At 42.0% G+C, this 71,873-nt stretch overlaps 2 protein-coding genes across 3 annotated transcripts; one reads left to right on the forward strand and one right to left on the reverse strand.

Annotated features, from left to right (window-relative positions):
* The first annotated feature begins 27,296 nt into the window (after window positions 1–27,296).
* Window positions 27,297–53,133, forward strand: YBX3 (Y-box binding protein 3). 2 transcript variants are annotated; one of them, XM_062007611.1, is made up of 9 exons: window positions 27,299–27,671; window positions 31,310–31,373; window positions 33,050–33,083; window positions 37,911–38,000; window positions 38,651–38,773; window positions 45,903–45,997; window positions 50,952–51,123; window positions 51,728–51,828; window positions 52,626–53,133. In XM_062007611.1, the coding sequence occupies exons 1-8, from the start codon at window positions 27,416–27,418 to the stop codon at window positions 51,791–51,793; spliced, it is 900 nt and encodes a 299-aa protein (XP_061863595.1). In that variant the 5' UTR covers window positions 27,299–27,415; the 3' UTR covers window positions 51,794–51,828; window positions 52,626–53,133. The 2 variants fall into 2 exon arrangements, with proteins under 2 accessions (XP_061863604.1, XP_061863595.1); XM_062007620.1 differs by lacking the exons at window positions 51,728–51,828; window positions 52,626–53,133 and adding an exon at window positions 51,400–51,441 and having other exon boundaries at window positions 27,297–27,671.
* A 7,892-nt stretch (window positions 53,134–61,025) lies between these two features.
* Window positions 61,026–61,782, reverse strand: SYCE3 (synaptonemal complex central element protein 3). The gene is made up of 2 exons (XM_010207425.1): window positions 61,674–61,782; window positions 61,026–61,183 (listed from the first exon to the last, which is right to left on the reverse strand). The coding sequence occupies exons 1-2, from the start codon at window positions 61,780–61,782 to the stop codon at window positions 61,026–61,028; spliced, it is 267 nt and encodes an 88-aa protein (XP_010205727.1).
* Window positions 61,783–71,873: the final 10,091 nt, after the last annotated feature.

Raw genomic sequence — 71,873 nt, forward strand, 5'->3', positions numbered from 1 at the left:
TTTATATAGTTGCTAGATGAACATTCATACAATTTCCAAGAATTACCCACCTGTTTCTAAGAAGCCTGCTACATACACAAGCTATTTATGCAATACATTTTACACATGCTCAGTTAAATGAGAAAGGGGTCTATGGGAGTCTCTGGTCACTGTTTGTACCCTCACTCTGTTTACCCTTATTTGATCATGAGTCATTACAGGACAAAACTTGTGCCCTGGCAACTTACAGTTTTGTTACTCTTCCCACAAGACCAGAATGTGTATCTCAGTATGTATATCAGATCATTATGACTTGGGTCTCTGTTTTACTCAGATCTTCGTTGTACTGAGGTAGTTACTTTCTCGATATGCTTTGCTAAAGTATGCTAAAGTAGGTACTTTGTTATGCTTGCTGGAGCAGCTGCTCTGTTAATTCTCCTGTATGCTTTGCTGGTATTGCTAAGGCATATATGAGTCTAAATGGATATTACTGACAAAGAAAAATGTGATGTAGCTCTCTCTCTGAGCCCTCCTCAGAATCACAGAATGGTAGGGATTGGAAGAGACCTCTAAATATCACATAGTTCAACTCCCCTAATCAAGCAGGTCCATCTAGATAAGGTTACTCAGGAGCACAACCAGGTTCCTAAACCTAAAAAAACCCTAAACTTGCTCTTGTTGAATCTCATAGTCCTCATCCAGGCTACTCACATGCCCTCCATCACTGTCATACAATTTTTGATGTGTTTTTCAGCAGGCATTTTGCAGATTGGTACTGACACTCACAAAGGCTGTCTGTCCTTCTTAACATCAGGCAGGAATTCAGTGACAAAACAGGTACTGAAACTTAAGTTGTCCCATATTCTGCTCTAGGGCTCTAATCAATGACTATCTGCTTTGTAAAGCCTCTAGGAGTTAAAACAGATAAATATGAATTACTTATGTCCTTATGTACAGACAAAACTCTGCAGAGGAGGAACTGGCTTGCTGAGGATAGTGAAAATAATGGTGTGTAGTCACACAAAAAATCATAAAATATAATTCTCCATTTTTAGTGTATAGTTTTTCCCATAGAAATTGTCCAAGTACATTACAGTCTATATGTAATTGTGACAAGTGAAAAGTAGTTTCCTATTTTAATTGTCTCAGTCTAAGCCCCAAAAAGAGTACCTGAAGCCAGCAACCATTTTTTATTTTAGATGTTGTCTTTGAGTACTATACAAGAATCCATGAATAGCAGGGCAAGTTGGGCACTTTTGCACAGAAATCTTGGTTCTGCAGCAACATTTGTTCTTTATGTCTAGACCCATCCAAGGAGTTTCTTGATTTCTTTTCCTTTCTAGGTTTTGCTTGGACTTCCCTAACTTTCACTTCAGTGTTCACTAATTTTCATCAAGAGTGTTGTAGGCAGCTGTCTGGTTTTCTTCTTATGAAGAAGAAAAAAAATAAAGTTTCCATACCAGAGTTGTCCTAATCCTTCTCTTAAAAATGCAGTAGTCTGATTCCTAAGATGTAACATGTTCATTTATAGTAATATGCAGTTCTCTCATAATGTTGCTACTATTTCTTTTCTACTATGAAAACTTTCCATTACTCTCTAGTGCCTTGCTATAGGTAATTATATCACATTTTCCTTGAGTTTAATCTAACTGTAGTCTGCATCTTCCATACTGTCAGGAAATTTATTCTTTTAGAGATAAAACTGTTATGGTTCAGGTGGATATTGATATTTTTTTTTCCAGAATTAGCAATTTTTATTGAAGACTTTCTCCAAATTTAGAGAGGAAAAGAAAAAGAAGCTTCCTGTAATTGTGTCTCTATATATGATGTTCATTGTCAATGATTATACTAGATAAATATACAAAAAAATGCTAGCATTCAAAAATAATCTTTAGCATAGGGAGAAGACTTTTTGTGAAGTCTAGGTCTCTTTCTTTCATACTGTGCTCTTCTACTAACACTGGCAAGTGCTTAATGGAACATATAAAATTAATTTAATTAGCTTTCCTAATTTTGCAATGAAGACTCAACTGGAAAGACAACAGATGAATTAGTGTCATTCTTTTTTTAAAAACCTTTCTTAACTTTGATACCTGTTGTCTCTACCTGATAAACCAACTGATTTTTTGTCAAACAGTACAATCTGTTCTCCTGTTTGCTAAGGTCTAAGGAGTAAATTAAAATTACTTTAAAGTGTATTAGTTCAGCCCTAAAGTGTTATGTTAAAGAATAAATCATTGCATCATTGACACTAAAACAAGGCATAATTTCTGTTCTATTCCAACATAGTTCTGCCAAGGCTTTGCACTCCTGCCCTGAAGTGCTCCTGCTAGCTCAGTCCCATGCCACTCTAACAGCCTTATTTACACATTTCAGGATGTCTCAGGACAGTTTGGGGGGATTTTTTAATACTTTGCATTGCTGTGCCATCACACTTTAGTTCCACCCTGCCTGCAGCAATTGTTCCCTTCTGGCTTTTGATGTGATTGCAGGTGAGTCTTGAGAGGGTGTGTTGTGCTGAAATGCCTCCTCAGCAGATAGTTTTTAAATATTTTAAAGGAAAACTTATGCTACGTAAAAGAATAGCAGCAATCAACAGTTATTCCTGACAATACATATTTGTAATGTTTTCATTTTGTCCAGCTGAACTCAGCTTTGATCCAAATAGAGTGCATTACTCTTTGCCTGAGGTTTCCCAGAATCACAGGATCTTAAGATCATCAGAATCTCAAAAGATCATCTAGGTACCTCCTAAAGCCTTTAGAAAATGTCAGCTTTGAAAATATATCAATTTTTAATTTATATTTTTTTTAGTAGTTGACTATAACTGTATCACAGGCAAAGACTACATGACTGGTATGTCCAGGGAGCTCCGTTTCTTTTACCCTTATGACTGCAAATGTCTTCAGCCAACAGCCTTACAGTTACCCTCTCTCACACACACCTTGGATTCCTACAGTGTGTGATGGCCTGTAGAGAGAAGGAAAATTTTGTGTCCATTGTCTGGATATTGGGGGGGTTTTGTTCCTCTGTCAAGTATAATAACAGGAAAAAGGAATAAGGATTTTTATTCTTTCTGGCCTTTCTCATCATCCTAAAAATAATAAAAATGTCGTGTCTGGCTGGACTCCCAGTTTAGTCAGAAAATTTCTTGGAGGTCTCAGAGATGGGATAGTTACTTCTAATATGCTACATTATACTGCAAACAGGAAAAATAGCCAAGTTTTCACCCACTTCCTTTCTCCAGCTGTAAATACTATAGAAATTAAATAAATGCGAGCAGAACTCTAAAACCCTGTTTAATAGTATCCAAATATCTGGCACATTTTTATTTTTTGTTTGTTGTATTGACAACATGTAATAATTTTTATTCTTGCCATCAATTCTCCAAGCCTGCAGCAGATACAAATTATATGTATGAAACATAAGCAAAGAGAAGTCGTATCTGTGGGCACTTAAGAAGGCAAAAATAGCACAATCTGTTTTATGTATGTGATAGACAGCTTTGCAAAAAGACCTGTTACCAGTTACTGATATTGTTGGGAGGGGTTGCAGGAAATTCATCTGGCTTGTTACTTCTGCTTTCTCTGCTTAGCACAGCCAGCCCCATGCCACTCTGTTGTGGCAATCTGCAAAAAGTTTTGCTGAAAAGGATTTGAAATATACATTTCCATAGAGTATTGTTTTGGGGTTTTTTTCTGTAGGTGAGCCCAGCATCATCTCCACTAAGCAATACATCCAGAAGAAAACATGTAAGGAGTTTCCTCCTTATTTTCATTTATCTTAAAAATTTTAAAGTTTATGTCCTTATTACAGGATGTGAAATAGGTGTTCTTTCAGATACATAATAAAGAACTATAATCATGAAAATGCTGGAGAGGAGGCTTGTGACTGTGAGAACTTTTTTAAATCCACAAAAGTGTCTTTACACCAAGGGAGCATCAAGCAGTAAGTTTTGCCTCATAAGCTTTATAAAGATATGCATGAGTCCTGTAACTCATCTGAGGAAAACATACCATGGATAGGACCAAAAGTAGTAATGAACAAAAGAAAGCCTTTACGCCTGTAGGCTGCAAAAGCAGGTGCTTTGAGTTGTGAAAACATTTCATCTTCTTTAGGAACAGCATCAGAAGAGGAATGGGTAGGCAGATAGAGTATGGAGGAAAATAGTTGTTCTGGTTTAGCAAGGAGCAGCTTTTGGCTTAGTAACAGGGGGAGCGGGTTGCAGTGAAGACCCGGTAAAGAGTTTGCGGACTCTCCCCTGGCTCCTGGGTTCACACCCACCTCCAGCCCGGCTGGGCCAATCTGGCGCCTCTGCCAGCACTATTTAGGGGACACGAATTCGGAATGCGAGTCAGGAGGTGTAAGAGTGATACAAGATGGAGGCGACCACGCGGACCTTTCAGCCAGAGAAGGAGGAAGGAAGGAGAAGCAATAGACCAGAGGCCCCTCTGCAAGCCGTGGCGAGAATGCAAGCTGTGCCCCTGCAACTTATGGAGATCCATGGCAGGACTGAGAGTTACCAGCAGCTCCGTGTGAGTGAGCCCAGACGGGTGAGGGACTGTGTGGGGAGACGGCCATGGCCCAGGCTGTGTTGGAGAGCCTGCACGCCACAGAGCAGCCCCACACGAGAGGCAGAGAGGAGCTGCAGCCTTTGCAGTAAGTGCGCGTCGGAGCAGCCCGTACAGGTCTGCCACGCGTGTGAGTTACCCCACGGACTTGCAGGGAGGACTGGTGTGGAGTTCACCCGTCCTGAGGAGGGACAAACGGCACAAGCTATCGGGAACAGACTAACTGAAACCCCCACTGCCTGCCCCCCCCCGAACTGTTTGGGGGGGACAGGGTAAAAACCCCGGGATCAGGGCTCTGAGCCCGGGAAGAGGGGAGGTGTGGCAAAAAGATGTTCTTAAAAAAAGCTGGTTGGACTCTTCATTGATGTATTACTCTATGTTGTTTTATCTTGGTTATGTTTAGGGTTTTGGGGGTATGTTTTAGTTGATGTGGCATTAAATTATTTTTCTGTTTTCTTCCCCAAACCGAGTGGCCTGGTCTGTTTTGTCCTGAACCTTAAGCGGCAATTAAGCTCTCCCTGCCCTTGAGCAATTCTCAGCCACTTCGATGGCTAATCGTGGTCTTTGTTCCCTGATGGGCCTAAACCACGACAATAGTAAAATCTTTTAAGATGCTGTCATGGTTTGATATGACAGCTATTTCTGGTAAGGGGGAAGGGACTGTAAAGATGACTCCTGTAAGAAGCTTGAAACTCTCCCCAGCTCTGAGCCAGACCTACTTCTGGGGCTGAGCCAATTAGACAGCTCCGCAATCACTTTTTCAGAAGCCAGAAGAGGAGGCTGCTTCCTGTTTCTTCCTTCTTCTGTCCCTTCTTCTTTTCCTGGCTGGTGGTGGTACAAGGAGTGAGAAGAGTGAGAAAAACAACTATTAAGATTCCAAGGTCAGTGAGGAAAGAGAGGAGGAGATGTGCTGGAGCAGAGACTCCCCTGCATCCTACAGAGAGGACTGGTGAAGCTGAGATTTGTTTGCATTTTGTTAAAGATCCTACAACAGGGGCAGTGACTCATTTTGCTAAAGACCTCACATTAGGGGTAGTGATTCTCTTCATTAGTAAGAACAGTTTAATAGAACAAAGTTCAAAACAAGTTAAAGACCATGTGCCAAGGGCAGTGACTATGGTCAGAGGAGGCTGTGTATGAGGCACCCCATATTCACAGAAGCTGTAACTGTGGGGAAGAATCCACGACAAAGCAGCTCATTAAACTTATGACCAGAAGAGGCCATGTGCCATGTGAGTGACCCTATATCTGCAGAAGCTGCAACTTTTGGGAAGAATCCACACCAGAGATATTCATTAAGGACTGTGTCCCGTGTGAGGGACCTTGTGTTGGCAGAAGCCATAGCTGCGGGGAACAAACCACACCAGAGAAGTTCATTAAAGACCCCCTATCAGAGCAGGGAAAGAATGCAAGAAGTCATCTGAAAGGAGAGAAGCAGCAGAGACCATCTGTGAGAGACTGACCACATCCCCCATTCCCTACCCCCTTGAGCCGTTGAGGGGGCAGGTGGTAGAGATAGCGGGAGCAGTGAGCTGGGCCTGGGAAGAAAGGAGGGATGGGGGAGGGAGGTCTTGAAATGCTGGTTGTAATTTTTTCATCATCCTACTCCCTTTTTGCTTTTGTTCTGTTCTGTTTCTTGTAGGTAGTAGAATAAACTTTCCTACTTTCCTCTCTAAGTCGAGTACTGGAGTCTGTTTTGCCCAGAACCGTAATTGGCAGAGAGCCCTCCTTGCCCTTGTCTCAATCCACAACATCCTTGGTTATCTTTTTTTCCTCCTGTTTTGCTGGGGCTTGCACCGTTCTAATGAGTGTGGGAGTGAATGGGGGGCACCAAGCAAGAGACTATTGTGGTGCTTCTTTGATGCTGGGCCAAACCATGACAAATGCCAATGTGCTGCTGCTCTGTGCAGTGGTTTGGTGTCTGTGAATAAAGGCTGTCACAGGTTCTGTGAGAGATCCGTTGGCTTTGTTTTCAAATGTCCAAATCACAAAAAAATATCTCATGAATCTATGCCGTAACCATTTATAAAACTCAGGCTTTCACATTCTCCAAGTTTCACTGTCCCTCTGTAAAATGAATGGCAAACTACTTCACAAAATTGTCATCATCACCTCAGGCTTTAATTAAACATTAAGAAAAGTCTCTTTTGCACAAGGCGCTTTTCTGGTCTGAATTGGTGATGACTTTCCTTCTTAAGGGATGAATTGTCGCTCAATTGGTCCATGTCTACTGGGGTAATGTACTTTTTCTACACAGCAGGCTGTCTACAAGGGCAGATAGTAGGTCTACCTACTCTGTTGGTATGCTTTCTCCTTTAGTGGCCAAAAGCAGATATGAAAATCAGAAAATAAGGACAGGGCAATTAGGCACTGACATTACCTCTGGTCTTACATCCCAGCTCTCAGCCATCTATTAATTAATGACTTTTCATATAAATATTTGCATATTAGTGTCTACTAATCATCCAAGGAATTTCAGGAGTGTATGTAGTTCTCTTGTGTAAAAGTTTTGGAGTTGTGAAATATCTTGGAACCATATTTGAAAAGTTAACAAAACTGAAAAAGTTCCTGCACTTGTTTTGGCCTTGACACCTGAAGAATTCATATATGCTAGAACTGCTAACCAGAAATGTCTTATACTATCCCTATAAGACAAGTGTGTTACTACCCGGCCCCTGCTAGTTCAGAGATGATCAGTCTGTATGTCCATGGCTGTTTTTCTCAGTGTCCATTTATGTATTTTTCAATAAAGAATTAATTAATATCCACTGGTTTATTTTCTCATTACTTAGTATTTCTCAAACCATCACAGTCTACTTTCATTTTTACAGTCCTAAGCAATTGAGTATCAGTAAATGTTGCACTCTCCACTGTAACCATTTTTCAAGATTAATCACAAGTATGTAAAACACAATAGGTTATAGCAAAGCTCCTTCTAGGACATAAATAATCACTTTTGTCCTTTGGGAAAGTAAAAAATTTATTTCTTCTTGTTATTTGTTATTCATAACTAGATAATAACAATAGAAAATTGTCTTTGTTAATTTTTCTTTTCTTTAGGGTGCTACAAGAGTTTTCCTTGTAATCATTTTAAAACATCCAGAAATACTTCGTAGATCAGATCATTTATCACCACCTATATACAAAGCTCCAGCACATTTATGAGAGATGATTGCCCTTCTTAAAATACATGTTTGATCTTCTTATGTTGTACTAAATCCATCAACTAATACTTCAGTTTGAGATACATCTTCTGTTGCAACCCTCATCTAGAAAAGTTCTGATGGAGGAATCTCCTTAATCTTCTCCACAATACAGGCCAAGAGTTTCCTTGGGGGTTTTTTTCAACACCTTTTTTTTAATATTTGCTTTAAAAAAAGCATAATCAATTGACTCTACAGACTCTCAGATAGGATTCTTGACTCTTAAGCTTGAAAAAAAAAATCAGATAATTTCTATGCCGTGAAGAAGGTTTTCCTGCATTTTTCTCCCTCCAGATTTTAATTGTGTTTTTGTAACCTATTTGGCAAATTATACACTTTTTTTGCTTTGCTTGCTTGGACAGGCTTTAAACCTTTTTTCAGGATTGTTTATTACTAGAAATATTATTATTGCTTTTTGCTTATTTTACTTGGTTGCTTGGTCTTCCATAGTTTAGGAGGGAAAAAATTAGGAGAGTCTTTCTGAAATATTTTCCTTGAGCCTGATTGTTTGTTAATAATGTCCATGCTGCTTTTGAAGTATTAAATCACTTTAGTCAATGGTACTAATTTTAATGTACCTTCTCTATGCAGTTCTTCCTGAAAGTTAACACTGAGGTAGTGAATTTTGGAGGGACAGTGAGTTTGAGTACACTATAGTCATTATTCCAGAGCAGCTCTTCATTGGTGATAGTTTGTTTGAATCATGTCCTGAGTACTTCTTAAAATTGCAGGGTTTTTTCGATCTTGTGGTTTCCATGATGCATTGCAAGAAGCAGTCATTAGAGTGTCGGAAACATCAGTCTCAACTCTGTGCACCACACGAGACATGGGGATTTTACCCACTTGACATGAGAGGTTTTGAATCATTCTACTGCAGCTACAGCAAATACTACTCAGAATGTGTAGGGTTTTTTTCACCAATGTAATCTGGTAACCTTCTCCCAAGGCTAATGGCATTGACATTTGTTATTGCGATTGTAAATTTCACTTTCTCTAGAATTACACAAATTATTTGGAACTCGGGATCCTGCCTTTATTATTAGTATTTTTGTTGATCTTTCTCTTTGCTTAAAATCTGTTACAATCTTATTTAAGATGACTTAGAAACATAAACATATTTTAAAATACTCATTTGCTGTATTAATCTATTGGTGTCCTGAGGTTGAACTGAAAATTCTAAAGATTTTTGAGACAATAACTACTGCTGTGTTAAGGCACAGCTACTGCTGCCCTGAACTGTCTGAAACCTCCGTATACTTGGGATCCCTACTGTTGTTCAAAGAAAGTGAAGGCATTGGTTTTAGTGCAAGAACAGAAGTGAAAGGGTTTTCCAGAAACTGCACTTAGCGATTCTCCTTGTCTCTTGTCCACATGAATGCTTGAAACCTGAAAAAGAGGGCATTTAGGTACAGCAAACCCATTTCCTCATTGCTAATGTGAGCTGAGAAGTATAGTTAGTGTAAATAAAGATGCTTTTGAGCTGTAAGACCATTAAAGGCTTGTTAGTAGAAGGCAGTAATTTTTTTGTTGTTTTAGAAAAAAAGAAAGTTTTCAGCACTTGTTTTTCAGTTCCTGCCTGGTGTACCTTTGCTGTGAAGCAGTAAGTCTCACTTTACTCTTGATTAAATAGGCGTATAAATTACAGAAGAAAAATGCTGTATGCTATATCTTTGCCTGTTTTAAAAAAAGGTGGTGAAAAAATAAGTTACATTCTCCTCAGCCCCTGGGAGAAGTGGTTGAGTAGAAAATGATCCTGTAATCATATAGGGCAAAAATGTTTCCAGGAACTATAAAGCTGACACCTTGTAAACACACTACTTGGAAAGCCTTCTTTAAATTCAGAGCTTTTAGTAGTTTGGGGTTTTGGTTGTTTTTTTGTTTGTTGGGGGTTTTTTTTGTGTTGGTTTGTTTGGCTGTTTTTTTTGTTGTTGCTGTTCTATCTACAATTTTATTTTAAATGAATATCTTATTAATACACCGTGAAGCTCAAGAGGACAAACTGATCTCCAGAGTTTTGTCATATAGTTTCTTCTGCACTGTGCAGCTATGCACTGAAAGTAAGGTTTCATACACTGTGCAGTGAGCATTTGCACAGCACTTGTGGTCTCTCAGTCTCCATCATCTCCACAGGATATGGTTCAACATTTGAGAGTGATAGGAGGAGGACTGTGGAACCAGTAGGGATGAAAAGCTCCTCAGTGTTGAAGACAGGCTCTTGAAGTGAGAAACCTTTCAGATGCTGTGGGTGGTTTTGTTGCCTGGAAGGATTCATTTGGGTGATTTGTGAGAAAGTCCACATGGGTGACCTCTGTGGAGTCACAAAGAAGGGCAAAACACAGGTTTTGCTGCTGCAGGCAGGAGACCTGTTGTTAAAGGGATCTTATGGTGAAGAACATCACAAAATGCTAGTGACCAGAACTGAACCTATTTAACAAGTACTTTAGGTTTCTGCTTCCCAAAAGATAGTCATTTCAGAGCTTTCAGCATCAGATGAAAAGTAAACAGATGCTTGCTGTTTGGTTTTGGAATCATTCTTTTGTACTGTTGTTAGTACAAAACATGTACTAACAAGAAAGCATGTGATGTGGAAAACAATTCTGATTATTTGGAGTTTTAAGTAGACTATTCTCCTGAACAGTAGAAAGTCTGGATGGCTTCTCAGTAATAAGATATATGGCTACATCTACTGAGTCTCTCCATTCCTGGGGAGAAAAAAAAAATTAAAACTGTAAATAATATGGGGAATCATTTACAAAGAGATGACTTCTCATGTGACCTTCTCATAAGGTCAACTCTTCTCATTTCAGTTATGACTCCCATTTGGCCCATGAGGTGCAATTGATACTTCACATTTTCCTGTCCAAGAAGCATCGTTTTACAAGGTAGGTCTGATCCTGCTTAAGCCAGTGGCAATTTTGTATATATCAGGACCACAGCCTATGAAGTGAAAAAGAGAGTAAGCAGTACATTTGACCAATCCTGACTTTAATTTCTATGTTTCTTGTGGGTTCTAAGAAGCACGAGTCAGTAAAGACAAAATAAAGAAGCTGAGTAATAACAGATTAGGTGGGAAAAATGGAAACAAAAAACCCTTACTTGATTCTTCAACTGGCACAGAGATCGGTGATAACTTCTAACAAATGAGTCATGAGAAAGATTGATGATACACCTGGGAGTAGGGTTTTACTAAGCCCGTAATTAAATGTATTTAGGTTGCTCTCAAGCCCTACAGGAATCAAGTACTAATCTCATTGTATTGTGTCTCAGGTCTTCCCAGGCAAAGAATTTATGAGCTGAGACTGAAGATATTTTTTTTTTCCAAGACTTATAGGACTCTTCCAAGTCCAGATGGACTAGATTGTAGGGCTTGAGCAGTTTAATAATCTAGGATGTGAAAGGTTTGGTAGCTAGGAAAGTAGATCGGCAGGATGACAAGTGATATGAGACATTTCTTTTCTTCTGGGTGCATCACTTAACACATCCCAAACTCCTAACTTCTTAATTTCACCTCTTACTGTCTTCTCCCTGTTGAAGAAGGGTCTAACTGCTTTTGCTTCTAGCATATAAGCACCACCAAACCAGAAAGTCAGTAGAAGAATGTCTCAGCACAAAGAAATAGTAACTGCTAGAGTGTATGAAAAAGGATTCAGTGAAAAGCAAAGATAGGAAGGGAGGAGTGTAGAGGATCTCTCTTGGCTGGGATGTTCAGTGACCACTGAAGAAGACAGTCTATCACACAGAAGATGTCCAGGAAGTGAGCTAGTCAACTACTTCCTGTAGTTGCAGGAAGAGAATATTTCTGGTGACCACATAAAACAAGCTATATAACAGTAAGAGCAGGTACTAGCAGGTAACAGTGATAGGAAGAAGTCAGAGTCAAAAGCATTTATCACTAGGAGTGATTCTCTAGCAATCTCTTTGGTGATAGAAAGGATGCTGTCATCCAAAGAAATCAAACATAACCAGCAAGCAAAATGATACCTCAGGGACTATGACTCCATTGAACCAACTCTGTTCTACTGGATCAGTTCTGACACTCAGGAACATCAGTCTGGGCAGTATAAAATGTGTATATAAGTAGTATAAATTGTGGTAGGAAACCCACCACCATTGGCGGCCTTTTTAAATGTAAGTGAATCAGGCCCTGAAGGGAGCAACTCTGCTCTGTCAGATTTGAGGGAAGACTGATTTTACTAAATGAGATAATTTTGCCAAATCACTTTCAGGCTCTGTGAGGTATTTTCTATTTCTTCTCAGACCAGTTGCTGTTCCTAACACTAAGATGCAGTCAGGGCTGACTTTCAGTCCCAAACCTAAATTTATTGCTGTGACCTGTTGTTGCTTAGCTCTGGTTTGAAGTTGTATTTGTTGTGCTATAGAAGTCCAGCTCTTCCAGATAACAACCATATCATTCACATTGACTGTAATTTTAAGAACTTTTGAGCATGTTCTAATAAGCAATGAGCCAGCAGATGATAACAGAGTACATTCATGACACTGGGTCTTGTTAAAAAGAAAGTTTGTTATGCTCCTTTCATGTTTTAAAGCATTGTTGCATTATAGGCCAGAGAACTATGGATATGAGGATAAAGCATGAGTCTTGAGTGGATATTTTGCCTGGTGGTTCATAGGCGTGTGTCAGAAGCTGAGTACTGGGATGAGTCAGAATGGGTGTCATCAGATAAAAATAGCTTTAGGACATAGCAGGGTGTGGAAGTTACCAAACAAATCAATACATCGCATTCCCGTGGAGGAAAGTTCTTCTGCCATTCCTGCTCTCCCTTTCTTCTCCTCTCTGTCCAGTTCATTTTGCCTCTACCTCCTACCTGCCTGGGTCACTGAGAGCTTATGTGTTTCAGCTGGGGTGCAAGGGTCTGAGTCATAGCTTGCAGCAAAGGGTCACAGAATCACAGAATCTTAAGGGTTGGAAGGGACCTCAAAATATCATCCAGTCCAACCACCTACAATAGGTCACAGAGGAACTTGTCCAGGTGGGTTTTGAATGTCTCTGGAGAAGGAGATTCCAAAAGCCATCTGGGTAGTCTGTTCCAGTGCTCCCTCATCCTCATAGTGAAGAAATTCTTAATGTTTCTTTGGAACTTCCTATGTTCCAGCTTGTACCCATTGCCCCCTGTCCTATTATTAGACATCACTGAGAACAGCCTGGCTCCATCCTCCTGACACCCGACCTTTACATATTTGTAAACATTAAAGAGATTACCCCTCAGTGTCCTCCAAGCTAAAGAGCCCCAGCCTTTCATCATAAGAGAGATCATAGAATCATAGAATGGTAGGGGTTGGAAGGGACTGTTAGAGATCACCTAGTCCTCCTGCAGAAGAAGGTTCACCTAGATCAGGTCACATAGGAACTTGTCCAGGCGGGTCTTGAAGACCTCCAAGGAAGGTGACTCCACAACCCCTCCGGGCAGTTTGTTACACTGCTCCATCACCCTCACAGTGAAATAGTTTTTTCTTATATTTAAATGGAACTTTTTGTGTTCCAGCTTCATCTCATTACCCCTTGTCCTGTTGCTAGATACTATAGAAAAAAGGGATTCCTCAACCTCCTGACACCCAACATTTAGATATTTGTAAATATTAATAAGATCCCCCCTTAGTCTCCACTTTTCTAGACTTTTCTAAACAGCCTCAGTTCCTGCAGCCTTTCCTCGTATGAAAGATGTTCCAGTGCCCTGACCATCTTAGTGGCCCTGCACTGGACTCTCTCCAGCACTTCTCTGTCCCTCTTGAGCTAAGGAGCCCAGAACTGGACACAGTACTCCAGATGAGGCCTCACCAGGACACAGTAGAGGAGGAGAAGAACCTCCCTTGACCTGCTGGCGACACTCTTCTTGATGCATCCCAGGATGCCATTGGCCTTTTAACCATCTTTGTGGCCCTGTGCTGAACTCTCTCCAGCAGCTCTCTGTCCTTCTTGAACTGAGGGGCCCAGAACTGGACACATTATTCCAGATGTGGTCTCACGAGGGCAGAGTAGAGCAGGAGGAGAACCTCTCTCAACCTACTAACCACACTCCTAATACACCCCAGGATGCCATTGGCCTTCTTGGCCATGAGGTCACATTGCTGGGTCATGGGCAGACAGTCCAGAGTGGCTAATGATACCTTAAGTATGCAACAATCAATGTCCAGATGTGCAGTCCAGCTCTTGGTCTTCTGAAGTGAAGAAGTGGCTATCTGAAGTGAAGTGGCTATCTGAACTCAACTGCCCCATGGTGGTCAGAGAGACAGCGCAACAGTGAAGTGGCTGCCTGCAACGTACTGCCTTGTTGAAGCCAGGTAGAGGCTAGAACCTGCAACAGCACCTTGCACAAAGCCTTCTGGTGACTGAATTACTGACAAGTGGTTAATTTCTTGAATGAACATCTTGACTGGAACATCTTTCATATGAAGAAAGGCTGCGGGAACTGGGGCTGTTTAGAGAAGAGGAGAATGAGGGGAGATCTTATTAACGTGTATAAATATCTAAAGGATGGGTGTCAGGAGGTTGGGACATCCCTTTTTTCTATAGTAGCTAGTAACAGGACAAGGGGTAATGGGATGAAACTAGAACACAAAAAGCTCCACTTAAACATAAGAAAAATCTATTTCACTGTGAGGGTGATGGAGCAGTGGAACAGGCTGCCCAGAGGGAGTGTGGAGTCTCCTTCCTTGGAGGTCTTCAAGGCCCACCTGGACATGTTCCTATGCGACCTGATCTAGGTGAAACTTATTCTGCAGGGGAGTTGGACTAGATGATTTCTAAAGGTCCCTTCAAACCCCTACCATTCTATGATTCTATGATTTCTAAAATAAGTTAATTGATTCCTGAAAACCTCCTGATGGAATGGAGAATTCATGTGGTACAGAGTTTACTGATGGGATGCCAAAACATGAACTTCTAGAGCCATTTTATATCATCTAGGTCTGCCGTCTAACCAATAGATGCACCCTAGAAGGGACAAGCTCTCCTATAGATCCATTTTAATGTTTGCCAATCTCTTGGGGTTGTGTCAGAAACAGCAGCTCATACCAGATGAATGTTCAAGCGACTGAACCTATCCATGCTGCTTTTTTTCAGAGATTGGTAATATGGTTCTTTGTGGCATGTCATGGTTTTCTTTTCAAAAATTTAGAAACCACTTTTTCTTGATAACATTTTTTCTAAGTGAAAGCCTAAATCCTATTGGAAATGTCATGTCATAATAAAGTCATATGAAGAGTCACACCCTTAGGGAAGCAACAACCTTTATAGATTGCCAGAAAGACATCCCGATCCTTGGGATTTGTGCTCTCTGAAGGATAGCCAAGGAGCATCTTGCTAAAGCTGGTCACCAAAGACTCCCTGAATCCTGTTTCACTAGCTCTCACCCTACCTGCTGGAGCTCACTGGCGGAACAGCCTTGCTACCCATGAGTCTTGTACTGGAAAGTCTGGATGCTGTGGAGATAGTCCTGTGGACATGGTCCTGTATCCTTGTGTAGAGATTTCCCCCATTCATATTAATGCAATGCCTTGCTGCTCACCAGTTGCTCTGAAGTCATCCTTTACAGCAGCCAAACACTGAAGTTAAAATAAGGAAATGAAGTGTTTAGTATATTCAGATGCTAACAACACATTTACTATGTGCACAGGAGCAGCAATAGCCAAGGCCCTTGCCACTGCTGCAGCACAAGATGTCCAGGCTTGCTCCTGCTCTATTTGAGGAAGGGTTTGGGAGCTGCTTCCCAGAGGATTGTGCCAGTGCAAAGTTGATGCCCTCCTTCTCAGGGAACAGCAGGATGAAGAAGTGCAGCCCTGCCAGGTTCTCTGCTCAATCTTTCCACTCCAGTTCTGCCCCTTGCCCTTCACATTCTACTTCCCAAGTCAGGAACAATCTGGCTCTTGCACTTTAATTTGGGACCACAACACCAACTTTGCTTGCAGACCTTAGAAGACCTGTGTGGGTATAGAAATTAAAGTATGTTTACTCAGCTTACATATTAATGTAATTCAAAACCAGGAGGTTTCCATATCCATTTCCTGCAGCTGTCTAGCCACTTAATCTTAAGGCTAGGATTTATCATTCAATCCAAATCCTTGTCCTAGCATTGTCAAGTTATTCCCTGGCAGATCCAATTCAAATGCAAACCTTGTAGCCCAACGCCAGAAAGGTTTTCTATGATTTGTATCTTAATCCAGTATTCACTTTTAACACTCCACCAGAAAACTGCTGATCCCCAGAGTTAACTTCAGAAAGCACCTGGCAAGGTAAAGCTGCCTCCTCACCAGACAGCCAACAGAACTTGGTAACATCCGTTGGGCCCTTAAAAAGCCAGCAAGCCACTGCTGGCATTAAATATCTGTCTGAATATCTCAGCTGCATCACATGTACAGCTGATACAAGTTCTGTACAGGGGCCACATAACTCTGTGTTAATAACGGTGTGTCAGTGAATGCCTTTGGCTTTGGCTTAAAGAGATGGTATGACAAATGGTTTCCTTGCCATTCAGTGAGCTTTTTGGTTGTCCTAGTTACAAGATTTTATTAATACAAGAAAATCTGAGTGACTCTATCAAACTTTGAAGCTAGCTCTGCTCTAAGCAGAGACCAGGACTACATCACCTTTCCACAGAATTTTTTCTGTGAATCTAGAATGGTGACAGTAGTGACAAGGAGAGGAAAAGGAAAAATAGTACATTTCAAGGGTAAATTCAAACAAATGGGGACTTATCAAAGGGTTTTGTTGAAGTGTCTTCAGAGGACACATATCCCTCTAGGGCATCAGGCAGAAGTTCAGCCTTGCACAATGCATGTGAGATTGGTTTAATTTAAACTCTCCAAGGGCTGTGATGTGAGGGATCTTTCACTCTCAGCAGGGAGAGGCTCAGAATATAAAATCCATGAGTCTTTGTGGTTGCTGATGACTCAGCTAAGAATGCTATTTCCTCTAAGTGTTACATACAGCTTGCGATTAAGCATCTTTCCCCTGAGAAAACCATTCAGTGGAATTAATGCTTCTATTTTCATTGAAAAAGTTTCTTTGAAAAGTTTACCTGCTGAAAAAGTCTCAAAGAACCGTGAATTAATTTTTCATTTGTCAGAAGCTACTTGGTGTATGACATATCTGGAGGAGAGTGCAGCCTATGGGATACCACAGGTGATAATCAGAGGGTGTTTATGGGGAGGAGATGAGGAGAAAAACCTAGTTTTGGGATGGAGCTTAATACATTTCCTAAGGATATTATGTGATGACAATGCATGAAAAGCCAGGGTCCTAGGACTCTCCGCAGACTTGTGGTCCCAAGTTTCATCCCTCTCAGCATGACAGGCAAGCGCCATGTCCGCGCATTCCCAGGTGGGAAGCTCTCTGTTGTTGCAGGGTAGCATCACAACTAATGCAGACCACAATGCTGAGCATTTCATTCAGCTCATACAATGCAAACTACACAGTATTCTGCTATACGAGGTTTTGCTTTGTATTAAAGTGTAAAGTCTGGGCTTTGATCACTACACTCACTCAAGGTGCCAGGATGATTTTTTCTTTGCCATATTCAATTTGCTAATCCAAATGCTGACCAGACATTACTGTTGACAAATGGGTTCTTGGTTACACCAGCTAGCTGTCTGCATATCAGCTGGCTGTAATCTTCCCTTTTCCCATGAGCTGTTGTACAGATGCTGGAGCAGTTACTGGGCTTTCAGTAAGGGAGAGATGACTTTCAGCAGCTTGTGTGTGATCCTACCTATGAATCAGGCACATTGGCACGATTTCCTGTGTGTCCAAAGAACCTAAGGAGAAAGGCACGAGGCATATGAAAAAAAAAACATGAAATCATGGCTTTCCACGTATGGTGCCCAGTTAGCAAGGGCTGGCACTGACACCAGAATCTCCATCTGCTGCTTCCCAATTACGGGTTTAATCTTTGTTATTCCCCATCTTCGACTGCCATCTGCTGGCTCTGACTGGATGGACTCACCCGTGCACCCCGAATAAACAAACAAACACACACACACACATAAACAAATATCTCTGCCTTACCCTATTTAAGAGCTATAAGTTTTGATAAAACCATTCCTTCTGCTAGCCTTGGAAGGTTTGTCTTCCTTTCCACTTTAAATCATGATTCCTTGTTAGCTTTTCAGCAGAGATACATCATACTGGGTTAACCCTGGCAAGGGTCCTTTCAGTCCTTTTGCCTGAAAAAGGAAGAGGTGGTGCAGGCAGTGTAGCAGCCTTTCTGCATGTGATGACACTCCTCACAGGATTCCTGCACGAGTTCAGAAAGTCCTGGGAAGAAGTAAGGAAAAGGGCTTGCTGTGTACAATAGGGGAATAGGATTTGCTTTTGTAGGAATGGATTTGCTTTTTATTACCTCAGACAATGTTGAATACGTAATGTTTTTAGAGGAAGGTGAATTCTATCACCATCTCACATCTTCTTGCAGCAGTAGAGTGAAGGGGAATGCCCCTCATGTTCACAACAGTGACTGGCATTCACCTCCAAAATTTTATAATCACAAGCCATTAGAGGTTAGGGCAGGAGATATGAGTTGCTTCTGTCAGCAGGGTCCCTCATGAGACACATAGCACTTCACATGGTGTGGAACAGCAGGGCAGTGAGTCCCTACTCGCAAACAGGCCTTTTGGGATGGATCAAATGAGAAAAGCAGCACCTGTGTAATTGAAAGCTGGGGTCATATTTGGGAGAAGTTATGGTTAAAGAAAGAAGACAATCTAGAAAAGATGAGTATTGCATTTCAGCATTTTGAAAACATAGATTTGTTTTCTTTCGTTTTAAAGCAAGACTCTTATTTTAAAAACAACTCCATAACCTTCCAAAAGTTTAATTTAAAACGGGGCTTTACAAAAGGGGGCAAAATGCATCTTGAGAGTCTATCTCAGAGCATTACAGTCTTGGCCTAACCTGCTGCCAGGACTAGCAAAATGGCTCCAAGAAGCACCCCAAGACTCTCAGGTGAAGGAAAACAACTGTCTCCTTAGACAACAGCACTCTGCAGTGTGCCTCCTTAACACGTGCTGTCAGAAAATAACATCACTCAAGTATAGGCTGGTTTCATTGCTTCAGGAAGCTGGCTGTAGGAAATGTTCTAACCCTTTAGTTAGCGTCTTGTAAATGATCAGATAGACACTGTCAGGCAGAAATCATTTGGAAAAGGTCAATGCTTTGATTTTTGCTGTTGATTAAAGGGAGGTAAGATTGGAGGGATTTTTAGGATGGTTGGCCCTTGATGGATTTTCTCTTCTCCCCTCTTACATGCAACCATTAGGCAAGCCCACTTGAAAGCACTGGTGCTTCTAATGTCAGAACAGAACAGGAAAGCAGGCTCCCATTCCAGCCTCTTCCACATTGGTGCAACACAGCCTCCTAGAAAAGCAGCCTTGCTCTCCTGGGCTGTGAGGATTTTGAGAGGCTGAGCGCTGTTGTGAGTTTAACATTTAGCTCACGTCACAGCATATACAGAAGGCATTCCTGCAGCATAAGCATTTCACAGGGTCCTATAAATGCCTAGTGAAAAGGCACTGTATTAGATCACATATTAGACACTTCTTACTTGGCATAGCAGGATTCCCTTCTACAATCTAGTATTTGGGACTCTGGTTTGCTTTAATGGAACTTACCTTCAAGTGAAATGGGAATTTTGACACCCCCACAGAGTCTGACACTTGCTTTTATGAACAAAGTATCGAACCACTTAGCTATCAGCATGTTTCCTGCAAGGCACAGCGTTGCCACTTGCCTGCAGATAGCTACCTTGCAGGCCAAGATATTTTTTCTTTATTCCAGTGCTTTCTTTCAGAACTGTAAACTTTTTGTGCTGGCTTAGACAATTCCCTTCTTCACTTGCCACTTTTAACTCTTAAAAAATCCTTAATGGCTCACTGTAAAACCTTGAAAACTATTTTCAATGCCTCTCCCAACCTGTTTTCCCTGTTGGCATACGTAGTCATAGGGTACATTACAGCAGTGAGGGTAGGCTCAGAGAAAATGAGAAAGCTTGTTTAACAATAGCAGGCCCCAGACTTAAGAACTGGATCACTTTGTCCAACTCTGCTTTGACACATACTTGATCCGTGAAACTCCTGAGGACAAGAAAGAACAAAAAAGCTGATGGCATACTTGGCAGAAGAGAAGGAATTTATTAACTGTGCAGTCTTCATTCGCCACAAGAGGCAAAAGGAGAATCCAGTGCCATAGGCAGATGTCACAGCATTCTTCCTCTTGGTATAGGATTTACATATAATGCACTTTCTACAAAGTGCATGGGTCCAGTTCTGCACCTCCCCATTACTTTCTCACCTCAACTCTTCTTGCTGCTGTACTGAGTTGTGCTGCTTATACTGAGCCTCTGCCTGGGCTTTGTTCTGCAGCTTTTCACCTTAGCATGAAAAAGGCTCCCCATAGATCTCTGGTGACTCCTCTCAGTTCACTTGTCTTCCTAGACCAAGTTGGGGGGATGATAAAAGAGATTTTTTGATCTGAGTTTTTGTTTTGTAGTGCCTGCAAATACACGTTTGCCTGTGACCTAAGTCAAGAAAGGACATGCAGGGTATAGTTCCCTCCATGTTATCTGTGCACTTAAATTTGTGAACGTGTGGTTTGTAGTGTGTTTATGTGGCTGAGGAATGGTTTTTTGAGTTGAAATTTAAGTACCGTGTTTTACACTTTTTCTGGGACCATAACACAAATTACAACTTGCAATGTCCTTTGCGAATGTTGACATCTTTTTCCTTCACCTTCTCACAGAGCCAATAGCTGGCTGTCATCCAGTCTTTTTAAAATGGTAAATAAACAAAAGATCCAGAAGCAAGCTGTTGTGACTGTCACTACACAATTCAATGCTCTAGTGAGTTAATTCCTTATCTTGATAAGGTCCTTCCAGCTATACTTTATACTGCCTTAGAATAACACTGCCTATTGTGCATTTGTCTTATGCCACGTTAACCCCCAAGACACCACAAGAAGTCATGGCTGGAGCAACAATACAAAGGAGTATCCAGGAAACAGGAATTGAGAGGGCTGATCCACTTCTACAGGATAACATGCAGCAGGATGCTGAGCCAGTGGGCTGGTGTGGGGTCCTTAGCCTCTGAGCAAGCCCAAGAACTGCTCTAGCAGGCACATACTACACCTTTTCCTCAAAAAAGTTGTATTTGTATGGAAGTACAGCAATATATTTAAACCCAGCCAGCTACTCAGTTTTTAGCACACTCGGAATCTGAGCAAAAGCTTGTAGATGTCAGTCCATCAACAGAAAGTTTTCCTTCATAGACTGATGCTGGTCAGGTCCTTCATCTCTTAGGAAAGAAATTCTCATTCTTCAGAGAAGCAGCAGCAGCTTTTTCTCAAGTCCACATCTTTCAACTCTGTCCTGGAAACAGGTTCTTCATATCTTACAGATAGCCAAATAATAAAAATATTTTTGCTCATAAGTTTTCCTATATTTTAAAACAAACAAATTCTGATGGAAACCATGAACAATCCCTTTAAGTCCTTTGGATCATCTGGAATGATCCAAAATTCCTTATAAACAATAATTCTTGGATGCTTGAACTAAATTTGAAACACATCCTCTGTGTGGTAGAATACAGCAGTCCTAAGACTGAATTCGATCTAACACTTTCCAGATTAATGCCAAGGTTCAAATTATTTTGGGATGTAGTGTTCTTCATCTGCCATGCTGAAGCAAGTGTACTGTATGTAGGCTAGGTACATACTCATTTAAAACATTCAAATGATTATTTGGCAATTTTGAAGTATCTTGTTAATATTATTTTTCCTAAAATGATTTATGAGTGTTCTCATTTCACTGCATTCTCTTATAAACTGTTCGCTGGAATTTTTTTTTTCCCGGGTTCAACATTGTGTTTCGCAGACTAGGCTGAAAGATGCTTACATGAGACAATGGAGTCTCTGTTACTTTCCTACCACAGCAACTTTGTTATATTCTCCAAGATCACCTTCCACAGCTTTAATGGGAAAGAAATTCTTTAAAGTATTCATATGGACATAGGTTGGTAGAGCATTTTACATATGACTGCTGTACTCTGCAGATATTTAATCTAGAAATTGTTTTGATTCCTTCTAGATTAAAGGATTTACAAGACTATCAATACTTTCCGTTAAAGTCAGTGTAAGTTGTTTTTTTCTTAATAAAAGCCTACAAATCAAGACAAAACCAGAAAACCACTCCAACAACAAAAAAGAAACCACAAATTTCTGGGTTTCGTAAAACTGTCTTCAGTCCAGCATTAAAAATGTTACTTGAGAAGTAGTTGTTGACAATACAAAATGCAATGTAAAAGTAATTAAGATCAATCAATGCTCTACATTTTAGATCCATACATACATTTAGGGCTTAATTCCAAGCCCACTTTTCACTGACTTGATGGATCAGGTGCTATATCTTTTGGTTTATGATTTTTTAAATTTTTAAGCTTTCTTTGGTTAATAAATGTTGTAACTTTAATTTTTCAATAGGTAAGGGAAGTGGAGAGTTTAAATGATGTGTCTGTGCTAGATCATTGTAGTATAAATTTTATTACAATAAGACAATGTCAACAAAGGCACGGGCTGCAGTGAAGATAAGGTCACAGTTAGGCCAGGATAACGGCACATTAAAGGGCCATTTATATTTTATTATTATTACTACTACTACTACAACATTGGTTAAAGCCTTTACCTATCTAACTAGAGAGCTGGGAATACCAGTGTTCGCCATTTTAAAGGAAAATCTGCAGCTTTAAATGTATCTCCTTTCCAAAATTGGAAGAAGAAAGAGTATTTGTAGATGTGTTATTTTATAAAATACATACCCAAAAAACTACTGTTTACTATGAAAAAATTGCAACATTGTTTTGGTATTACATGAAATAATTTCAGTACATTAAATTATTTGGAAATGCTGCATTGAAATGTTAGCTTCTGAAGTTGTTCAAACAGAACCTTTCCACTTTATTGAAAAGTGTTATTTTTTTTCCAAGAAATACAATTACAGAAATTGATTTGTATCTCCAAAATGTTTCTGCTTCAGTGAACAACACATTTTGTAATTACAAAACCTGTTAGCTCAATCTGCTCTTTGAACTACCCTATTGGATCAGTACGTCCTGTTATAGACAGGTGAATGCAGTCACTTTGCACATCATCCACCATGCAAAATCTTCAGAAATCTTCTTTTCCCCTCAGATTTCCCAATAGAGCTTGAGGTCCCTAAAGAGCTACTTTACAAGTAGAAAATATTTTTCATATCCATAAATCATCAAATACACTCTACCTACCTAATCTAGAATTCTTACAGCACAATCTTGCCAGTAGCCAGCACTCTAAATTCAGTGGGCTTGATCTAAAATCATGAAATTTTTAGAACAATGATGGATTTTAGCTCTTCTGATCTGCCTTTCAGTATCTAAGCCTTAAATAGTACATTTCAAGACATTTCTCAGAGCCAACATGGCGTAAGCATGTTCTACACAAAGAAATGAAAGCACAGATTTCCCGCTTATCACAGGCCTCCAGAGGCTAGGATTGAAAAAGGGGAACCACAAAATAAATGTGATAGTTGTTATGAAAATCACAAAGTATTTCATTTTTAGAAGTTGCACAACCTCACTTAGGTACCTCGGGGATGCAGAAGGCAGAGCTGAGTGCCTGGGATGCCCACACAGAGCACAGGAGGGATTAGTCATTGAAGGAGAGAAATTCACAGGACACAATGAATGCCAACCTGGGCTCACCAGTGGAAAACAGTGAGGTAAGAGGTGGGGTTGAAACTGCATCCCTCCAAAGAATGCAGGCTGTCAATCTAGTGCACAGTGAGACATCTACTCTCTTGTGGGATCTGCAGCAGCCAGCTGCCTTGAAGCCAGGGACATAAAATAGTCCCTTACAATAGCTCCCATGCCACACATCCCAGTCTCACACATGTCCCATCCTACCTGTAAAAACAGTAAGTTCCCTGGAAAAGATTTGTACATTCAAGGCAGCTACCCAGAATCAGCAGATACTTGAAAACAGCATCTCTTTTTGACTCTGTTCCCCATTCTAAGAATGGAGATGATAAACCCACCTGTTTGCACATGATGCTGGATCAATTACATTCATCAAAGGTTGTGATCCATGGGTATATAATGGCAAAAGCCCCACAGGATTCCAAAGAAGGAATGGAATGAATAATTCTGCATCTAGTCTGAGGGTTATATAATATGCATTAAATAATAGCTTGAGTGAGGAGGATGAAAGGGACTATTGAGAAACAGCTCATTTGCTGAAAAAAAAAATCAGGATCTTGTGGGAAGAAAAATATGTGATCATCTAATTAAGAAATGTATAATTATCCCTACACTTAAGGGGGCTGAACTTCAAGCTTACAAGTAACTTCGCTCCTAATATTTCTTAACTTTTCCTTGCTTAACTTTGCAGCTTTACTGACTTTTGTCAAATGGGTTTCAGGTCCCTTCCAAGAGTAAAAATGTCCAGGATAGGGATATAGTGCTTTTGTCCCACAGAGCAACTGTGACTAACATGAGAGAGAAGCAGGTCTGACTCTCAAGTGCTTAGGGACATGGTTTAGTGGTGAGCTTGGCAGTATTAGGTTAGTGGTTGGAGTTGGTGACCTTAAAGGTCTTTTCCAATCAGAACGGTTGTATGATAAGTATGAAACAGAGGGGTATGAAACACCTTTCGCCAGGCCTAACCATGCACGGATGATGTTAGGAAGGCCAAAGCCCAACTGGAATTGAATCTGGTGAGGGTTGTCAAAGGCAACACGGTCTTCTGCAAATATATGGGTGACAAAAAGAAGATTATGGAAAATGTGGGCTCACTGCTGAATGAAATAGGGGACCTGGTGACACAAGACCTGGAAAAGGCCACCTTTGCATCACTCTTTACTAGCAAGAATGGCCTTCCGGAATCCCACGTCCCAGAGGGAAAGGTTGGAACAAGGAAGATGTACCCTTGGTGGAAGAGGATCTATCAGGGAATACTTAGGCAAGCTGGACATGCATAAGACCATGGGCTCTGATGGGATGCACCCACCAGTACTGAAGGAGTTTGTAGATATAATTGCATGGCTACTCTCAATACCCTTTGATTGATCATAGTGACTGGCAGAAGTGCCCAAGGACTGGAGAAAAAAACAAATATCACTGCTACCTTCAATAAGCGTTGAATGCAGGTATCGGGGAACTACAGGCTGGGCACCTTGATCTGTGTGAAAATGATGGAGCGACTAATCCTGGAAATTATTTCCAAGCATGTGAAGGACAAGAAGGTGATCTAGAGTAGTCATCTGGAGATGCTCATGGGCAACAGGCTCTAGATGGCTCTGCTTGAGTAGGGAGGTGGACCAGATCACCTCCAGAGGTCCCTGCCAATCTCAGCCAATCTGTGATTCTTTACTGTTCTAAATGTTCTCAAATCATTATTTACAAGTAGTTGACAGGAAATATTCAGAAAATGTAGAGATGCAGAAATGAGTCTCCACATGCAACAGTTAGAATTTTTTATTATCCAAGTTGGTGGGTTAATTTCTTCCAAGAGAATTTTTGAAAAGAGATTGAATACTAAAGCAAAGGAAATGTGTTACCAGTTGTCAGCAAGGAAAGAGAAAATGAGACTACTCTATAATTCTTACATTTTCTCATTATTTAAATAATTGGAAAAAGTGGAGTAAAATATTGTTAACTTTCCAGAAAGGAATTGAACAAAGCACAGTACATTTCTACAGCTTGTATACTGTAGTTTTTTTGTTGAATGGGCTTTTTAGTAAAACTCTAAAATTGACCCAAGGAAGAAAAAATTAATTAACAACTTAATTGAAAATAAATTGTCTGTCTCAAGTGCATGTCAGTGTCTGAATTTTGATAACACATTTCACTTAACATCTCTTCCTCTCAAAATTAATTCAAATAAGCATCCTCTTAGAAATTTTCAAGTACCCTGAAAACACAAAAGGACATAAAGTGACATAATCTTCAAATAATGAAAATAACATAGAATGAAAGGTTAAAAACTGTGGGAGAATAAATTACTTTTTGTTTCTTATGTGTACAGTGGGATGCAATGAGGAGAACTGTAATAATTATTTCTATCCAGGAGCTGGAAAATGGTGCAAGTAATTGAATTGGGAGCAGTGATGCCTGTGTGGGTGGAAATACCTCTGAATGCTCCAAAAGCACTTTGAATTTCAAAGCAGTTCACTGTTTCATTATTAGTCCATAGAGTAGCTAAGCCTTAGCTGCGTTGCAGCTGGGGGAGGGTCCATGTCACTGCATTGTAGCCTCTTTTTGTTTTGGCTCTGACATCTGCCAAAGCCAAGTTCAAGTTTCCTGAGGAGTTTCAGCAGGTGAGACTTGGAGCAGTTTAAACTATATCCTAAGGTCTGTGCCTTTCCAGTGAACACTTCACCTGAGATGACTTAGGAGCTAGCATTGGCATTGCTATCAGAGTGATGTTCAGCAAACCATGCCCTTTGAAGACCTTCATTTTTGTTTTTAAAACTACCAAGGAACTGGCAAGAAGCGCAGAACAGGAGGAGTTCAAAGCAAAAAAGAACCGGGATCCAACACTCTGTTGGGGTATAGAGAGAAGCAAAGCAAAGTGTTAAGACAGAGAAGGCCTCATGCATGAGGCTTCAGCTCAGGCATCCCTCTTGTAAGGGAAGGATGGACATGAGGCAGAGGCAATCAAGGGAAGTGATGTGATGGGAGCATGGAATAAGGATGGGGTGACAGGCTGCAAAAAGAAAGTAGAAATGTCACCAAAAGGACAGTCGGAGAGGCTGTACAAAACCTGGGAGAAGAACATGAAAAAAAAGAAGAGCTAGGAAGTGAGGGAGAAGTATGGGCAGTGTCAGGGAAATGAGGCAGCAGCTAGCTGAGATCTACACGTCACGAGGGTTATGAATGGCAGATCCCACAGGCGAAAAGGTGTCAACATGGAAAAGGTGTTGAAGGAGCAATCGGAGTGACGCTGCCAACACCCACACCCATCCACTCACCCACGCACCAGCAGGGCCTTATGTCTCCCACGGAACACAGGGGCACCCGTGCCCCAAACACACACTCTGACACCCACCTGCCGCCGTCGCCATACGCTCACCCACGCGGGTGTGGGCGTGCAACGCGCGGGTACCTGCGCACCGCGGCCTCTGCATCTGTATCTGCATCTATACGTACTTGCAGCTGCTCGCCCGTGCGCGGGACCGCGGCCGGCGGCACCCACTGACTAGGGCAAGCGAGCCCACGCCCCCGTGGACAGGCGCACGCCCCACGCACGTACATACACGCCTGTACACACACGCGGCCACGTATATATCAGCACAGACGCGGACGCACTAAACGACCAGAGCACATCCACGGACCTGCCCGCCTACCTACTCACCCATACACTCACTGCCATGCCATGCCATGCCATGCCATGCCATGCCATGCCATGCCATGCCCCACGCACCTCGGCACGCGGCGGCCGCTCCCCTACAAATGTCAGCGCGGCCCCTTTAAATGCTAATGAGGCGGCGCGAGTCCCGGCGCCGGCCCCCGCTGACTGTGTTAAAACTTCGGCGGGGCCATTTTGGGGGCAGTAAGACCCAGCGCGGGCCCGAGGGACATCTGCCGCCGCTGCGCACCCGCATACACCCTGCCCACCCTCCCGCCACCATGAGCGAGGCGGCGGAGACCACCACTACCACGGCCACCCCGGCGCCTGCCCCCACCACTACCACCAGCAGCACCCCTGCGCCCGCCGCCGCGCTGGCTGCAGCCCCCGACGTCCCGGACGCCAAACCCAAGAGCCCCGTCAGCGCCGCCGCGCCGGGCGCGGCCGTTGGTGAGGCGGCTCCCGGCGCTGCTACTGCTGCCGCCACCGCCAACACCGCCGCAAACACCGTGCCCGAGACGGAGAAGAAAGTGCTGGGTGAGTCCGGGGGGGCCTCGCTTCTAACTTCGGGGCACCTGCAACGGGAGCGGAGCGGGGGGAGTGGGGGGGGATGGAAGCAGCACATGGCCGCCGCCCGGAGCCCAGCCCGCTTTCCCCCCCGCCCCCCCCCCCCGCCGCTCCATCTCCGCGGCTGTGAGTCAGGCTGCTCTCGGGGGAGGTGCACGGGGCCACCTCCTCCTCCTTCAGGCGGCTGGAGGGGAGCCGAGCAGCTCCTGGCCGGGACGCCAACTCGGAAGTTTGGAGGGAGTACCTGTAAGCAGCAGCATTCCCTGCCCGGCTCAGGAGAAGCCTTCGAGGCCACGGATCGCAGCTCCGGGCCCTTCTTTGGGGCCAGGCGGAGATAGTGACTGAAGAGCAGCCATGTTGATGGGCTTCCCGGCACCTGCCGCCAGCCCCTTGCCCTGTAGGGGCATCTCCCCTTAGATAGTAAACTCTCTGTGTGAACCCCTTTAAAGTCTTGGCCCAACTTCTTTATCTGTGAAGAACAGAGTTCTAATAATGCCTAGGGACATGTCTGGAGGTTCTTTAAAAAAAAATGTCAAAATGTCTGTGCATTGCAAGTGCTTAATTTGGGTTGATTTTCTTTTTTCATTGTGCTTAAACGGGATCAGCCTGTTGAAAAGGAACAAGGCATCTTTCTACAGTGGAAATAGGGATCCACTGTTTATATCTGCATAACTAAGAGGTTAGTCAAGGCACAGATGAGGCTGGCTTTTAGTGCAGAGTCCCAAACTTCACTAAGTGTCCTATCTAAAGGGAGAGACTGGGGTCTGAATTGCAGCAGGTGGAGGAGCCAGGTAAAGAGTGTCTCGAGCTGATAGATCAGCTCCAGGATTCTAGTGAAACAGAAATTAGACATGTGGTTTGTGTAACTTTTCCATTGTTCTGTTGTTTGTCAGTAATTGGTCAAGGCACATCCATATCTGTTGTTATGTCTGGCTGCTGCTTGCCTTCAGGTGGGTGGTTTCATTCTTGATAATGTTTTTTTACCTTCATCCCTTGCTTGGAAAGGGGTCAGGGTGATGTGTAGTGAAGTCACAAGTGCCCTCCCCATGATCTAGCAAGAAAAGCCACCATGGTGATCATTTTGTGCACTGGCTTTACTGCTGGCCAAGCATTTTAGCGGGAGTTGTAAGGAAAATTATTGTTGGTAATGCAAATTGAAAATGGTCTTACATCCAAGTTCTTCTCACATGTCCCTGTTAGTGGTCTTGTAATTATATTCACATAAGTCTCATCTTAGGTCCCATTAGAAGCAAGATTTGGTGCTTGCCCAGGGCATCCAAATATCTGACTTCTGGGAATAAGGATAAAGGTTAGTCAGTTTTCTCTTCTCCCTCACAGGGGAGCTTCAGCTTTCCTTGCTAAAGCTAATGAAAAGGCTCTTTTGTCACGATGCGGAGGAATTGGTGGAGGAATATCTTCTAATAGCATCAGAACACAGCATCCTGTAGCAATACGTGGGCTTTCTGTTGGTGGGATAGATGTCATCGCATCAACTACGGTCTCTGACTCTTCAGTAAAACTGGTTATAGTTTCCTCTGGGCTTGTCCTCTTTCTGGCCTGGTCTCCTTGCTATGACAGCTCAGGCTTAATGACTGCACCATGACCATGTGGATGTTCACTGTCATGCTGTTGTCTGGGGCTCCCCCCCCCCCCCCCCCCCAAAGTAATGCTTAGAGTAGACTGCAAGCCTAGCATGTGTAGGGAATGGTGTTTCCCAAGTGCACTGTCTTGGGGAATATATTGGAAACTTCCCCCTGGTTTCTGGCAGCTTGTGCCAAAGGAGAAATATTGCTCTGAAACTCTGTGTGTGAACATTCCCTTACCAGCAGCCAGCTGGGCATGTAGAGTGAAATGTCACCCTCTCTCCTTCCACCAGCTTTCTGACAACTGAAGGCTTTTGTCAGGCTTCCTAGGCTTCTCACTCTTTTCTAGTCTGATTGAGATAGGCCAACAGATTCAATAGCTGTTTTGTGGGGGAGGGAAGGGATGGTGGTAGGGCAAATCAGTGGTATTAGCCGTGTTTCTTAAAGCAGGCTAAGACCTGCCTGTGCTGTTGGCAACTGTTTCTGTGCTTCCCTACCACCACCCCGTATTACCCTGTTGACCTCTGTTAATGTAGGGAGCTCTTGCTTGTAGTGCCTTTGTGGTGGTAAGGTGTGTCTGTATCTAGTGATGCCCCCATGATGCCAAACTTAATAGCACAACTCCTGATGCTGAAGACTGTTATTGTTACTGACTTAGTGCTAGGCAGTGAAACTTACAAGTTTACTCTCTGTAAATGAGTCTTAAGAATGGATGCTGTACTAAGCAGAGCCTTTCTCTTTGACTATCTCAGCCTTTAACATGATTTTGGATCTTCTAAATATGAATGTTTTCTGCTAAAAAGGTATATTAAAGATGACCAAAGACTTCCCTTCTAAAAGTGCAGCAAGAAATGGCCTGTAACTACTGTCAGTAATAGCAACAGCACTACAATGGACTGCTGTCAGCAAGCATTCCTACTTTAACTCTGTATTCAGGGGAGGAGGAAGAGGTTGTTCTTTTTGCCTTTAAAAGGGGTATATAGGAATGGCAGCACTGTATGAGACCAAAGGTCTATCTAGCTCTGTCATCTCCTAGTGGATATTAGGGAGGAATGCAGATGCAGAACAGGTGAAGGTAACAATTTGCAGTGTGTTCTTCTTGCCTCTAGTTAAAATGGCTTGGTCTTATGAACTGGAGATTCTCTTGACTATTTTCTTCTTATTGCCTCTTGGGTTCCACCCACCCCTCAAATATATGTAAACTTTTCAAGAAGCAGTTGTCTGCAGGAGACTGAACCCTTTTCAAAGAAGTGCTATGTAAATTGCTTAGATAGTTGTGGTCATGCTATGTAATAAGTAACATCTGTTAAAGTCTAGAGCCCAAAATTCTCTTCTTTCCTTCAGGTTTGAAAAGCACAAGTTTGTGGTCTCCACCCAGTTGCAGAGAGGGAAGGAGAGGTTAAACTACCTCTATCTCTTGAGTTCCTCCCACACGTAGCTATGTGTGGGAGGAACAGGTTTCACCAGATCCTATGAGACTAGAGTAGCTTCTAAGAAAGATGCTAGTCTGGTGTGGAGACAGGAGCTTGTCTCCTTATCCTAAAAGCCTCGGAACATAAAGTTGGTCAGTTTGTAACTAATGAATCACAGATCTCTACAAGTAGGAATATTTGAAAAATAAAATCTTGAGGTGCCTTGTTTGGTTAGAGTGATGCAAAACGCTGCAAGAAAGAGCTTGTCAAAATAAGGATGTGCTGCTTCTCCACTTGAGAGAGCTGCATGGTGCTTGATACTGCTTCTGTGGGCAGTTCTGGCTTCTAAGGAACAAAGAGAGGACATCTTTTTAAACAGCTTTCTTCAGCTGTTTTGTATCTAGCTGCTCAGCTAAGAGACTTTTGGCTGAAGGACAGCATGTTAAATAGCTGCTTCCTGCTACTGTGTTGGTATAAATTGAAAGTATGCCTTGAGTGTTAAGGGAACGGAATAGGTCTGATTGTGACTTTATGTGAAAGTATTAAAATATTTTTGTATGTTCTTGAACTTACTTATGTGTTAGAGTAACTTCTTTAACTTTTTTCTTTCCAGCCACCAAAGTTATTGGCACAGTCAAATGGTTCAATGTCAGGAATGGATATGGCTTTATCAACAGGTATGTTTAAGTTATGATAGTTGTATTTATGCTGTGCTAAGACTCGCAGTACAGATAATATGCCATGTGTTAATAACTGAAACAGAGGCCTGAGGACCTGACTACAAGTTCATGCAGATGACAGACAGGTTTAGCCAGGCATTCAGCCAACTCTGATATCATCTCGGGGTGGGGGGGGACTCCCCCCTCCCCACCCATCATCCATCAAAGGTTCTGTGTATGAAGAAAAAGCAGGAAGAGTCAAACAGATTTGGTCTGTTACTTGTTTCTCATGTATACTCATACTATACCTTTAATAAGCTATGTGTTCTTTCATGACTGCATGGCTTTGTTTTTTCTTTCTTTAAAGAATCAAGTAAGGTTGGAGAATGAGGGAAAGTATTTTTAGATAAAAATTGAAGTGTTAAGTGATTGGTCAAAATACCTACTGTCATTTAACTGAAGATGTTTCAGGCCTGGGCTCCCAGAAATTCTATTTGTATGTTTTTCTTCTATGGACACAAACAAACCTCCAAATGGCATCAATAATCTAAATAGTTGTAGGTTATTTTGATCACACTCCAACCTTAGCTGTTGAAGGCCTGTGCTTCCAGGTTACTGGAGGAAACCCTGACTTTTAAGGCTGGGATATCTGTAGGGTTGAAGGGCTTAAATGTCTCACGCTTTGTGAAAAATGCAACTCCTACACGGTGAATGCTTGTCTTGCACAAGGCATAGTTATTTTGTTCTGCAAGTCCATGAACTGTTACACAGGAGGTAGATATGGGTAAGCTGGACAGTGTAGAAAAGGGCACAAGAATCCCCATTTTGGGAATCTGAAGCCATTTCTGGTGCAGTATTAATCCCAATCTCTGGAGACTCTTCTAAGCTTGCTAAGCATGAATGAGTAATTACTCTTTTTAAAGTGTTTCATAGCAGTTGATATGATCAGCTAGATATGGTGTAGTAACTTTGTATCTCTGTTCTTCAACTAAAGTCTCCTATTACTTCACTGCAACAAGTTTTGGATTATGATTTACCTTCAGGAACTCTGACTCACCTCTTCCCTCTGCAGAGAAGGGATTGAGTGAACAGACAGCAGGGTCCAGGCTCTTTCTGTTATATTGGAGCACAGAATCAAGGTCTTTAATCAAGGTCTTCAGGTTTTCTTATAGAAGCCTGAACTGGCTAGCCTAATCCAGATAACCTCATATTCATGTCTGGGTCACCCCTCCAATGGATTCTCCTAACACCTCTTGTGCCTGGTTACTTTGAGTTTCATTTAAAGGAGAGCTCTGTTAACAGCTGCGTCCAGTCCTGTTATTAGTCTTTCTTGACCTCTGGGATAAGAGCTCAAGTTGCAGCCCCTGTGGAAGGTGGGAGTTTCTTTTTTTTGGGGGGGAAGGGAGGAGTAGTGAGAGGCAAGCATTGCTGTCATTAACTCAGTGTCAAAACAGAATACTGAATGTTTTCCAGAAGGTTAGAGAACATCATCATTCTGAAGAGTGAGGAGTTCTTTCTGCTGTCAAGCATGTGACCCTGGAAATTCAGAGCAGGGTTTTGGTAGCATAGACTTCCACAGAATGTATGGAATCCAGGGGATGTACTACAGGCTGGAGGAAGGAGAGTTTCACTTGTGAAGTCAGGGATTTCTATTTCAGTTTCAACTCTTATGACTTCTCACTTTCTTTTCACAGAAATGATACCAAAGAAGATGTGTTTGTTCATCAGGTAAGACACTAGTAATTGTACTTAAATGTGTGCTATGATATGTTTCTAATGCAACTTCTTGAAACAGCCACCCAACCTTGTCTTGGCTTCTCCTTAGAATATTTATTGCAAATACCTTGAATGGACGTGTATGTTAATCTTCATAGAGGAATATTATGGTGTGTTTTCCTTTTCCCTGGAGTTATAACTGAAGGAGTAGGCATTATAACCCTTCATTCTTTCTTTCTTTGTCTGCTCCAATTTGAACACTGACAGGTTTTGTGGGGTGGGTTTTAGTGTATTTTTTGTTTTGCTCAATTGTCCCTCAAAAGGACATGAGTCTTCTGTTTTGTAAATACCTTGCTACTTGTTGGGTGTCCTTCCCCCCCCCCCCCCCCCAATTCCTTATACTGCTGTGTGTTCTGTTTCTTCCTACCCTCTTCGTTAGCAGGTCTGTTCAGTCTGCCCTCCCTGGTATTGGAGAGAATAGTCTAGTCTGGCTCTTGATCAGCCGGGGTTACCATCAGCTGTTGCTATGTGAGGCAGCTGTTCTTAGGAAGAAGAGGAGAAAGGCTGTTTGCCAAGTGTGCCCATGCAGTGAGAAGCTGCCCAGTGACTTGTCATTGGTTACTTTTCCTTGAACTGTCAGTAGGCTGTTCTAAGAATATGCTGTGACTTGCAGGTTGCAGGCAACTAATGGGAAGGCAGAGGATGCTGTCTCCTGTTTGATATAAATTGATTAGTTGACTTAGATCTGGATTTGCGCTATCTGATACTTGTACTTCACCAGAAGATGAAAAGCTGCCCCTGGAGCTTGTCCTATATGAAATGTCTGCAGGCCCACATGATATTTAAAAGAGAGAGCGTTCTCTGTGGTGTAAGTGGCAGTATTTCCATTGTATGTAATCAGGAAACTTACACTCTGAGCTCATCAGAGGACAAAAGATAAGTGCAGATGTAGTTGTGTTAAATGTGCTGGTTAACATTGAGAGTTAGTTTAGTTCCTATGGCTTCATGACTAAATAGTCAGTGATACTGTTTCTGGAGGTTGAGTGTAGACTCATTATCCAAAAATGAATGAAGCTGGAAGGGAAGAAATTTAGTGCCTGTAATGAGTGAAGGTGTTGTGAAGTGTATGCAGTAAACATTCCTGGCTCTGTGGTAGCCTTGGAAGCAAGAGCTCTCAATGCGTGTACCAATTCACAATGGTCACTCTCCTTCCTTACTGACTGTGTGCATGTGGATACAGATCCTGCATCTATGGCCTGAAGGGACTGTATCCAGAGGAAGGTGGGAAGAACTCTAGAAACAGAAACATGTTATGGATGGGCAGTACTGTAAAACTACCTTGAAGGTAAATGATGTGGTTTTGAGACCTGTGAGAAGATATCCTGGAAGGTGGTGGTTGTGCTGATGACAGAGATAACATGGATCAGTGTTGTTCTGCTCGGAAGGGCTGCCTGCAGAGACCCAAACAGTTAAGGTCAAATTAGTGTTATCTGTGCTAATTTGTCTTCTATACCCATGAAGAAGATTATTCACATACATGTAAACAGGGTGGGAGGATTTATTTCCCATCTCCTGTGCCTGAAATCCTCTCAATGAGCACTAAGCAAAACTGGCTTGATGTTTCAGAAATACCAGGTCACGTGCAAGTATGCCTCCCACTAACCCTCTTGGGCTGTGCTTGGCAGAGCAGATGCTTCCAGCTCTGGGCTGGGTTGGCTGCAGTCAGAGGTTCCTCAGCTCTTCCATCTTGAGCTGTTCCTGTGAGTGTACTTGCTGCCTACTGGAGCCCGGAGCTTTCTGGCTAGAGCTCCTGATGGGGCTGCTGGGCAAGGGAGGCAAATCCCATGGCACAAGCAAACATCCTGCTGCTAGCTCCTTCTCTGCAGTTCCTACTGGTTCTGGTTCAGCCCTCCTCCCCTCCTGGGAGGGGCTGGATTACATGCCTAATCCCTTCAGAATAAGGCTGACCTAGTTGAATAGATAGAGCCTCCTCCCTGCCTCCCCCACATGTGTTCAGCAGGAAGGGAACAGGCCGATCTCATGATTGGAATGGGGGTTAACGCTGGGTGTCTGGCTATTGGATGCTATTTATAAACCCAGTAGAGATTAAAATGCTTTTCTCTTTAGGGCATGCATGGTTTGCTTTGAATTAACCCTTTGTTTTTCCAGGAGATGCAAGCAGTGTTTTGGGGAAGGCCAATTCTTCACTTGCTTGTGTCTTGCTCATGTCCTTGTCTGGTTGGTTGATGGAAAGTGGTGTCTAGGGCCCTGTGTCAGTTAGAGGTGGTGGCAAGCAACTGGGAGTGACCTGCTTTGTAGGGTGGAGTGTGTCTGGGGGAAAGGAGGATTTGGCAGTTTAACACTACTAAGTGTCAGTAGCCAGAGAAGTGCCACTTAATTACGTGTAGTTTGAATCAACAAGCAATGAGGAATGAATCTCTTCTGCTGCACAGATCTTTCTTCACTGGGTTGTTTTCCTGATGCACAGCCTAGAGTATGTGCACCAGTAGCTGGTGTAACAAAATTTGGTAATATCTGTGACAATGCTGGATGTGCACATGCTGTGGTGACATGAGGATATGGAAAGAACTCTTCCAAACAAGATACTGAACTAGCTCTGAAGACTCTTATAGCTGTCTGTTTATCAGTGTCCCCTTGGGAAAGGAAAGACTTTGTCTTAATTGTTGAGTGCTGTCTGTGTTAACACAAAGCATCTGTCTTTTGAATAAAAGAAGCTGGAGCCTGCAGGATGTTGGTGAAAAGTAACGGAGGATACACAGAGTAAAAGTCTTTTGATGAAGCTTGGCACTCAGGCTTCCTAGAGGCTTATTTCAGCAATATTTACCCGCAGCTGAAGTGGTAAAGCCTTATAGTTTTTGCTCTGAATTCTAGGACTTATTCAAAAGTTGTTTCTCGTGTCCTTTGTAAGACAATTATGTGGCAGTCTCAATCTCTTGTTGGCAGGTTATTCACTTGCAAATCTCAAATTAAGTTTCAATCCATAAAACTGGAACAGAATGTGGAATCCTGTTGCATTTATCATCTTTTACCCATCTTGGAGCATGTTTGAGAAGCTTCGTTAATCCTACCTATGCCTTCTGCTGGCTACCTTCTGGTGGTCCTTTCTTCCTCTGCCCTTAAAAGGAAGAGGAAGGAGTTTGAAATACAGATTGTTGATAGTCTGTCATATGCAGAGCACAAGTCAATTGTCTCAGTATGTATTAAAATAATTAAATTCTTAATCTGCAGTGGAGATGATAATTTTTAGTATCAGTATATAGCATTTGTGGAAAAGCTATCAGTTCCTGCTGATTTTTAGAAATGGAGCAGTTATACCAGTAGGTCAGCAGAAAGCAAACAAAATTGTCTCAGCTGATGGTGGGAGTCTGGTTGCTAAAGTAATTCCCCAAAGAATTCACTTGAGCAGCTCATTCCCTTCCTGTATATATATCTATTAAAAAAAAAAACCAAAACCCAAAACATCTTGTTTTTTTTTTCCTTTGGTAGAAATATGTGCACTCTTGTATTCTTCCTTAAGCTGTTCAGGGAGGCTGCAGGGGAATGGTGTGGCTAGATATAGGGCCTATTGCCTGAAACAAACAGGACTTTATTCAGCAACAATGAGAATACTTTTCCTAAACTGGTCAAGTTGTACTTTTCCTTCAGTGGGAAATATTTTTGAGCTATTGTTGACTGAATTAATATAGTTGTCATGCACAAGCAACAACTCAACTGATCATTATTCTGTCCGTTTTACTTGAACTGCAGATAGATATGACAACCGCCTCTTCTGCCCTGCATCCCATTTCTTAAGCTGGGTTTGTTCCCTGTATATCTGTGTATACCTCTGGCTACTGGGTCTGGTTTTTTTTATTCATGCTAACAAGAGATGTCTGTATCAGGAAACTTAAAGGGAATTGATCTTTAATAATCTAAGAGAACTGCAATAAAAAGCTGGCTACTAGATTGGCCTGTACAATGTTTGGGGTTTTTGTCCCCCAGCCTCTTGCAGTTTGTGAACTCTTACCTAATGAACAGAGAGCAGGCTTGTCTTGCTAACTGCCTTTCATGGAATCCTAGAAATACTCCACACAGTGACAGGTGTCTGTAGCTGACAGGCTGAAAACTGCTCCAGGAGGTTTGAGTGTTCCTGGGAGTCTGAAGCGATTTTTTTCAGCTGGTTTTGGTCCAAAGCTATGTTGTTAGTAGTATTTTGTGGTTTCCATGTAGGAAATGATTAAGACTCTGATTGTCTGTTCTGTTACTATTCCTTTGTCCTTCAAGGACTCACCTAATTTTTGTGGGTCTCCCTTACAATGCTTAGGTAAAATGTTTATTTGTTTATACCAGAGTTACAGTAATTCCTCTCTAGTTACTGATTTGCCATGATAGATTGTACTTAAGACCTGGTGCATTTTTGTAGAAGATGGCCTTAAGCTCCCTGCAGATAGTTTACAGGTCTGTTAATGACTGTGAAGATGAGTCACGTGCTGCTGGAGTGGCCTTGGTACAGCTTGCTGGAGATAAAACACTTAGTATGAACTCTGTTTATACAGAAGCATGCAATGATCTGGGTATGTAGTAGGTTGGATAGTGGGGATCCTGGGGCAACATCTGATCCAAACTTGTAAGTATTGAGAAAGGAGTAAACGTTGACAGAGTGTTGGAGGGCCTGTTGAGTAAGAGATGTCTATATATTTAAAATATTTTGGTGTGGCAATTGATCTTGTTTGCAGTGCTGGGATTGTAGCAGAAGAATACTGTCTTTCTCTCACCTACATGGCTATGAATAAAGATAATAAGATGAAATAATACATTTTTCTGTGTCTTTCTTTAAAGACAGCTATAAAGAAAAACAACCCACGGAAATACCTGCGCAGCGTTGGTGATGGAGAGACTGTAGAATTTGATGTGGTCGAGGGAGAGAAGGTGAGATGGGAAGCCTAGGGCTGTGGTCCAACAGAGCTAACATCACTCTGTGGTGGAGTAACAGAGAACCTTATCTGTGTATCTGATGGTTTTGTCTAATGTTTTCATCCCTGAGATGACATTTATACAGCTTTTCTGAGTAAGATGTGTTTCTTAAATGCTTTATTAAGAAGGGTTTTTTTCACATGCATAAAAATTCTTATATAAGTACATCCTAGTGCTTCTAGAATTTATAAGTTTTTACTTAATAGCTCATTTGAAGCTTGCAGCCTGCCCAGTAATTAACTGAGGCCTATATTGTTCTGAAGAATTTCTCAGAGTCTAGTAGTTTAATGACTGTAAGAAGCTTCAAGTTCTTCATGCTTATATTAAAGTGGTGGTTTTTTTGTCTTTAAGTTACTTCTTGATTTTTTTTTTTTTTTTTTTTTTTTTCCTCTGAACTCAGCCTAGCTGGTAGGGTCTTAACTCATGATCATAACTGCTGGTTGTGGGATTGAGTATAACAAACCTACATTTGCACTATGTAGGAGGAGGGGATATCTATAGCTTATAACTGGTGCAAGAAAAAGCCTCTTTCCTGTTTCTTCTTCTCCCTGTGGCTGGCTGTTCTCTTCTTACACCACCCTGGTTTGCTTTCTTTGGCCTTTTAGGGTGCAGAAGCAGCTAATGTCACTGGTCCAGGTGGAGTCCCTGTAGAAGGCAGCCGCTATGCTGCAGACCGACGCAGCTATCGACGGGGCTATTTTGGCCGACGCCGTGGACCCCCTAGAAGTGTAAGTTTAATTTCTTTAGTGATGGTCATTCTACCCCCTCAGCAGTCTTTCAGCCCTGTCACAAGAGGGAACTCTGGGTGCAGCATTGGCATATAGTAAGCTGTCGATGCTTAACTGAATGTTGATACTGGTGTTTTTCTTTTATTGAGTGTTCTAGTGTCCATTCCTTGGCATATATTTCTAGAACATGTGTATAACACTTCTTTGGATGTTAAGGTATCTGTTTGAAGGGGAAACAAGAGAGTGAGACACCTAAATGGTTTACCATGCCCTTTCCATTTCTTCAGGTAAAGTATTTATATTACTCTAAGTAGTATAACCATAACTTGGAAAGGTTACTTGGAAAATGGGCTTTGTTTATCACTTTGACCTTGCATGGTGGTAGCTTGACCAACTAATTGAAACCTCCATCTATAATCCTGTCATAGACATCTGCCTACAGTAGTTCAGAGTAAAAATAATGCATTTTTTCTTTAAATCTGCTATGCACTACTGTTCATAACATCTGCAAGCCTTCTTAAGCAGCTTCCCTGCAAGTTTATGCAGAGGAAGAAGTATGAGGTATGTGGCTGTAGTTCTAGCAGTTACTACTGCTGCCTACATCATGTGTGTGCTAAACCAATGCCTCAAACAGCTCAGCAAACTAGAAGATATTTCAGGCTTGATTATCTTTTCTTTATTATTGGAGTCTGATCATTGCTCTTAGAAACATGTGAGTGATCACCCGTGAGAGCCTTGGTGGAAGTCCCTGCCCAAGCAACATAACACTCTTCCCATTTTGCTCTACAGAGTTGACAGCACAAGGGCAAACGGAAAAGTGTTGTCAAATCCTTCCCTAAAGCCTAGCTGTTTATACTTGCTATCATAAGATCTTCTCTCTAATTGTGCCAGACACCACTATGCCTTAAATACATTAAAGGTGTTTTTTGGGTCCTTTGGAGATGGCTTGAAGTTGATGCAGCTAACCCATGGCTTACTACTGTGTATATCTTTATCTTTGTGGTATTACAATTTCCAGTTACATCTGCCAGGCCAAATGGCAAGGGGCTAGGATAGTTGGTTTTCTTCAGCTTTTGGGTGATTGCAGTCTTAACTGTTGGATCAGCAACCAACTACCTTCCAGTATTGATTCTGTTTACTTTTGCTCTCCTGAGATACTTCAGTCTCTCAACTGTCTTTATTGGAAGAGAGTGCTCTAGTCGATGGTACTGGTTTGGAGCTGTTTCAGACTAAATGAGCAGGCCTGTCAAGGCTTAAATGACTCTCTGTACTGCTGACTATGGAAAGCAGCTGTTTCTTTTTGCCTGAAGAGTGATAATGTGAAACCCAACTTGAACATGGGGACCATTTAGTATTTGAGGTGGGACATGTTGTCTAAGATATCTAATGCAAACTCATGCAGCTAAAAATCTGGCTTGCATATGACCCTTCAACACACTTGATTCCCAGGACTTGAAGATATACAAAGGGAAACAAATTGTGATATCATACTGTTTTTCTTTGACTTGCTTATATCCAAGTCCCTTGTGGGATTTGGTGGGGATACCAGACCTTAGCTGTTGTGTGACTGGTGCCTGATGTCCTATGGAGTCATCTCTTATTTCCTAACATAAAACATACTGCTATTTCTCTGAGATCACTGACTCTGGAAGAGTTACAGCCTTCAGAACTTGCACATGATAATTTACGAAAGGACATTAACATTTCATAGAATCATAGAATGGTAGGGGTCGGAAGGAACCTCTAGAGATCATCTACTCCAACCCCCTCCTGCAGAAGCAGGTTCACCTAGATCAGATCACATAGGAACATGTCCAGGTGGGTGTTGAAGAGCTCCAAGGAAGGAGGCTCCACACTCCCTCTGCGCAGCCTGTTCCACTGCTCCATCACCCTCACAATGAAATAGATTTTTCTTATGTTTAAGTGGAACTTTTTGTGTTCCAGCTTCATCCCATTACCCATTGTCCTGTTGCTAGCTACTATAGAAAAAAGGGATGTCCCAACCTCCTGACACCCACCATTTAGATATCTGTAAATGTTAGTAAGATCTCCCCTCAGTCTCCTCTTCTCCAGATTAAACAGCCCCAGTTCCCGCAGCCTTTCCTCGTATGAAAGATGCTCCAGTCCCCTGATGATTTTGGTGGCCCTGCACTGGACTCTCTCCAGCACTTCCCTGTCCCTCTTGAGCTAAGGAGCCCAGAACTAGACACAGTACTCCAGATGAGGCCTCACGAGGGTAGAGGAGAGAGGGAGAAGAACCTCCCTTGACCTGTTGGCCACACTCTTGTTGATGTATCCCAGGATGCCATTGGCCTTCTTGGCCATGAGGGCACATTGCTGGCTCATGTTTAGTTTATTATCAGTCAGGACTCCCAGGTCTCTCTCTGCAGAGCTGCTCTTCAGCAGTTCAACCCCTAGAACTACAAAAGGAATTTCACGATATGTCCAATGAACAGGACATACTGTTTTTGTGCGGTCTTTTTCCCATTGTTCCTGAGTTTGTTGGTCATTCTCTGTAGTTTGTTGAGCATCCTTTGAATGTCAGCCCTTCCCATTATTGCATTGACTACTCCTCTGGATTTGGTAAGAGTAAATTCTGTCTTATTTGAGGATGATGAAGACCTTATAGTACCATTCTCTTAGCATGTCACCCTTAACAGGTAGCCAGGCAATGATTGCTGTGACCTTTCAAAGATGATGCTGGCCATGCAGTGATGTTGGCCACCTCCTTCAGCACTCTCTCTGCCTGTGTAGTCGCATAGACTCCTATGGGTAAGGCTCATGGAAGTGATGCTTCCCTCTCCTATTGGAGCTCAGTCAGGAGTTCCTTGTGCACCCAAAGTTGATGTTCTGCTATGGCTGCTCAACTTTCTGCATTTTGCAGTGGACCCTTCTTGTATTCTGAGGTAACCTGAGGTGCAACCACTTCTGCTGGACCTTCTTGCCCCCTCACTAAACAAGTCAAACACTCACTTTCAAGAAGCCTTTGCAGGACGTCTTCCTGAAATGGTGCTAGTCTAGATGAGTGAAACCACTCAAACTTGTCTAGCTAGTCTTGTGTACTTGCTTGGATAGATCGATTGAGGGTAGAATGAGTCTCCATCTTGAAGCTCTCAGTTTTTCATTTTGGAGATTTTTCACTCATCATTTAACATGTTCTTCACATAAAACTGCATGTGTGCTGCATCTAGGAAGATGATGCTTTTTCATAGCCTTTTCCTTTAGAAAAGTCTCTTCTTTCTCCTTCTAGTTCCGTGTGTGTAAGTAAGAGGGGAAGGGAGGTAACAGTGTCTATGGGGTATAGCAATGTGTGTACATCTCTGCACGGTCACATTGACAGGCATTGAAGGTTGAGTCTCTCTGCTTGAGGAAATGTATTTGGCGAACTGTCCTGTAGGATATTTTTGAGACCTGTCAGAGTTGCTGATGATATGGCACTCTTGGACTGTGTCTGAAAGGATATTTACTCAGCTGTAGGCAGCTGTTGGTGCACACCTGAGATTCAGTGTATCCAAGCCTGTTACACTTAAAAGATCTATCTATTCTGTTACAGAAGGAAAAAGTTTTTCCACAGCCCAGCTGTCCACGTGATCAGTCTTGTCTTTTCTTAAAAGGAATTGTTTAATTGGAAGTAACTTGGCATGATGGCCTGTGAGTTTTCAAGAACTTTTCATTGATGTCTGTCAGCAACTCTAGTCCAACCTTGGAGCACAGCAAGAGTTGATTTATCTTTGCTTACTGGCATGGCTTTAGGCAAAGGAAAGATGCTATTCTTTGCTTTATTCTCCAATGTGACTGTACTGTGCCTGTAATTTACTGGGTCTGCTTTTGAACACATTGTGGTGGGAAGTTTTCAAGAGTGAAAAGAACCTTGAGGAATCTGAGGTATTTCACTATCTCCAGTGGAACTGCATTCGGATTGCATGGAGACTGCTGTGGGAAGTAGAAGTACTTGTTGATATCAGAAATGTCTTAATTGTATCTACTCCAGAAAAGAGACTCTTTGCTAAACTGACAACACACATGTGGTGTAGAACTCTTGTAAGAGTGTTAGAATAGACAGTGAATTGTGGAATAACCTTGAACTGATGATGTCCTTCTCACCCTATCGTATGCCTTACTAATCAAAGAAGCATGTATACCAGTGAGTTGGAAAGGAAGTGAAATAGTTTAAAAACTGTTCTATAGGCTAATACTACTCTTTGTAGAGAGAAGGCATGAAAAGAATAGTATTATAAAAAAGCTAGAGACTGATCCAAAGGGATGCAAGATCAAATTAAATTAAGAGAAGCAGATGAGTAAAAAGCTCACTGCAGTTACAGATATTGCTTACAAAACTTTCAGAGGACAATCATTTTTTTTACCTTCTTCAAGTTAGAAATCTATGTGAGATCTTCATGAGGAATCATAGCCTGCCTGCTTATTTTGGTTTTCTTAAGAGGAAAATGTAGGCTGCAGCAGGCCAGCATCATTCATTTGTCCTTTGTTAGAAGGTTTTGTTAGAAGGTATTACACCAAGTTGAAAGGTTCCTGTGGAGTGGACTGAGTGAACAGGATCATGTGTGTGCTAGACATAGTGTAGTCTCCTTTTTTGTTTTTTTTAAGAGCACAAGTGAAGCTTTCCCCATAAGTATATCTAATACACTTACTATCAGTATAGTAAAACAAGACCTCAAAGCTCAGCTCCTTTTTGGTTTTTTTTCTGGTCAAATTGAATCTGTTTTGGTGACTTCTGACTGCATAATTGTTTTATTCTGGAGCCATACTTCACTTCTGGCCAATAGACCTAGCTCAAGTGATAGTAATGTAATGTGTTAATTGATTTTTTTTTTCTTTTTTTTTTTTTTGGTGATACTATAGAAGATGCAGGACTTTGGGCTAGGCAGTTCAGTTGTTTTGCTACTGTTTTCAACTGCTCATTTAAGCCAAACCCATTTAAAATACTGACATAGCAACATTCAGTTCAAGATTAATAGGAAAATGTTAGCATTGTTCTGAGTAATGCTTCAACAGGTTTAGTCATTCTTTCCAGTCACTACAGGAGATGGAGTCTTTTTATCTGAGATTCCAGTGCAGCCCTCTGCAGGGAGGTGTGGACCTAACCTGTGCCATTAAAACCATGTACAAATTCAAGACTGCCTTTTAAAGAGTTGTGAATATGATGCTGCTTGTCAAGTGCTATTGGAGAGCTTTGGCTGATGAAAAATATTGTTGCTTGCTCCTCCCGACAGTTTGGTTGGTTGATGCTTGGTTAGCTTCTGGAACACTGTGCCTCAGCCAAGGCCTACTAAGCCCTCATGGTTCTGTATCTCAGGCATTGCAGTGGTAGAATTGCACACTGATTCCAAGTGTGCCTGCTCAAATCTTGAGGGAGAAATGGTGATTATGCTGGAATGTGTTCAAAATTGGTTTAGTCTTGTGTCCTCTCTCTCCTTTTGCTGCTCTCCCCTCCTGTTTCTTTGCCTTGCCAGTCCTCACGTGAGGCAGAGTGAGAGCAGGGGGCAGCACTAGGTCTGTGCTTCACAAAAGGCAAACCCCAAGACCTCTGAATTGATACTGACACTCACAATACTGGCAGTGCTGTTATTCACTGTACTACCTGACGTACTTCTGAGCACCCATCCCAGGTCCATTGAACTCTAAAGCATCTTGACACAAACATAACACGTTGGTGTTAGGGAGAAGTAGTGTAATGCTGGCCTGAATTCAGGAGTGTAGTTTTCTGTATGGGTTCTGAATCTCTCAAGTGCTTATCAACTGTTACCAGATGCTGTCTATTATTGCTATCTACTTAGTGGGCGTTCCTTTTGTAATTTAGTTATCCTGATCCTTTTTAGATATGAGAGAACATAATGAATAATATTATTTATGTGGCATTTCTTAATTGAGTTTTGATTTCTCTTTAATTCCCTCAGCAGTTTACCCTATTGTATTGTTAAGAACAGCTGGTATAGCTGTTGAGAGGTACAGTGTGTGAAATACTCTATTGGTCCTGTTTCTGTGCTTTTTTTGGAAACTTGTAAAGCTACAAAGGGTGCTGGAAATTATTAATGCATTTGGAGAGTAATTTACTATGGTGGAAGAAGATTGTTCAGGTTAGTCACTGAGGTTCTTTTAATTCCTCAAGTTTTCTTGTTGCAACCTACATTGCTCCAGACTTTCTAGATGCTGTCTTTTCCTTAGCTAAGTTTACTTCCCATGCAGATATCGGAGACTGACAGTTAAAATAGAGCAAAATATGATGGTAATGGTTAAAATAGCTGTGTGGGACTGGAAGGAGACCTGTCAAACTTAATGTAGACTGCTGAAGACTGTTAGGAAGCAATAGTTTTTCCTTCCTGGTGGATAAGTTGCAGAAGATCTGGAAACAAGTCAAACTCTTAGTTTCCTTCTCTTAAAGGGAAGAAGCATAATGGAAATGCTTTTTTTTTGTAAAACAGATGTTACTGATGCATTTTAAAAAGCAAAATAAAAAAGCTAAGTAAAAAAACTAGAGAATAAAACATCTCACCTGAAATACAGCTTTATCAGTTAACATCTCAAGGGGAAAGATAAGAACTGCATCTCTGAAAAGGCTGTAAATTTTGAGTGTGGTGAAGAGTATTTGACATGATGTGCTTTAGTTGTTCTGATTTTAAATTCCTTGAAGTTTTCTGTGGAAAGTCTCTGTGGAATAAGGCTTTGTGCAGAATGAAGCCAGCAGTGGTCTCTGGCAAATATCAGCCTGATGTCTTTCAGTTAGCTTTCCCAATTTAGAAGTTCTAGTCAGTAGCTGCTACTCCAGAATACATTTTCAACTTCCAATGCAATGTCGAGTCCTGAAATGCACTTTCATATGCATCAGAGAACCAAGAGATTCTCTGCCTTTCTTGCCATTAGCAGGTAGCTGCTTAGGCTGTTACTGTGAGGAACAAGGGCAGTGTCATTGACTCTTGTTCTGTCCTACTCTCATCTTCACCCAAACTAAAGCCTTTTGAATATCTGCTTCTTTTTACCCAGTATGTTGGTAGTTTTGTACTGATATACTGTGGATTAGCTTCTGTTAAGATCATTGGGCTTTACAGTTAATTACTATCTGTGAAATAACACCTCATCTTTAATTCTGCCTTCTATTTTCTTTTGGATGTAGGGTGGTGAGGGAGAAGTCAAGGATGGGGTCACAGAAGGAGGACAACTTCATCAGCAAGTCCATAGGAATCCTACATATCGTCCCCGCTACCGTAGGTTTGTACACCTTACTTTGCTCGTTGGTACATCTTGGATGCTTTTATGGTCTATATAGGCTTCGTTAAGAGAAGGAAGAGATATTCTCTGTGTATGCAGATGGCAGGAAGAAGAATTTTAATTAATTATTAGGAGAAAGGAAACAAATGCAGAATCTAATGTGCTTACAGCTCAGAGCTGGGAATAGGTCACAGAAAGGCAAAGAATTCTTTGTATCCTGTTCACTTCTCACAATTGAGTAACATATTGAAGTGAATTGCAGAGTGTACATCTTTCCAGCTGAATTCATCTGCTTTCCTGGACAAGTAATGAATCCAAGTCCCACTTCATCTGGGACATTTATACCCTGCATCTGCAGGGGTAGGGTGTGCTTCAATAACCCTTCTTGTTGACTGCAGACAGTAGTCTGCATTCAGCACTGGACTTGTATCTTGTGCACATTGAACTCAGTCTTACATATCATGCAGGCTTGGTGGGTTTTTTGATTTTTTCTTTATGTTCTGGTGATACTTGTATTACAGAGAAAAGTCTACTGTTCAGTAAAAATCCAAAGTTGTGTCCTGTCTCTATGGTAGTATTATACTTGCCCTCCAGCAGCACAGGGTAGTATAAGGTTTTGCTGTCAGTCAAGACTGAAATTTTGGGTTCCTGAGGGCTTCTAAAGGAGAAGGTAACAAAACAGGATGTTAAAGCTACTCTTGCTAAAACTTCTGGAGAAAGATGATGCTAAAGAGACTGAAGAGCTTTGGGAGTAGTAAGATAAAACTTGTTAATATGATTGAAGGGAGGAAAAAAATGTGATAAGAGTGGAGATGACTGAGAACACTAAGGCTGGAGGAAGAGAAAAATAAAGATAAATTATAGAGGTCCTTGGAATGATGAGTAACATGGAAAGGATGGGTGACACTTTTTGCTTCTGATAAAAAAATACACTGTGAGGAGCCTTCAGTTGAAGGAAGTGGGAGACATGATAAAAAAGTTCTTAGGACAGCCCAAATTGGAAGGGACCTCAAAAAATCATCTGGCTGAACTTTTTGTGGGAAAGGGAGCCTAGACAAGACTATCTAGCACCTTGTCCAATCACATAATGAAAACTTTCAATGATGGGGACTGTGAAAAATTCCTGGGGAAGTTGTTACAGTGAATAAGTGTTCTCACTGTAAATCTGTCTTTTATCTAGATTAAATCTCTCCTGGGGCAACTTCCTGTTGGCCCTTGACTTCTGAGTGGAGCTGCTTGAGAAGAGACAGCCTCTGTCTTCTTTGTAGCTGCCCTTTAAGTAGTGGAATAATGAGAGTTCTCTACAAGCCTACTCTTCTGCAGGGAGAAGAACTCCCTCAGTCTTTACTCATAGGTCAGTTTCCCCAGCTGTTTGGTCCCCCTTTGGACCAGTCTGTCTGCTCCTTTTTGAACTGTGAGGACCAGAATTGGACACAGTACTTCAGATACTCAGCCCTGAGTAGTGCTCTCTCTGCTACTAAGTCCTCTGTGGATGGTAGCCCAGGATCCATTTTGCCTTTACTGGAGTGGTTCACTCCTGACTTATTTTCAGGTATGTGACTTAAGTTGTTATGCACACAGCAGATGGCTGGAGCTTTTTGCCACAGCATATTGGTGATGTTAAAAGCTTACATGAGCTTGAGGAAGACTGGTCAAATAGAAGAGAAGACCATTGTGATATCTCTAGATAGGCAAACCCTGTCTAGCTCAGGAAATCTCAGTGAGGAAACCAATTGGAGGTTAGGAGGCTACCTGGGAAGTAGGTTTCCTTCTTGTTTTTTCCCTTGAGGTCTATAGAACTGGGGTAAATGGACACACAAAAATCCAGCAGACCATTCAGAGGTTCTTAGTACAGATCCTTTGGAGCTTGCACAAACACTGGTGCTTTCCGGTGTGGGATCTGTGCAGTAAGTTGCTGAGTCATCTGTGTTAGTCATACATGAAAACTGGCCGGTGTAGGATTGTTTTCTTCATTTTACAGCTTTAGTTCTGACATGACCACTCTAGCTCCCAGCCTCTACACTGAGGGAACAATTCCATAGCTGAGGAATTTGAGGCAGTTAAAAATATCAGTGTGAAATAGTTAGCCTCTTACTGTCATACCTTTTGAAAGGTTACTTCATTGTTTTTTATTTAATTCTAAGTGGAAAAGCTCATTCACAGAATCTTAAGGGTTGGAAGGGACCTCAAAAGTTCTAGTCCAGTCCCTCCTGCCAGAGCAAGGCCATCTACAGTAGGTCACACAGTAACTCATCCAGGTGGGTTTTGAATGTCTCCAGGGAAGGAGACTCAACAACCCATCTGGGCAACCTGTTCTGGTGCTCCATCACCCTCACAGTGAAGAATTCTTTCCTTATGTTTCTTTGGAACCTCCTGTGTTCAGGTTCTTGTGACTTGTCACTTTTTCTCAAAGATAAAACAAGTTAAATCACTGGATTACTTTTCACTGTTGTTCTTTATAAAGCATTGGGACATGTTCCCCCACAACATTTTTCTCTTTAAATTGGAGAAAGATGGATTTGATGGATGGACAGTTTGGTGGATGAGGAACTGGTTGGATGGTGGCATCCAGAGGGTAGTGGTCAAGTGCTCTATGTCCAGATGGAGGTCAGTGAGTGGTATCCCTCAAGGGTCTGTACTGGGACAGGTACTGTTTAATACCTTTATGGTATAGGCTGTGGGATTGAATGCACCCTCAGCAAGTTTGCAGATGACACCAAGCTGAGTGGTGTGGTTGACAGGTCTGAGGGACAGGATGCTGTACAGAGGGACCTGGACAAGCTTGAGCATGTGAACTTCATGAGGTTTGACAAGGAAAGTGCATAGTCCTGAACCTGATTTTGGGCAGTACCTGGTATCACCACAGGCTGGAGGATGTGGAGATTGATGAGAGAAGCCTCACAAGAGGACTTGAAGATGTTGGTGGGTGAAAAGCTGAATGTGAGCCAGCAACATGCATTTGCAGTCCAGAAAGTCAACCGTATCCTGGGCTGCATCAAAAGAAGTATGTCCAGCGGGTTGAGAGGTGTTTCTGTTCCTCTACTCAGCTCTGCTGAGACCCTACCTGGAGAACTGCCTCCAACACAGTACTGTGGAGTGCCCAACACAGGGAAGACGTGCAAGTGCTGGAGTGGGCCCAGAGGAGGGCTGCAAAAACGGTCAGGAGGCTGCAACACATTCCTGTGAGGAACAACAGAGAGTTTGGGTTGTTCAGCCTAGAGAAGAAAAGGCTCCAGGAAGACCTTTCAATATGTAAGGCTGTGGGGGGGGGGAGGGGTCTTATAAGAAAGACAGGGAAAAACTTTTTAGCAGACCCTGTTGCAATAGGACAAGGAGTAAAGGTTTTAAACAAGAGGGTACATTTAGCCTGGATATAAGGAACACTTTTTTTTTTCTTTTTTTTTTTTTTTACAATGAGAGGGATGAAACACTGGAATAGATTGCCCAAAGAAGTGGTAGTGGAAACACACAAGGCCAGGCTGGACAGGCTTCTGAGCAACCTGATCTAGTTGAAGATATCCCTGTTTATTGCAGGGAGGATGGACTAAATGACCTTGAAAGATCCCTTCCCACCCAAACTATTCTATGGTTCTGCTGTCAAGGAGAGCTGATTTGTGTTAGTCTGCTATTTGCTTACTTGCCCCTGTTCATCTTGTCTTTCTGTAAACTAGCTTAAGAGGTCAAGTTCTAACACTGAATTTAGAACTATGAAATGGATGTAATCCCCATTCTTTCATGTGCATGTTTGTTCAGAAACAAACAGCAAGAGGTAAATAACAGTGCGAGAGCAACAAGAAGCTTAATTTCATTAGAATAACAAGATTATCCTCTGTTGTAATGACCACCTGTTCTGTGCAAAATGCGTCCATCCTTCTGGATGCTAAAGTCTAGGACCATAAGCCTTCCACCTCTGCTCTGATCTTATCTATCTGTGAATGTTTGTGTTCTCTCTTATTCAGGATTGTGGGAAATAGGGTATTACTGATGCTGAAAGGGATAAATTTGATTTCTGAAAGTCTTCATTGGGAAGTAAGGAATAGCATCACATCCAAGTACAGTCAGATAGCTGAGCTTTTCCATGTCATGTGGGTGAATCAAGCTGGATAAGTTGCCCATGGCTAACAGCAACTTATGCATTTCTGATGGATTTTGTGTGTAAGAGGTATGGTATATCCTATATGAATGTGGAATGCTGCTGTTTGAGTTAACAGGTAGCTATTGTTTGTATTTACATGCACTAAACCCAGTGACACTGGTGCTTTTATGTTAAATTCCTTTGAAGAAGCTAAGTTGACTTTTGGGACCAGATAGCTGTGGATTAGCAAAGCCAGCTAACAGGAGCTAGGTAGTAGGTACTGACTTTGTCATCACTTTTGGCTGTATTTTGGCTATTTATAAACATACTTTGTTTATATTGGAAATGGGATGAAGTGTTATTTCAGGAACTTGGACTTGGAAGCTTAGCAGTTCGTGAGGTCCAGTTCACCTGACTGAGATACATGCTATGTTTTCTTACAGGAGCTAGAGAGCTGACATAAGGCAGGGAGCAAAGATCCAGGAATTGGTTTACAGGTGGAGTTGAGATTGTCAGGGACCACACTATTAATTATGACTTGGACTATGCCAAGGTTACCTTAGCAGAATCAGCCTGTGTGGCCACTACTGTCTTGTTTGTTCTCATAGCTAGCAATTCAAATGGGTTAACTACATCTGTGTTATGCGACGGACAGTAGAACACGCTGATGTAGCTTCACCAGTGAAGAGACACCTAGGTTGTTTCTCTTCTAGCTACATGCCAGTCAGACATCCATCCAAATGGATGGTTTTACCAGCATTCAAAAGTGTTAAAGATGGTGCTTAGTACTAGCCCAGCAAAAACCTCTCTGACCATAGTACTTGAACCTTCTTGGGCTTCTGTCATACTTAACATCTGTTTCCTCCCCCTTCTCTTCAGAGGACCCCCACGTCCACGTCCTGCCCCAGTGGCTGGAGAAGCTGAAAACAAAGAGAACCACCATGAGGCCAGTGCTATGAGTCAGCAGCCCCTGCGCCGTGGCTATCGGCGCCCCTACAACTACCGGCGTCGGCCTCGGCCTCCCAGTGCTCCAACTCAGGATGGGAAAGAGGTAAGCACCCTTCTGGCAGAACATGCACATACTGGGTTTGGATGGGGTGAATGCTCAAGACCTGTGGGAATTTTGTTGTTGATGTGCTGGAGGAGCCTGATGACCAAGCCCAAAGTGCTGGTGGTTGAAGGCAGCTGGTTTCATTGCCTGTGTCTTGTGACCCTCTGAGAACAAGCAGCTTACTTTAAGTGGAATGAGATAGGGATTGTTTCTGGATAGTTCTTATTTGTTAGTTTTGACCCAAAATATATGGAGAGAAATGATTGTGTCTTCCAGGTCCCTCAATCCTTCGATACCTATTAAGAGATGGATTTGAAAGCTCCAGATCCATTTCCTGAACTGCTTGAACCACATGATTTCAGAGGACTGTTTGCAAACAGTTTTGTTTTTTTCTGTAATTAAAGGAAAGACTTTCTCATTCCATATTCTAGTTGAGCCCTGACAAAATCTGCTGTGTAATACTTAAACTGTAGTGTATTTTCTATAGTTAATATTTTTTTAGGATTCCTTATTTTAAAACCTTTGTTATGTTGACTCTACCACTGAAAAGAGGAGGAGTCTGCAGGTTAGTCTTTGCCTATAGTAATGGTTTATTGTGTCTCAGGCAAAGGTGACTGAAACACCTGCTGAAAATCCTGCTCCAGTGACTGAGCAGAGTGGTGCAGAGTAAAGTCTGGCTCCCCAGGCACCTTTACCATCACTCAGGTAAGGAATAGAGATTGTTTCCATTCTCCAACTGAAGCGGCATTGTTGGACTTTGACTCTGGTCACATGCCCTTATGTATGGCTGGACACTTGTGATAACTTCTGGTAGTGCTACATGGGCAAACCAAGAACTCTGTTGCTTTTCTTCTTTCTCTCCAGTGCTTGTGTATACATTTGCCATAAAGTAAATTTTAGTTTATAACTCTGATTTTTTTTCAGAAATACCTATCTGGTCTCTGTGGCAATATATGTATTGATGAGTTAATAATGTTCTGCTTAAGGAATCATAGAATAGTAGGAGTTGGAAAGGATGTTTTAGAGATCATCTAGTCCAACCCCCCTGCAGAAGCAGGTTCATGTAGATCAGGTCGCATAGGAACATGTCTGGGCGGGTATTGAGAACCTCCAAGGAAGGAGACTCCACAGCCCCTCTGGGCAGCCTGTGCCACTGCTCTGTCACCCTCATAGTGAAATAGTTTTTTCTTATGTTTAAGTGGAACTTTTTGTGTTCCAGCTTCATTCCATTACCCCTTGTCCTGTTGCTAGCTACTATAGAAAAAAGGGATGTCCCAACCTCTTGACACCCACTATATAGATATTTGTAAATGTTAATAAGATCTCCCCTCAGTCTCCTCTTCTATAGACTAAACAGCCCCAGTTACAGCTTCTACAGGCAGGATAAGCCAATTGTGTTTATCCTGTCTGGTACTGTGATAACATTTTCTCCACCTGACATCTCACCTCTGAACAGGAAAATGAAACAAACTGATTTTCTTTTAAATTTGGCTCTTCAACAGGTGTCCTAAAATACTACTCAAATGTTAACACCAAAGAAACATATAAGCAATAAAATTGTCAACAGTGGTGACGAAAGCAAAGATTTGAAACAACGGAACTTAAAGTTATTAACCAGCAGCTGATATCCAGGGAACGTCTGCAAGATAGATGTGTGAAGAGAAAAAGAGAGCGAGATTCAGAAAGAGCAACCTCCCCTGTTTCAACAGCAGCTGTGGGGTTTTGGGTTTTTTTAGAATTTCACTGTTTCACTAGTATGAATCTTTCAATTTTTCTTTTGGTATCAAAATGAAAAGGGAAAAAAAAACCCAACCAATGAACTGAAATTGAAATCAAAGGCTTTTTTTTATTGGATGCTGGTGCTAAACCTCCCAAGTGTGATGAGGTTTTTCTTTTTCTGTGCCAGTCCTGTTCACAGCAGGACATGGGGAGGAGAAATTTTCGCTTTCCTTCTATTTGAAACTGTGCAGCATGGGTGACGTTCCTCACAAATAAAAGTGTTGAAATGCATTTGTTCGTGCTTACTTTTAAAATAATTTAGTTTTGCTGCATCAATGTTTGGATGTGAAAATGAGCTGCCTCTTATGTGTTTCATGTAACTTGTCTAAAACTACACAGGACGATACATGTGCAAGGACATGACTAAGTTAAGTGGATCTACTTCTACCAAAACAACTTCTGCCAAGAAATTCTACCACAGAGTTATGATATACACTGTCATCTCTGCTTCTCTGGCTCAAATGGTGATTGGGTGTTCCTGTTACAGTCATGTAGGAATTCAGGGGATTTGGAGTAGGTTACTGGGATGTTATTTTCCTCTTCTGTTTTGCTGGGCTTTTGTGTTCCATCAACAATAGAATTCAAGCTTTGGGACTCCTGCTCAAAAAGACAATGATCTTAGTAAATGACACTTTATTAAAGCTTCTGCTCCAGAGAATGGCAGTATATTTTATTGGACTCTTCACTTTTTCCTTATTTGAAACCAGTAAACTCTCTGTGCCTGTGTTACATTAACACATCTTAATGTTAATGAGCAAGTATTTAGCTGTCTTACTAGTGTTTATTTTTCTAATGTCCCTCACTAAAACTTGGATGTCTTGCAAGTGTTATCAGTCTGCTCTCAGCTGTTGACTATGGGTGTGTGTTTTCAGCTATCTTATGTCCTTCATCCTCTAGTCCAGTAGTTCTCATGTTCCTGCCTTGCAGTTGCTGACATTCAAACCTTACAATAGTGTATTCATTTCCTTGAAACACCTCTTTCGGTTCTCAGCTATGCTGTCTTTACCCAGCCTTTACTGAACAGACTCCTCGTTCTGGAGCAGCACTGTAACTGTACACATGTAGGACTAAATGAGAGTGGAGAGATTCTTGGCAGGTACTTTCTGTCCCTGTCTCCTCTTGTTTCCCTGATCTTGCACACTATTAATAATTAAAAATTATATGAGACTCTCAGGAGACACTTTCTCATGTTACTCCTCAGGAACTGAAGTAAGGAATAGTAGGGGATTTCAGCACTCATCTGTCTTCCAGCCTCTGGGAAGGTGTGGAAGGACTGTTGCCCCCTGTTGCTGTGGAGTAGGAGAAGGTTTAGTGATGCAGGAGTTGCACTGCCCACGGCGGGCTGCATTGGGGATTTCTTGCTTGTTTTTGCAATGAATTATGAGCATTGCAATGAGGTGTGAAGAGAAAACTACCAGCTTGGTTCAGGAAGGAGAATGCTTCTCACTCCCTCAAGGACATACACAGTGTCACCTGCTCTCGCAGCACTGGATCATTTACCCAACAGTTCAGACAGTATGGTGACAAAAAGAAGACTCTTTACATGAAAGAAGCATGTAACTGACAAATTCCTTCATCCTTGAATTATTGGTTACAAAAATGTAGGCTCAACTTCAGCAAGTCTAAAGCACTTACTGAAAATTGTACTAATTGTTCCCTTGTGGGCCACTTGTTCTCTTATTAGATGAACTTCATCTGAATAAATATGGAATTGGTGCTCAATAATGAGGATCAGTTCTCTTGGTAACTGTGGTGCTTTTATACCTGCAAATAAGGCTATGGATTATATGCCTCATGCAGAACTTCAGATAAGTGTTTAGTTTCTGGTGATTTGGTTATTTTAAGGACTTTTAGCTACAAGGATTTTGAAAATGCAGCCAACAGGCTTTTCTGCCTCCTTGGAGCCATTGGTTTTGTGCTATGTTCATTCCCTTATTCCAGCATTCTTCCCTTTCGTGGGCACTTACAGTATTTTATACTTGGAGTGGATTATGCTTTTGTAGTGTAATCATTTTATAGTGTTTTTGTAATACTTTGCCTGACTGTAACCAGGCTTTCTGCTTGTGAAGGTTGTTGTCTACTGTTACTTAGCTGCAAAAATATTCCCTGGGTCTTGTGATCCTTTGAAGAGAATAAAGAAGAGGTGGAGAAAGTTCTGCAAGCCTCTGTCTATGCACTGTTTCATTTAGACGTAAGTCTTGCAATGAGAAGGTATTCACCAATTCAGAGAAATATGTATCCTGTAAAGCTCTGTGTTGAGTGATATATCCATGCGCAGCCCTTCTCACACACTTCTGTGGGAGGGCTATGCACAGGCACAGCAAATGCTTTGGAAGCAGACTTTCTGCTGCAGGTGTCAAAACTGAGCTAATCTACACACAGAGGTGAGATATTGCTTTATTCTGTCTGTGCGGAGTTGGATGCTAGGGAGTAGTTCCACAAAGCCAGTACCCTCAAGGGTACATTCTGCACTGTATTTACACAAATGTTGCATAATCTCTATTGTTGTTCTAAGCAGTGAGTCCTGCTACCATCCAGCCTCTAGCACCTGCTGAGGTGGGGGGATTTCCATTCTTATCACTAATAAGCCATATGTATAATGTAACCAGGCCCACCCCATCAAGCTGCTGCTGATGGTCAGATTACAGTCCTTAACAAGCCATGCATATAAAGCGACTACTGGGCCCACCCCCATCCACCTGTTGATGTCTCTCCCCTTTAGGCAGAGAAACTTACTGCTATTCCAGGACATCTTTTATGAGGATGGCATGACTGTCCTGAGACTGTATATGTTTACTTTGATCAGTATCAACTTCATATTAGTTCTAACTACAAAACTATGCATCTGGACCTAGTGCATACTATTGTAACCTGTCTCTTATGATCTTTTATCTGGTTACAGTGATACTCTTGCTCAAGTGTGAAGAAGATGAGAAAGTTTTGGAGTCTGTATCAAGTGGTGATTTGAACTTTTCATTTTGTGCTGTTGCATAGTGAAGCAATGCAGCTGTGACTCAGTGTTGAGTCTTAGAACTGAACTGTGCAGAAAATTGATCCTGATGACTTAGTACCACCAGCTGATGATTACTGCTGCTATCTTAAAGTTTTAAAATGTGGTAGGAAAGAACTCTAGAAAGTTGTCACTGAGTTCAGAGCTTCACCATAGTTCCTGAATATTGTTAAAAGGCATCATTCTTTGATGCTTATCTATCAGTATGGAGTTTTGACGTCTAAATTGTGGCTTTTGTAGGACCACATAGGTCCTTAGAACTAGTCAGGAATTCTAAAGATGGTTTGCCATAGAGTATAATATCTGTCATGCAGAAAGATCTGTTCTCAAGAGTGAGGGTTAAATGTGTGAAGATCCATGCAGTATTGTCCTGTATTTGAGCCAGCTGAGAACTCAACTTTAGCCACACCGCAAGTTGAAGTCAGACTTCTGCCATTTTAACATATTGAGTAATAGTGGTTGGGTAGTAAGAGTAAAAATACTCTTTGTATGATGGATGTACCTCTAAGAATCCTGTTTTGTTTCCAGAGGCTTAGAAGGTTGGTATTCTGTGTTTACTCTATGTGTTGGTCTAGCCCATTATTTTCATTTGTGTCACACAATACTCACATTTTTTGTCCATGACTTGGAGAGTGCTGTGTTACAGCCTCTGTATCTCACCCTTCTTCCTTTAAAATATTCTACATAACATAGTGCTGGTATATGTATATATATGACAAGCTGCATGTAAAACGCCAGCAATTTCACAGCCCACATGGTGGGATAGTGTCCCGCATGTGGTGTGAGAGCTTCAACAGTCACTAAGTTAAGCTGCTCTAATTAATATTTCCACATGCCTTTATTTGGTCTGGCTTTCTATAATTGGGAAGATGTCATGTGTCCTCTTTATTTGTTATTTTTCTGAGGAGCCACCGAGAATTTTCTAGTTAACAGCAGAACTTGGTCCATGCGTAAAGTTACACATCACTTCAAAACTTTGTAATCTTACTGCCTACATGTGTATTCCAATGATCTAAAGCCAGAGCAGCTACAGAAAACCAAGCAAGTAGACAACAGTTTATCAGAAACAGAAAAGTGGTAAAATGCTGTAACATGTTTCTATTGGAATGTGTTTTACAGTGGTGCAGAAGCAGGGAGGAGGCAGCACTTATAAATCAGTATTAACAGAATGTACCCAGAATGGCCCTGCCATGTTCACCTCGATAATGCCTAGTTGATAGAACCTTGCCCTGGAGGAAATGACTGACTGGAAGGAATGCTGTTCACCTCCTTTGTTCTCAGTAAGCTTTTTGCTTCTCTGCTAAGAATGCCAGCAAAAAGAACATTATTTTAATACTAGTGTGTGTAAATAGGGCTGTTACAGATTCAATAAGCTCTGCATACATGTTTGGGGAGAAAAAAAACATACAGGGATCTGGTCTGAAATTTTGAAACAATTTATGGCACAAAGTAAAACAGCTAATACGGATTCTTGAACCTTTCTGAAAGACCATGAATTGGGGCTACAACAATCCAGAACTGGAAAGCACTAGTATTAAATGAAATATTCTAACTAGGGCTCTAGGCCACCTTCTGCAAGGAGCAAGTTGCCTAAGTGAACATCTGAAATGCCCATAGGCCCTTATCAATTGTTTTACACTGGAGAGAAGGACAGAGTTTCAACCATCAAAATTTCCAAGGGGAGCTGCTTATTGGCCTTTTAGGTCAGCCTCGCCTGTTCCCAAGTAAGGAACTGTTAACGGGAGGTCTGAACAGTGCTGAGAACCTGGGCATCTGGAGTGCAGTAGCACTGGAGCTGCTGGATTGCTTTGCACACTTCTATTTTATAGGAAAGAGCTATTTACATTCAGAAGAGGAATGTGCTTTGAGCTATGTCCCTGCAGGCCCTTTGAACCTGACAATTGTATGGCTCAGTTTGATGGCTCTTGGATCTTTTGCTCTTAGGCATCCAAGTCTTGCCTTTGATGACAGGTTAAGTGCATAACTATCATCAGCACATTCTTTTGTGACAAGGACAGAGTAGAGTTGCAGTGTTACCCACCAGAGCATCTACTATCCTTAACAGGTTTTTAAGGTTTTCGTCCATAACCTCTTTGCTAAGCTTCATTGAAGCTGCTATCCAACCTGTCTACTCATTCAAACTGAATGTGACTGAATAGAGATTCCTGTACAAGTGTCTGCATAACAAAATGAGGGGAAGGATTGGTGACATGCTTGTTAAGTGTTACTCAGTAGGAGCTAAAGAATGAAATAACTCTGGAAAGAGAATTCCTCACTGCTGTATTCGGGCATACAGAGGGGCAGTGTGCTAGTTTCTCTTGCTTCTGTAGCTGCTTTGCAGAAGGGTGCTTTGCCATGAACAGAGTCTGGGAAGCACCCCCATGAGTAGCTGCTATGCAGGATCAGATCACAGAAGTGGAGTTCACACTGAGAGTGAATGTAAACTGCTGCTGTTCATTACAGAAATCTTTGGTGATGTGGAGAAATGACAGATGCCGACCCAGTGATCCAGATTACTGTTAGCTTTAAGTAACGTGAGCACAAGGTGGGGCTGTTGCTCCACGTACTTTTTTTACTCAGGATGTGTATGATACATTTGACAGGTAATGAAGATGTTTCAGTATGAGCTGTCTGGTTGATGCTGCAAGCCTAAAGCGTCTGGCTGTGGGCTGAAAGTGGCAGTTGATGAGATGCATTAAACCAAAGCACAATCCCCACAAGCAACTTCTCAATGTAAAAAAATGAGAAAGGCAACCTAAAATAAACACAACTTAGTTTAGTAGTAAAGGAAAACTATAATCTTCTTGCTGCATATGTGTTTTCTTAGGAATATGTACTGTTCCTACACTAGTGCATATTCCTCATTCTCCTCTGGCTATCATTACACAGCTGGGAAGAAAAATCTTGGTGAGAAAGAGGCAGACCCAGCCTGCTCAGCCAGACAGATTCCTGAGGAAGAGTACATGCTGTGCTCCTAACCACATCCTTCGGTTCTCTCTTCCTACCTCCTGTCCCTACTGTCCCTTTGCAATTAGTTTGTGGTCACAGGTGCAACAATGTTCAGGAGCCAGAAAAGGGATGGCTGAGACAACCAATGTTCACACCTCTCCTGCAAACTCATTCTGTTCCCTCACGGTGGGCTGACCTGGTGCCTCAGTGTAAGCACCTCTCCTTGAGGCTGAATTGGTGCCCTGTGGTTTAAATCCTATCATTTGTCTGGTTTTTGGTGAGAAAATTAAGGTGCTCTTAATGCCATCTATTGACGGTGCTGCCTTCTGCCTCATCCATTACACAGAAAAAAACCCACAACCTTCTATTTTCCAAAATTTGGAAAAGGTGTAAAGTGATGTGACTTGAGGACTGAAAAATATGTTATCAGATACTTCCTCTCCTTACAGCTACACTCTCTGACCATGACCCTTTGCTTTGGATTAACACAGCACTCTGATAGTCACACTCGCTTCTTGTAGCTTTCCAAGCATAAGAAATAGGATTCCACTTTATGTAGAAGATATGACTTCATTGAATGGCACAAAAGACATACTTTTGGAAGTGTTGATTTTGATCAGTATTGTCTCTATTGTCAATGGGACTCCTGGGTTCAAAAAAAATTTTTTTTTTTTTTTTTAAATACTGACTGCTTGTTTTAAATATCTAATGGGAACAGCCTTCTGGAAAATCTATGATCTACACTTAGCCCTTTGTGGCCAAAAGGTCACAGAAAATCACAAAATTCAGTACATCCCTACACAAGCTGTTGAAGGCAATGCCTCTTCAAAGAATTTTGGGTTTAAAACAGAATTAAAGAGTGAAAACATTGTAGTCAAAGGTACTAAATTGACAATGGCCATTACAAATCCTTCAGAGATTAATCAAAATCAAAGTTTCCTCATGCTGCTCTACTGTTTTGCCCTACCTTACCTGGAATGAAGACCCACCCACTTGGAAAGTCAAAAGCAGAATTCAAACTTAATATTCTTTACCATTTGTACCCCTAGAGACGCCTGGTAGCATTGATAAGGGGAAAAAAACACATATTTTTCACTTCAGTGGGATAAACATTTTGTCTGTGAATCAAGATCTACCAGCCTCAAGAGAATATGTAAGTCTAAAAATTAGCAAGCTTTTGACAGACCATTTAGATATGACACAAATCGTTAAATGCTTCTTCAAGGGGAGTTGGGGGAGATGCTTTCAGTACATAGTGCTTACTTTCTAGTTAAAAGAGACTGATTTTAATGAAAAACTTGCACTGACTTCCATCTCAAATAGTTATATGTTACCCACAAGCCAGAAGGTGGTGCTCCACACATTGACTACAAAAGGAAAGGCTGTGGGTTGGTTGGGGTTTTTAATTCCTTTTTTAATATTGTACAGTAAGAACATCAGGAGAAAAGCATGTTTTATAACATGGTGAATTTAGTTTCTGCAGCAGTGCCACACACTATACCACAAAGAGTGCTGTCTATAATGGTGAACATTTTATTTCTCAAATGGGACATGCGACCTTCAGAAGGTTTGAAAAGAACAATATTTCTAGGAAAAACAATTCAAATAGATGGTTAAAAATCCAAGGAAACAGTGAAACAACTACAGATGAGGCCCCTGAATAACAAAATTCTGTAAGTGAACAGTTAGTTGGTAATCTCACATCAAACTAAATCTATCTGCCCATCTAGAATTTTACCTTTCAGTTGGAAGAAATAGTAACACTTCAGTTTTCCTTGAAAGCCATGTGCAACATCACTGTGGTGGTGCACGGCATCCCTTCTCTGCTCACCTCTACTGTTTGTTCAGGTGCCAAAGGACTGCATGTATCTCGACAATGAAATGAGTATGATCTTCCAGGAATAAAGACACGGAAGGCAGGTAAGTAAGCCCAATGAGCACAATTAAAAGAGATACGTTGTTACCTTTTACCTTCAACATTATAAATATAAATGTATATATGTATAATCTCATTAAAATACTGCCATACATGTTTCCACATGAGTAGTTCTTAGCAAGATAAAAGCCAATACATATTCCACAGTGTCTGTTTAATCTCCATGGCTGGAAAACGAAACTGGAGTGATTTTCTGCCAGCATGACTGAATTACATTTATTCCTTCTTTTACTCTTCATCTTTAAATTCCATTGGCATGTCTTGCCACTTCTTCTCTATCTCTTCTTTGCAGCTCTGGAAGACATCTGTCAAATGACTAATGGAGTTGGCCAGGTCCGGGTTGGAACACAGGACTACCATGTCATGTGTCATCGAGATTGTCTGCACTACAAACCCAATAAATACTGCTAAGCCAGGAATTTTAACTAAGTAAAAGCAGTAGATGATTCAATAATGAATAAAGGACTCGAGTTATTATCAGTTCAGAGGAGGTTTGCTGTAAAATGAAGTGGAAAGTGCCCACAGTAATAATAATGTAAAATGAGTTTTAATAATTTTACATCAAGTACCTTAGTATTATTCCTGTTTATTATTTCTATACGTTTTAATAATTATACATTAAATACTTTAGTTTTATTCTGCTTTCAACCACCACTCTGAATTAAGCATTACCTATTTATTAATCTTCAATTCTGAGCCATTTGAAACTTCAAGTTTATTTGCATGCTTTCTCACAGCTAGGAACTAGTTGATGGTGATAGTTTCTACTTATATTTCTATCACACAGAAGTTTACAGCAATAAATATAACTAACAAATTTTCAATGCCTTCACTCAACTTGACAAATCTTTATCACTCTTTAATAAAGACCTATACCTGTTAGTTTTTCCACCTCGTCTAGAAGTTTTTCTAAGTCCCTATTCAGGTCCTCAACCATTTTTACCATGTCATCACAGTTTCCAACCTGAGGTTCTGATGCAGCCATCTACAAGGAAAGCGGGAATGTAATATTTTACTTCAAAGAGAGTTGGTGTGCACAGTTGAAAGAAAGTAACATTGTAGTAAATCAAAACCAAAACCAAAAAAGCCCAAACCAATATGTATATAAGTACTCAACTTAAGTCATTAAGAATCCAACTTTGAAATTACTGGTCATAATCCGTATGCTACCTACTATTTTCGATCTGTTTTGAAAAAGAATTACACTCAAATATACTGTTTGTGGCAAATGGAGATTTTGGTATCAGCAATAACAAAAATCACTGTTGAACACTTAATTAGAAAATCATATCCATTATCCTGTTTACAGTTGCCTTTGGGCTTCTCTCCCAAATATTCTGACATTGGGCAATTCCTAGTTTTCAAAGTTAGTTGTAAAACTGCTCTCTGTCTCCTTTGTAGTTTGGTCCTATCCATGGTTGGTTTTCAGAAAAGGAAATTAAAGACAAAGCTGTGTGGCACATTTTTGGTCAACACCAAGGCTCTGAAATTTTTTAACTGCATATGTTGGGCTTCTGCTTTTTTGCCCCAACTATTTTAACTTTCTGAAATTTTACTGCCAGCAACTTAGGCAGAGGTTAGTAAATCAGTTGTAAAAGCAACAGAAGCTCGCTATAAGTGACTATACGCATCACGCTGCAATCACAGCTTTTGTTAGCTTTCTTTTTTCAGGTATTATTTCACAAATTCATTTCGTGAGTATGCATTTTGCATTCCTTATTGCTGACAAATGTGATTTGTAACTGCCTGACAGTATTCAAAAGCAATGCCAAGCCTTATGAAGGCGCTAGGTATGGAAGGGTCCCTTCACACAACCATGAGGGAACCGTGTGCCTGTCAGCGAACCCTGGACCTCAGCGGCCTTTAAAAGCCTACACCCTTCGTTGTGCCACACGACCTGCACGCTTCAATGTCCCACCAGGACTGCACTAGGCCCGAGGCCATGGGAAGCGCTCGGGCCGAGCCTGACGGTCACTCAAGGAGCCGCCTTCAGCCGACGACTGCTGTCTACAGTAAACGGCCCACACCCCTTCCCTCCCTCCCTCTGTTCTCCCGAGGGGACAGGCCTCTCCCCTGCTCCCACCCCCGTTCCGCCCGCAGCCGAGGCGGGATATCCGCCGGCCCTCGTCCCACTTTCCCAGTCCCACTGCTGCCAGCCTCGAAGCGCAGGGCCCCAACGTGGTCCCGCCTCGCTCTCTCCGGACCCGCGGCCGTCGGCAGTGGGGGCGGGCACAGATGCGGGCGGCAACGGGACACTAAAAAAACCCGCCGTTCTGGCTTCGCCGTCCTGTCCTGTCCGCTCTGCCCCCGACCTCACGAACTCCATTAATTTTATGTTTCACGAAAACAAATATTTGGGTGAGGAGTTAGGCGGCCGAGGGACTGGCAGGGGGAAGGCAGGGGTTCGCTCCGGCGCCGAGTCAGGACGCTCCGCGGCCCTGGGCCCGAACTGTAGCACGGCTCCGTGTTCCGCCAGTCTGTTCTTCCCAGCGACCCCTTAGCTGATTCGGGACGGCGGCACAACCCACCATCCCACTGGCCGCTGGGGCGGGCTGGGCCTGGGCTACAGGGCAGGGCCTGGTCCCCTACCTGCCGCCGCGGCGTAGTTGCCCTTCCCCGGAGGCTGAACAACTGGAGGTAACCCCCTCCCTCTGCCTACAGTCCCTCCCCCCCGCAGACCCCAGGGATGTACGTTAGCCCGGCGCCAGGCTTCCCCTCACCCCCCTTCGCTCCTCACTGCACGCCGTGGCGAGACCGGTCGAACCGGATGGCCTGACCTTTTGCTGCCCGTTCCCGAAGGAAAACACAAAACAACCGAGGTCGTTTTATGCGGTGCTTTATTGAGGGCCCTAGGGACCTGAGGACTAGTGTCCAAAGTCAGAGCCCCCACTAACAGAAAATTTCACAGAGTTTATATACTTTCCACAAATGATTACTTCATCAGGTCCCCGTGATGTTTACCAGTTTTCTTAGACATTAGGATTATGTTGTGCTCTTTCATGTAGTTACTTGAGACTATGCTTATCTGAATCCACAACAAGAAATTTCCATAGATAACAAACAGGTAAACATTCGAGATAACGATTTCTTTGAGAAAAACAAGATTCAGCGTTCAGTATTCTTCACTAATCTCTTTGCTTTGTTTAAGCAAGAATGCACAAGCTCAGCATGCCCCACTAGTTCCCTAGACTGCTAGGTTACATCAACATCCCACACTGCTCACTAGGCCTCGATACAGACCTTAGCCTAACTACTTCTAACTTTCCATATACAGTAATGCTAACAAGTCCCCCCTTTTGAGCATTCTTCTATCTTGCAAGGATGCTCAACATCATCTGTCTTTATTGTCTGTGTCTCAAGTAGTGGTTTCCTTATATGATGGAGGAGGAGACCCATTTCCAGTTCCATTTCTGGTCATCGCATTCATTAATCTGCAGGTGTTGAGCTTTTCTCTGGTAATGGTTCCTAAAATACACTTGTAAACTATATAAATTATCATCAATAGTATAACAAACATAATTACATATTGGATGACTGAGGAAATCCACCCAGAGACCTGGAGCCCCAATGAATCAAATATTGCACCTATCCAATTATGTTGAGCTTCTTTTTCAATTTCTTTGGCTTCGGTTTCAACCTTTTCCAATTGTAAAATATCTTTTTCTACTTCGATTGTCATGTTTGGAATATGGATACAGCAGTGATCAATTCTTTTGCTCAGGTAACCACAGACCCCATGTTCCCGCAGCAGCAACATATCTAAGGCCATTCTATTCTGCAAAGTCATTCTGCTAGTTGCCTGTAGCTGCAAATTCATATCCTTAAACCCTTTCTTGGTGGCTGCTGCTAATCTTTTAGTCTGGCCCAGTAGCTTATACAACATTTCCCTATTACGGTAAGATGCAACCTGTGCAAACAAAGACTCTAAAGCCCAGCCAAATTTTACTCCATCACTTGGTTCATGCCACTCATCTTCTACTTTGATATCATCACCTATTTCCCTTTTCTTCCGAGCTATCCTTGTTTCTAATTTAGATTGTCTCCAAAATGGGCATAATGTGGGAACTCCCAAGGTTATTTGAGTTACTGGACCATCAATTGGTAAATGGGTGGTCCATTGCCCATGACCCATAACCCAAACTAAGTTTCCTGGACTTCTGATTGTAGTGGATTTGCAACTAATGACCCTTTTTCCATACATCCCTTTCTCATGTACATCTCCCTTTATTAAACACCCATTTATCCACTCTTCATACTTTATTGATACTTGCTTGCAGTTCCAAGTAAAATTAACAGAGGTTTCTGGCATGGTTGTTATTGGAATAATTCCCCAGGGTATAGGTTCACCTGCAGCCTAAGGTAGTGGCAAACATGCTGTAATCTTAGATACATTCTGAATCATTCCAAAATCTCTAATCAACCCGACCACTAAGTTTTCCTGTCCTTCATCTCGATGGAAGTTTATTGTCCCATTTCCTAGATCCCGTATTCTCCTTCGGCTATATTTGCCTCTAATTAATGATACTAACATCCTAGAGTGGGCCCACCACGCATCTTTGGCTATCCAACACCAATACATCCCTTCATCATCTGACTATACGTCATTTATTATTAATACTATGGTGCCGCCTAACCTTTTCTCTATCCGATATTTCCTTCCAGGCTATATACTGCTATCTCCAAACCACCACCCAAAATCTGAAAAACTCATTCTGGGATTCACTTTACATGTTAAAATAACTATTTTCCCTTCATTGGCCTGATACACCCCTTGTGTGGCCCTAATTCCTTGATTCAAATGAGGTCAGCCCTGCACATTTCTTTTTCCATAATTAGAGTAGGGTCCACATACAACTACACATAGATATTGTCCATCCACCTTACCCAACAGAGGTTGAGTATAATTCAGCCATCCTATCCCTCTGTTCCCCACATTCCACCAACTGATTCCTTGCTCGATCCTGTCCCACAATCCTTGAGGTCCCATTTTCCACCATTTAACTTGAACCGGGGCTTCACATTCTCTTTGTGAAGTAAAAGTGCAGTTTTATCCTCAAGGGTGGGCCATCCCACATATCCATTGAAGCTATTTTGGTATTACTTCTACTCCCCACTGAATCGGGGACCAAGGTACCACTCTCAAATCTATTCGCTTATAATCAAAATTTTCCCGAATTAACACCAAACACATGTATACTCCTGCTTCTCCTAACGTTAAATTAGTCAATTGCAAGGTAACACTTCCTTTTTTGGGTATCCTTATTCCAAACAGTAACAATACTTGCAGTCAATCTGGTTTGTCCTTGTTTCCAAATCGCAATTATTTCCTCGGCTCCAGCTCCTTGGTCATCAGCAATGTCACAGGTTAAATTGACATCCATCCCTTCCATGACAGTAACCACAGGTTCTATAACAGTGACAAATACAAATCCATTGACCGATACCATTTTCAATAATATCAACAGTACAACAGTTAAGAATGCTGTTTGGCTCGAAATATCATTCGAGTGGGGGATACCACTTGGGTTTCCCATTCGGTTGGAACCTTCTTGACTCGAGTGTAGTGGATCCAAGCGTCGATTCCCACTACCTTTATGGCTGTGAAAGTTGTCAAGATCACTTGATGGGGACCGTCCCATGTCTCTCTCAGTGAGTCTGTGAACCAATTCTTCACATAGACCTGATCTCCCGGTTGAATATCATGCACTGGATTTTCCAGCAGGAGCAGCCAATTCCATTGAAGGGCACCCCGTAAGGCGTTGAGAACTCTATTGAGCAACATAACATAGTTAAAATCACCTGGTCTCCCAATACATGCGGGTCTCCTTTTAACACGGTGGCATGATAAGGTTTGCCATACAGTATTTCGTACGGACTTACTCCTATCCTTTCCCTAGGTTTTATCCTAATCCTAAGTAAACACTAATGGCAAAGCTTGGGGCCACTGAAGTTTGGCCTCCTGTCATATCTTTTTGATCTGATTTTTCAATGTTTGATTCATCCTTTCTACTTGACCACTAGACTGGGGTCTCCATGGAGTGTATAAATTCCAGGTAATGTCTAACGTCCTAGCCACCTCCTGAACTATCCCTGCCACAAAATGTGGGCCTCTATCTGATGATAATCCCAGTGGTACTCCAAATCTAGGTATTATTTCTTTCAACAATGTTTTCACCACTTCCTTTGCTTGGTTTGTTCTACAAGGGAAGGCTTCTGGCCACCCCGAAAAGGTGCACACATACACCAACAGGTATTTAAGTCCCTGAGCCCTTGGAAGTTCTGAAAAGTCGACTTGCCAATAATCTCCAGGCTCTGGTCCTATTTGTAATTTTCTCAACTGCACCTGTTTCCTTACAATAGGATTTTTTTTTTTTTTTTTTTTTTTAATAAAACAAACTGGGCACATGGCATTCACCCTTTTCGCCAGCGTTAACATTTGGTTGGAAATTATTTCCTTTTTCAAAAATTTTACCAACACCTCTGCTCCCCAATGGCATTTATTGTGTTCAGTCTCTAATATGGACTTCATAACATTTTTGGGCACCACCACTTGTCCCATTGTCGTTACATACCATCCAATTGCATTCTTCTGGGCCTTTAGATATGTCGCCAATTTCTCATCATCAGCAGAATAGCTCGGTCCCCGAATCATATAACAAGAAACAGGGCTCACCTTGGTTGGTATTAAAGCCATCTGAGTCCAAACCTGTCGAGCAGCTTCTTTAGCAGTGATGTCTGCTAGTTCATTCCCTCGATATATCTTTCCTTCTTCTTTACGATGTCCCCTGATGTGCATTACTGCTACCTTTTCTGGTTTATGTACCGCATCCAACAGGGCGAGAACTTCCGATCTGGTTCCATTTTCCACAAAGCTAGATCCATCGGTAAAGAGATCCCAATCTGAATCTTCTAACGGTGTGTCCTTTAGGTCTGCTCGGCTCGCATACACCTGTTCAATTGTTTCTACACAATCATGAACCAGCTCCCCTTCTTCCTGTTTGCTGTGAAGAAATTCTGCTGGGTTGATATGGTTAGTTATCTTAAGTTCCACATCATCTTGTTCTCTTAATATAGCTTGATATTGTAACATTCTGCTGGATGATAACCAGTGACCCCCCTTTTGTTCCAGGACAGCCAAGACCATATGGGGCACAAAGACCTCCATTTTCCTTCCCAAAGTCAGTTTTCGGGCTTCCTGTATGAGGATCACTGTGGCCGTAACTGCCCTCAAGCATGACGGCCAACCAGCACTAACATTGTCCAGTTGTTTTGAAAAATATCCCACTGGGCGTTTCCATGACCCTATTTTCTGGGTCAACACTCCCAGAGCCAGAGTCTGCCTTTCATTTACATAAAGCTGAAAATCCTTATTTAAGTCCGGCAACCCTAAGGCAGGTGCTTCTTTCAGAGCTTGTTTTAGCTCCTGAAAGGCTCTTTTCCTTTGTGGACTCCATTCCAATTGGGGCTCCTTCAAAGCCTCATACAAGGGTTTGGCTAACAATCCAAAATTTAGAATCCATAGTCTACACCAACCAATCATTCCTAAAAATGATCTCAGTTCCTGATGATTCCTTGGAAGGGGTATGGCACATATTGCCTTAATTCTGTTTGTGCCCAATCGTCTCTGACCTTGCATTAATTCACATCCCAAATAAAGAACACTCTCTTTGAGGAGCTGGGCCTTTTCCTTAGATACTCGATATCCTGCTTGTCCCAGCATATTCAGTAAGGCAATTGTAAGCTTCAGGCAAACTTCCTTTTCCTCAGTTGCCAACAGAATATCATCCACATACTGCAAAATCACATAAGAGAATGGAGATTCTCTTACCTGTTCAGTCTTCCATTCCTCCAACTCTTTGGCTAATTGATTTCCGAAAATAGTGGGGCTGTTTTTGAAACCCCGCGGAAGCCGTGTCCATGTCAGTTGTTTCTTCCTTCCCGAATTTGGATCTTCCCATTCAAATGCAAAATACTTCCTACTTGGTAATGCCAGCGGGATGCAGAAGAAGGCATCTTTTAAATCAATTACTGTAAACCATTTAAACCTTTCCGACACAGATGTTAACAGAGTATAAGGGTTAGCAACCACTGGGTGAATGTCTTTTACAATTTCATTTATGGCCCTTAAATCTTGCACTAGCCTATATTTACCATTAGGCTTACTTACAGGAAAAATAGGAGTGTTATACTCAGATTCACATTCCTGTAAAATTCCCTGAATCACAAATTGGGTTATCAGTGGAGCCACTCCTTTCCTAGCCTCCAACTTAATTGGATATTGTCTAACCCTAAACGGCTGGGCTCCTTTTTTTTTCTTTTTTTTTTCTCCTGTTCTACAACAACAGGCTGGGCAGCTTTTGACTTTCCTGGGGTCCCTGTTTCCCATACCCAGGGTACAACTGCCTGATCTGTTTCTTCTGGAATGGGAGTAGGTTCTATTTCCTTTATTACAAAAATTTTCCCAATTTCTTCATTTGGAATCTCCAATTTTACTCTCCCATTTTCAAATATTATTTTCACGTTTAACAAAGACAATAAATCCCTTCCAAACAGGGGCTTGGGACAATTGGGCATATAAAAAAAATTGATGATCCAATTCCTTTCCCCCAAATTTCAAATTTAGAGGCTGCAAAAATGGTCTTTCTTCCAGCTGACCCATAGCCCCTACCACCTGTACGGTGGTATCACTTATTATTCCCAGTCTTTTGTTGAGAACTGAATAAGTAGCTCCTGTATCAACTGTGAATTCCTGTTCTTTACCATTTATTTCTAACCTTACCTTTAACCCTTGCTCTAGTCAGCTCTGATTTTGGTAATTCCCCAAAACCAGGGGTTAGGCGACATCTGCCTGAGGCATAGGATAACTACCCATTGTCCCGGCGCCACCCCCCATTCCATTTTTCACAGGACATTCATTTTTCCAATGTCCTATCTATCGACAAAAAGCACACTGATTAGAACCTAGCTTTCCTTGGTTAAGGTTTCCCATTCGAAATCCCCCTCTTCCCTGACCATAACCACCTCTTCCTTGGGCAGAGCCTCCCCTACCAGGACCTCGGCCCCTTTGTCCTCCTGATTGTTGAATTACAGCCAGTATACCTGCTTGTTGCCGCTTAGCTGATTCTTTTTCCCCTACTATTATAAACCTTCCACGCAACTTCTAACATTTTATCTAAGTTCCTGGTGTCCTCATCTTCATCCTCTTCTTCCTCCTCATTATCATCGTCCTCACTATCCTGTTCCATCTGAGGTGGAACATAGGGTGGAGCAGAGGGACCCTGTCCACTATGAGCAACTAATAACGATAAATCTTCCTCTGGACCAGAGGAGGCAGCTAAACACTTAACACACATAGATCTCTTCTTACATTCACTACACCCTAATTCCTTTGTTTCCAAAACTAAAATACCACATTCCTTCTACCAATCCAGTTTTCGCCCTAAATAATAAAACAAATCCAAATACGGGATCTCATCCCCATTTCTCATTGTCCCGTAAATACTGCATCAAAGACGATATAATACCCGGATCGACAGTACCGTTTAGGGGCCACGCAGGTCCCCCTTCTGACTCATATAAAGGCCACCAATGATTACAATAGTTTATCGTTTTACCCTTATTCAAATCCTGATAAAATCCAGCACTCCTCCATCTTCCCAGCAAACATCCTAATGGGGTGTTTCCTGGGATTTTACTATTAGACTGAACTAACGGCTTAAAAGTTTTAAGCGGCATCATTTCAAGTATTCACGAAACAAAATAACAGCAGACAAAATAACAGCAAACACAAACACTGTAACGATACAAACAAAAACCACAAAACCAATAACCAGTACCAAACCAACTTGCCACTTCTCGACGCCGCGAGGGGCAAGTGCCGGACCTACGCAGCTTTCGCCGCGTCTTACAGCCGGCGCCTAGGCATCCACCAAGACGTCTTAGCCCAACTCAGCGAGGATCGCCGCCTCGTCTTATGAGCAGGCACCCATACCAGAAAATAAAGCACCTATGGGCTTACCTTATAGCAGTCGTCCGCCAGGTGCGGGGGTCGGGCACGAACCGATGACTCCCCGAGAAACTCTCGGTGCCGGCGTGGAGTAAATCAGCACGCGAACCTCCCCAGGCACCCTCGGAGTCCTGCCGCGGTCGCCAGAAAACTGCTGCCCGTTCCCGAAGGAAAACACAAAACAACCGAGGTCGTTTTATGCGGTGCTTTATTGAGGGCCCTAGGGACCTGAGGACTAGTGTCCAAAGTCAGAGCCCCCACTAACAGAAAATTTCACAGAGTTTATATACTTTCCACAAATGATTACTTCATCAGGTCCCCGTGATGTTTACCAGTTTTCTTAGACATTAGGATTATGTTGTGCTCTTTCATGTAGTTACTTGAGACTATGCTTATCTGAATCCACAACAAGAAATTTCCATAGATAACAAACAGGTAAACATTCGAGATAACGATTTCTTTGAGAAAAACAAGATTCAGCGTTCAGTATTCTTCACTAATCTCTTTGCTTTGTTTAAGCAAGAATGCACAAGCTCAGCATGCCCCACTAGTTCCCTAGACTGCTAGGTTACATCAACATCCCACACTGCTCACTAGGCCTCGATACAGACCTTAGCCTAACTACTTCTAACTTTCCATATACAGTAATGCTAACACTTTCAGGAATTCTCCTGAAAGTAACCAAAAAGTTACACCCAGAGACTCTAAAGTTTGAATGGTGCCTCGGCTGCTTTTCTATGGTGCCTTCGTGCATTGCTTCTCATCTGCACAGTGGAGGCTTCAGGCCAGCGCCTGTAGTGACAGGACAAAGGGCAACAGTTTTGAACTGAAAGAGCATAGGTTTAGATTAGATATGAGGAAGAAATACTTGATGATGAGGCTGATGAGACACTGGAGCAGGTTGCCCAGAGAGGTTAATGGCCTATCATTGAAAGTTAAGGTCAGGTTGGATGGGGCTTTGAATAATCTGGTCTAGTAGTAGATGTTCCTGCCCAAGGCAGGGGATTGGACTAGGTGATCTTTGAAGGTCTCTTACAGCCCAAGCTATGCTGCAATTCTATGGTTGTTGT

This window comes from Colius striatus, chromosome 1 (genome assembly GCF_028858725.1).
Source record: "Colius striatus isolate bColStr4 chromosome 1, bColStr4.1.hap1, whole genome shotgun sequence".
Taxonomy (NCBI): domain Eukaryota; kingdom Metazoa; phylum Chordata; class Aves; order Coliiformes; family Coliidae; genus Colius; species Colius striatus.

Excerpts from the sequence above, each read along its gene's own strand:
- YBX3 (XM_062007611.1), top strand. The coding sequence starts at position 27,416 with ATGAGCGAGGCGGCGGAGACCACCACTACCACGGCCACCCCGGCGCCT. Across the intron at positions 31,374-33,049 it reads GGATATGGCTTTATCAACAG|AAATGATACCAAAGAAGATG; the intron begins GTATGTTTAAGT and ends TTCTTTTCACAG. Across the intron at positions 38,001-38,650 it reads ATGTGGTCGAGGGAGAGAAG|GGTGCAGAAGCAGCTAATGT; the intron begins GTGAGATGGGAA and ends TTGGCCTTTTAG.
- SYCE3 (XM_010207425.1), bottom strand. The coding sequence starts at position 61,782 with ATGGCTGCATCAGAACCTCAGGTTGGAAACTGTGATGACATGGTAAAA. Across the intron at positions 61,184-61,673 it reads CGAGGTGGAAAAACTAACAG|TGCAGACAATCTCGATGACA; the intron begins GTATAGGTCTTT and ends TTGGGTTTGTAG.